The sequence below is a fragment of the Spermophilus citellus genome, assembly GCF_964194105.1.
Source record: "Spermophilus citellus genome assembly, chromosome: 9".
NCBI lineage: Eukaryota > Metazoa > Chordata > Mammalia > Rodentia > Sciuridae > Spermophilus > Spermophilus citellus.
This window is the reverse complement of record NC_138191.1, coordinates 565,211-635,718: the sequence shown is the minus strand read 5'-3', so window position 1 is coordinate 635,718 and position 70,508 is coordinate 565,211. Positions and strand designations below refer to the sequence as shown.

At 51.7% G+C, this 70,508-nt stretch overlaps 2 protein-coding genes across 4 annotated transcripts in view; one reads left to right on the top strand and one right to left on the bottom strand.

The window, feature by feature from the left end:
- The first annotated feature begins 17,208 nt into the window (after positions 1-17,208).
- ACP6 (acid phosphatase 6, lysophosphatidic) lies at positions 17,209-53,422 on the top strand. 3 transcript variants are annotated; one of them, XM_081305519.1, is made up of 11 exons: positions 17,526-17,663; positions 21,093-21,174; positions 23,356-23,484; positions 23,585-23,715; positions 24,026-24,105; positions 26,806-26,893; positions 27,597-27,729; positions 29,576-29,676; positions 32,006-32,101; positions 52,454-52,619; positions 53,222-53,419. In XM_081305519.1, exons 2-11 carry the CDS (start codon positions 21,145-21,147, stop codon positions 53,357-53,359), a joined length of 1,092 nt encoding a protein of 363 aa, XP_081161645.1. In that variant the 5' UTR covers positions 17,526-17,663; positions 21,093-21,144; the 3' UTR covers positions 53,360-53,419. The 3 variants fall into 3 exon arrangements, with proteins under 3 accessions (XP_081161644.1, XP_081161643.1, XP_081161645.1); XM_081305518.1 differs by lacking the exons at positions 21,093-21,174; positions 53,222-53,419 and adding an exon at positions 32,616-32,727 and having other exon boundaries at positions 17,209-17,663; positions 52,454-52,499; XM_081305517.1 differs by lacking the exon at positions 21,093-21,174 and having other exon boundaries at positions 17,213-17,663; positions 53,222-53,422.
- A 13,794-nt stretch (positions 53,423-67,216) lies between these two features.
- The window catches only part of BCL9 (BCL9 transcription coactivator), a 13,241-nt gene continuing 9,949 nt past the window's right edge, over positions 67,217-70,508 (bottom strand). Inside the window, exon 7 of the mRNA XM_081306702.1 lies at positions 67,217-69,507. Within this exon, the coding sequence (XP_081162828.1) occupies positions 68,399-69,507 (1,109 nt within the window). The 3' untranslated portion in view covers positions 67,217-68,398. The remainder of the gene's footprint in view (positions 69,508-70,508) is intronic.

The window sequence follows — 70,508 nt, the reverse complement described above, 5'->3', positions numbered from 1 at the left end:
AGAAACTCAGAGTTTGAGTCAGATGGTGGACAGGAGAAGATAAGGTGCCTGATCCCTGCCGGCTTCTTAAATGTCCCAGCCTGAAAGTGTCACACGTCGTTTCCATTCACATTCCGTTGGTGACAGCTAGTCATGTGGACACTGAGATGTTGGGAAACATCCATCCCAAAGTCAGTTCCATACACACGGATATTTGGTGGACAGTTAGCCGTCTAGTTTTAATGTCATCGTGGTGATCAAACATCAGTGCCTACCTCTCCTCCTATACTTACACATTAGAACACAGAGACACACAGGATTTTTTTTAAAAAAAAATCTTCCCAGTTATCATATCCAGCCCCAAGTTCAGAACCTTGAGAGACGTGCAGTTTTCTCCAGCAAGTTCAGGTGCATCTCCTTATCTCTCCAGGGACTTCTGAACCCAGAGACAAGTATCCGCTCTCCACTGACCCTCATCTGGAAGGCTTTCTGGTTGGCCCAGGTCCAATTCTCATTGAGTGAATGGCCACTTATTGCCTAGAACGAGAACTAGGGAAGTGGAGGCCACAGGATGGGGTGGGAGGAGGCAGAGAGCGCTTGCCTACTACGTGGCATTGGCTGGAGCGGCTCCACTGTGGGCAACCACTAAGGTCTTTCCTCTCTCAGGCAGATTCTGGGCTTCATCTTGCCGCGATCCACAGCTTCTTTAGAGAGTTTCCAAAGGTGAAAGAGAGTTGGGTTGGGTGGGAGCTAAAACTGGCTCAAGATGAGTCCTGAGGCAGACGGTCAGGGGAAGGAGCTTTAGAGAAGTAGAGTTTGGCTCCATGCGACCTTTGTGAAAGGAGACTGGCACTGGGTGGTAGACACTGCTTTCCTGTCCTATGTCCCAGCGGGGAGGCTGTCAGACCTTCCGTGACACCTCCACCCCTGACACCTCACAGAGCAACCCCATCAGGCTTTATTGGGCTTCACCACCAATAGAGATCCACCTCTGACCCAAGGACCAGAGTCTCTCAGGATCAGCTGCTCTGGACGGCTGGTGGGCCCAGGGACAGGCTGGATGGGAACTCCAAGGCCGTGGACCCGCTCCACTCCTCGCGCTTGAGCTTCTGGTCCTGGGCCCTACAGGTGCCTGGCCTGGAAGCACATGGGGAGAACGAGCCTCTCCCGCTCTGCTCTCCGTTGGGGGTTACAGGAAATTGGTCTAGGTCAGGGCATCCACAGCCCTCTGTAGCCGTGAAATCCCTCCAGCACAGTCTCCCAGGGCTTCACAGGTAGAAGTCTTGATGGGATTGTCAGGCAGGGAGAAGCGTGGCTGAGCCTCACCACGGTGTCCGTCTGAGTCTCTCCTTCCTGAGGTCTCCTGGGCTTTAAGAATCCTGCACAACCAGGGCAGAGCCACATGAGGCCCAGGGAGACCTGGGATGAGGTGAGACACTGGACAGAAGCAGGACTTGGAGCCAAATCACATGTAGGGCAGGTCTCTCTGCCTCGTGCACCACACCAGGGCCAAAGGGAGCTGCGTGTGCGTACGTGCATGTGTGCATATGTGTGCACGCGTGTGCTTTTGTGTGTTTGTGTGTGCTCGTGTGTGTATATGTACATATATGCTTGTGTACACATATGTGTATGTGTACGTGTGCACGTGTGTTTACGTGTGCACATGTGTTTATGTGTGCTCATGTTTGTACGTGTACGTGTGTGCTCGTGTGTATACGTGTGTGCACGTGTGTGTATGTGTGTGCTCACGTTGTATGTGTATGTGTACGTGTGCACGTGTGTTTACGTGTGCTCATGTTTGTACGTGTAGATCTAGAATGCATAAAGACATGTGTGCCAAGATGTTTGCTGTGACACTTATTCCAGTGAGAAACGAGGGGGAGAGCCAGGAAACATCACAGTTACCCCAGCATCCATGAGTGCTGGTGTGGGCAAGGTCGTGACGGCCATTGAAGATCATGGCAGCGTTTCAGAGATGGCTGCCAACACTGTGACTTCTTTCTACTTAAATGTCCACTTCATTTGATATGCAGTGAGAATACTTTTGAATCTGGGGAAAAAGAAGCTTTGTTATTTTGAAAAGAGTTTGGATTAGGTGATTTCTAAGTTCCCGGCCACAGGTTGGTTCTTTGAAAGTAGCTACTGAGTTGGAGTTTGGTGCTGGATGCTGATTTGGGATCTCGACCTCCAGAAGGAGCAGGATGGGGTGGGGGGTTAGCAGAGGCAGACCTGAGGGAGCCCCAGCCACCTCGCTGGGAGCCCCAGCCAAGCACAGGAGAGCTCCTACACTAACCCAGGACAGGAGAGCTCCTACATTAACCCAGCGTCCACATTGGGTCAGAATGGCTGTAAGCAAAAGAAATGGCCCAGGTGAGGGGACACTCTGCGCGGGCACTGTCCTCACAGCTGGGGCAAGTCCATCCTGGACAGGAGCTGGAGATACCCTTCCATATCTGCGGTCCCTCCTAGGTCCACGTTTTTCTGCTCCCATTTTGTACGCTTATTAGTTGAACGAACCATTAATGATCATGGTCATGCAGCCTGGCACACCTTCTTAGAGCCTCTCCCAGAGCGTGCTTCCGATTCACCGTGCTGATCCTGGAGAAGACGGCTGCTTGCTCCCGACACGGGCCTTCACCACACTTTACCTCACGGGTCAAACAGCAGGTGACATTCATGCCGCTGCCTCTTCTCTTCCCTGTCACGCAGCTACTGACCCAATATGGACAGTCCTTCACTCAGCGACACCCTGCCCGAGCTACCCTCAGGCAGCCCCTCTCTTTTCTAATTCTGCAACCTGCTGAAGTTGGAGAGTGACCAGGGCACTCCTGCCTAGGTCCCGTGACCTGTGGCAAGGCCGTACTTGAGCAAACACTTTGCATTTCAAAAGTGACCCCCAGATACAACAGCAAGAGTACAGGAAACAAGAAAAAAATAGACGAGTTGGATTTTATCAAAATGAAACTTCTGTTTGTCAAAGGTCAATATCAACAGAATGAAAAGACGATCCTCGGGATGGAAAAAGATATTTCGAAGCATGTATCTGATAAGGAACTAATATCTAAAACAGACAAAAACTCCCACAAATAACAATAATTACAACAACAAAATCAAACAATTCAATTAAAAAATGTGCCAGGGACTCGGATGAATGTGTCTCCAAAAGAGATGTACAAATGGCCAAAGATCAGATGAAAAGACCCTCCATCCTACTAGATCATCAGGTGAATCACAGATAAAATCCATGATACAGTGTCACATCCATAGGGTGACTGTTATTCAAAAGCAGCAAATGTCCACCAGGATGCAGAGGGACTAGAACCCTGGGCAGCGCTGGTGGGAGTGTAAAGAGGTGCAGCAGCACAGGAAACGTCATAATGGGTCCCTCAAAAAGTTAACCATAGACCTATCAGATGATCCAGTAATTTAACTTCTGGGAATATACCCCAAATAATGGAAAGCAGAGTACTGAATAGATATCTGTACACTCATGTTCTTAGCAGCATTACTCACAATAGCTGGAAGACAGATATGATCCAAATGTCCATCAATGGGTGAATGAATAAAACAAAATGTGCTGATTCATATGATTCAGCCTTAAAAAGGAAGTGAATTCTCTACATGCTGCAACACAGGTGAACCTTGAAGACATGATGCTAAGTAAAATAAAACAGACTCAGAAGGACAAATATCGTATGCTCCCGCATATATGAAGCACCGAGAGTAGTCAAGGGTATAGACAGAAGGTAGAACAGTGGTTGCCAGGATTCAGAGGAAAGGAAGAATGGAGACTTATTGTTTGATGAAAATGTCTAGATTTCTGTATCTATGTTCATCAAGGATACTGGCCTCTGATTTTCTTCTCTTGTATTGTCCTTGTTCGCCGTTGGTGTCAGGGTAGCGCTGGCTGTATAAAATGAGTTGGGAAATTTTTCCCTCTGTTGCTAGGAGCCACAAGCATATATACGATGTATGGCACCTTTGGTTGTAAAGTGACGCCAGCTAGCCACTGAGATGATTATGTTAAAATTTACATTCATATGCAAACTGGACTCCCGCTGTTCACCTTGGCCTGCTACCGGACTCAAGTTACGGGACTTTACGGGACTGCTGGAGAGTTCCCATTGGTTGGGGAAGGATAGTAGGAGGGAATTCCGGAGGAGGTGGGAGGAGACGGGGGGGTTCCGGTCGGCGCGCGGTTCCGGTCGGACACCCTCGTGGGAGGACCGGTTTTTGACTTGCTGGCGCTGAGAGTGTTAGCGGCTTTTTCAAAATAAAGTTTTGTTCCTGCTTGATTGGCTCGTGATTCTGTGCCCAGCCAAGACTGCGGCACTCTGTATAATCCATTTGGGCTGATATAATAAAATTACTTAGATTCAGTAATTTTGTACAATAGAAATTTAGAATTCACGGTTCTGCAGCAGAGAAGTCCAAGATCAAAGCTCCAGCAGATTCAGCATCTGGTGAGAGCACATTCCACTTCAAAGCCGGCACCTCCATGTGGTGTTGAAGGGACAGATACCCCTCCAACTTCTCACAAGGTCCTGCTCCCACGCAGGAAGGCCGAACCCTGGTGACTCAATCAATCCCCGAGGTCTCCATCCCTATCACATTAGGGATCCAGTGTTGGCGCAGGAGTCTTGGGGGAAACACCAACAGTCAGCCACAGCACCCTCTTCTTCTTCTTCTTGGAAAGAGTCTGAGGAAGGTCATTATTAGTCTTTCATGACGCTGCAGGTTCTGGTAGAGTTCAGCAGTGCAGCTCCAGGTACTTTTTTTGCCGGGATGTTTTCTTACTGATCCAATCTTCTCCCTCGTCGGCGGTCTGTTCGGATCTCTGTCGCCTCGTGGTTCCGTCTTCTCGACTGTGGTGTCTGGGAATTCACCATGTCCGTAGGTCGTCTGATTTGTGGTCTACGTAACGGTCACAGTCCTCCCTGTTATCCTTTGTGCTCCTGTGGATCCGTTGTGATATGGCCTCTTCCACTCCTTATTTCTCTTCTCTCAGTTAATCTGCTAATGGTCTGTCGACTCTCTGTTCAAAGGCCAGCTCTTCGTTTCATTGGTCTTTTCTGTGGTTTTCTGGTGTCTACTTTTTCTATTGCTGATTTATTATCTCCTCTCCTCCCATCTTTGGGCTTAGTTCTTTTCCTTTTCCAGTTTCTTCAGTTGTGAGGTCGGGTTGTTGACGTGGGTCTTCCTCTCTTGCACCAAGGCACTTATTACTGTGAACTTTTAGAGTGCTCCTGGGGCACCGAAGACTCTGGCGTGTTGGTGCCCGTTCTGGATGGTCTCGGATATATTGCCACGTCCCCTTTCACTTTCCCCTTGACCTATTGGTTTTTGGGGAGCATGGGTTTAATTTCCATGAACTTGAGGTTTTTCTGAAATCCTGCCTATTACTGATCACTAGATTCATGACCACAGAGCCAGAAAGGACACTTGACGTGACGCTTCAGTCTTCTTACATTTGTTAACCCTAACGTAGGATTCGCCCTAGAGAACGTTCCCCATGAGAAGAAAGCTGCTCTTGGTAGAATGTTCTACACACATCTATCAGGTCGATTTGGCCTAAGTGTAGTTCAGATCCAATATTTCCCTGTTGACTTTCCGACTCGATGATTCATCCATTATTGGAAACGGGTGTTGAAGTCTCTTACTATCACTGTATGCAGCTACTTCTCTCCTCAGACCTATTGTTACTTGTGTTATGTATTTAGGTGCTTGATGTCAGGTGCACGTTTTGTACAACTGTTACATCCTCTGGAAGAACTGGTTCCTCCATCTCTACAGAATGACCTTGTTCCCTATTTTTACAGTTTTTACTTATCGTCTCTCCTACCTGCTGTGGGTAGAGCGGCTCCTTACGTACGCACTTCTGGGGTCCATTTGCGTGAGTATCTTCTTCCACTCACCATTTTCAACCCAGGTGTGCGTTAATGGTGGATGAGTCTCTGGAGGCAGCGTATTGTTGAATACTGTCTTCTTACTCATTCAGCCATTTCAATTGGAGAATTTAATCATTTTCGTCCAAGGTAATTATTAATAGGTAAGGACTTACACTGTCACCTGTGGGTTGTTGTATGGATCTTCCCCTGGCTCTCTTGCTATCTTCTTTTGTGATTGAATGATTTTCTCTAGTAGTATGCTTTATTTCTCACTATTTATCTTTTGTATACCCCCATACATTTTTGCTTTGTGGTTACCACGAGGCTTTTATAGAACATCTTAGAACAGGCCACTCTAAGCCAATATTAATGTTGATCACAAAAAAATACGACCACACTTTTACTTCACCATACCCATTCTGTTTTCAGGGTTACAACTTACGTTTTATATTGCATATCCAATAGCAAATTATTGTATCTATTATTATTTTAATAGTTTTGTCTTTTAACCTTCATACTCAAGACGGGATTTATTTACTGTTTACTTGGTTTTACCAGTGAGTTTCACACTTTCATCTGTTTTTGTGTTACGACTTTCCTTATTTGAAGAACTCCCTTAACATCCCTTGTAAGACAGGTCTTGTGATGAATGACCTCAGCTTTTGTTGCCGGAGAAAGTCTTTATTTCTTTTTTATTTTTTTAATTTTTTTGTAACTGGGAATTGAACCCAGAGGCTCTTTACCAGTGAGCTACATCCCCAGACTTTTTATTTTTTACTTAGAGATAGGGCCTCACTAGTTTGCTGAGGGTCTCACTAAGTTGTTGAGGCTGTCTCAAAATCGTGATCCTCCTGCCTCAGCCTCCTGAGTCGCTGGGATTACAGGCGCGCACCACCAGGCCCTCCTTCGTTTCTGAAGAACAGCTTTGCTGGGTACAGTGTTCTCTGTGGGCAGTTCAGTTCTGGCAGCGTTTTGGACACAGAACCCCACTCGCCTCGTCCTGGGACGTCTCCTCTTGGAAACCCACGATGGCCCTTGGGGAGGCCTTTGTGTGCCATCTGCTCCTTCTCTCACTGTTTTCAGGACCCTCTTTTTGTCTTTGATTTTTTCAAATATTTTTTATACCTTCACTTTATTTATTTGTTTTTAGGTGGTGCTGAGGATGGAGCCCAGCCCACGTGGGCGCTCTGCTGCTGCGCCCGAGCCCCAGCCCTGGTCTTGATTTTCAAGTTTGGCAGAGTGATCATAAACACACGTCGGGGTGTACTCTAGTCAAAGTCCTTCGACTCTGCGTGGAGTCCAGCCTTGGGACGCGGGGCTGGCCAGATGCTGAGGCTGGCCTGAAGCCCAGGGCCACGAGGGCCACTGAGAGACCTGGTTCTCGGGGCAGGCCTGGCCTGAAGTTGGGAGCTGTGGGGCCTGCCCGGTGCTGGGTTTTACTGGGATGGGACCAATGTCGGAGTCCAAGGCAAATTCCGGTGCTTCTCTCCCAGTGCTTGGCCGAGTGGAAGGGTCCTCTGTGCACTCTGCTCCGGGTGGCAGGAGGGGGTGTGAGTGAGCACCTGTCCGGCGCCCCCTGTGCCCCTCTGTGCTGCACCCTGGTCTCCTCCTGTGGAGCGTACTCTCACCAGGGGGACTTTCAACTCCATGTCTGTGAGGAAGCGGCACGGGGAAGTCCTGTTCTGCCAACTTGCTGATGAGGATATTTAATGCTTTTCAAACACAGAAATCCATAAGCTTAAGAAGATGGACGTACACTTAACTAGATATAAAAATAACATTCTGATATAAAAATAAAATGCTATTTAAAACAAATCCTATGTCAAATAAGTTTGAGGTTAGAAAAGGGATAGGATTATGATAGGACTGTTGGCACCTTCATCTTGGACTTCACAAGTTCCAGAGTTGTGATAAATAAAATCATATTATTTAAAACTAACCCAGCATAAGGTATTTTGTTATAGCACCCAAATGAACTAAGACAATTACTACTTCTCTTTGCTTCAAAAAAAATAAAAATAAAAAAAGTCTTTCTGATTGTCTTCATCTTCCTGTCTCATCTATATGAACAGAAATTCTGTTGCAAATGCCATATTAGTACCAGTCGGGTCCTGTTCATATTCCATTTGCTGGAAAGTCTTTGTGATAGATAAGGATTATTCTTGCATCAGGAGTTTTGCTTTGTCTGGTTGTAATTTTCTTCTTTTTCTTGAGAATTATGGAAGTATAAAAGATGGCGTTTTAAACAAGTCCACTTATATTTGATTCCAAATTTTAACTGAGCATATCGCTGATATGTCTCAAAACTTAAATTCAAATTCGGGTATTTTAAACTACATAATAACAGCATCACCCGGACAGAAACACCAGTATTTCAGTATATAAAACAGCAAATACCCAAGTAGCACAGCATCAAGCACCCATGTTGTAAGTCACTCTGTTGTGGGCTGTGGGAATCAGGATGTTTAAACAAGGAAATGGCGAAGACGTATAGACACGGACAGGCCCAGTTAGGGCTGTGAGAGCTGCAGACAGCGTTAAGCTCTCCTCCCTCTGCCAGAGGTGGGCAGCTTCAGCCTGGTCCCCTGGTCCCCTGGTCCCGGGAAGGCCTTGGGGGTTGGCTGATGAGGGGAGGGAGGCGGGAAGAGGCCTGCAGACAGCTGTTGACATCCAATCACCCTTTTTAGTAAAAGCAGTCTGCAAATCCCCTTTGAAGAACTGCCCGCACCCCTCACAGCTGACGTGTTGTGGTGGACTGAAGTCTCCCTCAGCCCCAGGGTCGGTTGGAAGTGAGAAGTCAGCGCATGTCTCCAATCTGGCAAGTGATTCGGAGGCCCGGGGCTCTGCGGGTAGGGGGGGAGGACGCGGCTCGCCATTTCTGGGTAGACTGAGTGGTAAAGACAGCAAAGGCGCTCGATGCAGGGGCCAGGCTTGAGTCTTCAGGTAAGCTTTGAGGATCAAGGCAACTGAGCGGGAGATGGAGGAGCACCCAGTGTCGTCTGAACGTCCCTCCAGCTAGGCCACGAGGCAGCTGTCCTGAAAGGACAGGGACTATCAGTTCTTTTCCAGGTACACCAGCTTGAGTCTGATTCTGTGTCACTTGCAACAGAAAAATTCCTAAATGATTTTCAAGAAAAAAAATCAGGGAGCCATCCATCAAAGTGAGGTAAGGGGAGGAGAAAGAGGCTCCCTGGAGAGCAGTCCCTAAGGACAAAGTTCCAGTCTCAGGTGAGAGATGTGGCCGCGGTTTAAACGTGTCCCCAACGGTCCGTGTGCTGGGAATTCAACTCCCGTCGTCGTAGCACAGTTGGCAGGTGGCGCCTCCTGACAGGAAGGCTTCACCTCCAAGAACGGTTAAGGTCATCTCTGGAAATGGGTTAGTTAGCGCAGCAGTTGTTGGTTATAGAAGCACACTCACCTGTTCTCTTGCCCTCTTACCTTGGGGTGCTCTCTACCATGTTATGATGCAGAAGGCCCGCGCCAGGCGCCATATTGGTGGGTTCTGGACTGTACTAGTCAGCTTTCTGTTATTATAACAACATCCTGAGGCAATTAACTTAATTAACTTATAAAGAGAGAAGGTTGGGCTGGGGATGTAGCTCAGTTGGTAGAGTGCTTGCTTTGCATGCACAAGGCCCTGAGTTCAGTTCCTAGCACCAAAAAAAAAAAAAAAAAAAAAAAGAAAGGGGGGGGGGAGGAAAAAAAGGTTTATTTTGACTGAATGTTCTGGAGGTTCTGTTATACCAGATTCGTGGGACCCCAATAGACCTTCAGGAGCCGAATCCAATGCAATCACACAAGAGTCTTTATTGCAAGCGCGAGCCTGACTCACAACCGTTCCCGACGCAGCGGTCCCAGGGAGTGAGTCCCGGTCCTTTGTTCAGTGAGATTTTATAGGTTTTGTTGGGATCCTTCATGTGTCACAACATCACACAGCAAATCATCACACACCGTGGGGAAGTCAAACAACAACTCTTAACATTGATGAGCACATTCACTGGCGGGAACAAGTTGGGGAGGGGTGATTGGTCAGTACAAGAGGGGGATTCCTTTGAACTGATTGGTTTAAGCCATGAGGGGTGTACCTGCTAAACTATATGTTTTCTCAACATGCTATCAACCACTGGGCGGTCATCTGGCATCCCAGGTATTTCCCTGTCTCATGCTGATTGGTGGTTGCTAGGGGGTTGCTATGGGTCCCCACCTAGCCTGACTGAGTCAGGGACACCTGGTGCAGCAGATCTCTCCTGTTATTTGTAGATAAACAACTCAGCAGGGTGGGTATGGGCCTAGGGGTGCTCTGTGGGTCTTTCCAAGGACAAAGGTCATGTCCCTTCCTTGGATAGGCTTTGCCTGAGGTAGAGGCTGGTTTCTCAAAAATGAAGTCACATTAGTTTCTCAGTTCCAGTCCAAAATTAGTTAGCCCGTGACTTTGGACCTCTAGTGAGGGCAGACATCGTGGCAGGAGTGCACTGTGAGCAAACCGCTCACCTCCCAGGCCCAGGAAGATACCGGGTCCGATCATCCCCGACGAGGGCATGACTCTAGTGATTTTAGGACCTCCTGTAAGGTCCCACCTCTCAGAGGCTCTAACATTCCCAACAGCACCACTTTGGGGACCAAACCTTTAACATATGGACCTCTAAGGACATTCACCAAATCCCAGCACACCCACAACCGCAGTGCAGATACTTTGTTTTCAAAAGCTGCATCTATACAGAGCAAGTTCAGACTATCTTCTTGTCATCCATCTCTAAACAATAAGGTGTGTCACAACTCTTTACATTGTGTTAGGTTTTATGAGTGACCTGGGGTGCTTTAAAGTGCATGGCAGGATGTACGTAGGTCATACGCAAAGACTAGGCCGTTTATACAAGGACTTGGTTGTACAGGAGTGTGGCATCCACAGGCCAGGGACATTGGGACCCTGGGACCAATCCCCCCATACTGAGGGATGACCAGTGCCCGCCTTGACTGTCCATCAGTAGTTCTCAGAGTGCGATCTGAAGAGGTATTATGTCTGAATTAACTGGGCACCTGTCGGTGCCCGGTCCTGGGCTCTCGCCTCAGATCTAGTAAGACATTCTGGTGCTCTTTCCTGTATTCCAACAAATACCCCTGGTGACGTTGTTACCAAAACGCTGGAGAACACTCTTCTGTTGGGCTCTCTGTGGTCTCTGGCAAGTCTCTGGTTATTCTGTAGTTAATTCACCCTCAATCCTCCTCAAACTGTCAAGTTCACCACTCACCATCCCATTTTGCACAAATAGACATGCTCTCATTTTACAGAAAGGAAAGAGACCATCCAAGAATAAAGGCCCCCTTCCTGTACTGCAGCACCCTCCTCTCTCCATGGGAAGCCAGGCACTGCTCCTCTGAGCTGCTTCTGTCCGACTTTGCCTCTCACCTCTCCCACTCTTTCCACCTCCGTCTGCAGCCTGCTGTCAACATTTAAACACCTACACAGTTTTCTCTGATCTTCAAAAGATAGTTCTCCCTGAGTTTGGTGAACCACAAGCTTCCAACGACCACACCTAACGCACCTCCTCTCAGTCTTCCTTCCTGGTCACGTCCACTCCGACTTCCCACAGACTTCCCACTTGTATGTGATTCCTGCCGCCATCTAACCCTCTGCTATCTTCAGCGTGACCAACGATCACTCTGATGTTAAGCCCCGTGGATCCTGGGGCTGGTATTACCTGATTCCTCAGTGTCACCTGACGCCGTTGTCCATTTCTTAAAACCTTCTTTTGGGCTGGGGCTGGGGCTCAGTGTGGGGCGCTCACCTACATGTGCAGGCACCAGGTTCGATCCTCAGCACCACACAACAATAAAGTAAAGGCATGTGTCCAACTACAACTAAAAAATACTAAAAAAAAAAAAAAAAAAAAAAAAAAAAAAAAAAAAAAAGCAAGACATTCTCCTTTTGGCCTCCTGTGCGCCCACGTCTTGACTTTCTTTCTGTCCCCGCTCTTCCTCCGTCTTTCTCTGCCCTTCCCATAAATGGCGGTTTCCCTGAGACCCGCCGTAGGACCTGCTTGTTTCTCCTCCCATCTCTCCCTCGCTCTGAGGCTCGTTCACTTCTGTTATTCCAGTCATCAGCTATGTGCAGAGGAGTCCCACACGCGTACTCCTTGCCCAAACTTACAGTGCGCTCCACCCCACGGCCAGCTGTCACAGGTCAACTAGCTGCCTACAAGGATCTCATTCAAGATGAACTTCTAACTTCTGCCTAACCTTTCCAGGTGAATGGCACCGCCTGAGAAGTCGGACTCAAGTCACCCTTGAAACCCCAGCCACGCCATGAACGACCCCGAGGTTTCCCAGGTTGCAACAGCCTCTTAAGCGGCCCAGTTCCCTCTAATTCAGAATGATACCACGGAGGAGAGGGTCACAGTGACGACAACCGCTAGGTTCTAGATATTTGCTCTGGTTAACTTGAAGTCAGACTCCATGCCTCTTGACAACCGCAAGAAATGAGGGAAAATTAACCTCGTCCTTCTTAATGCTTATGATAAAGTGAATACTTTTCTGTAAACCAAATTCCTCAGAAAGAGATTTATATAGGAAGCAATAAGAGATGTAATTCCACTTGGCAAGTGTTTATGGAGTACTTAATATGAGCCTGGTACTGTGGTCCTCACTGGAAACTGAACAGTGGACATGTTTGTTTCTTATCTAATCTTGGGATTGAGATTTGCAGGGTACTACAGTGGCACAGCTGCATCCATGTTTATAGCAGCTCAACGCAAAATAGCCAAGCTATGGAACCAACCTAGGTGCCCTTCAATGGACGAATGGATAAAGAAAATGTGGTATAGATACACAATAGAATATTACTGTGCCATAAAGAAGAATGACATTATGGCACTTGCCCATAAACGGGTGGAACTGGAGAATATCATGCTAAAGGAAATGAGCTAATCCCCAAACCAAAGGCCAAGTGTTCCCTCTAATTTGTGGATGCTCACCCTGAACAAGGAGGTTGGGGAGGGAATGATAGAATCCACTGGATTAGACAAAGGGAGATGTGGGGAGGGAGGGTGTTCATTGCAGGCTTCCCTCCCCCTCCCCTCACAGGGCAGCTGCGGGTGGGACTTTCCACCTGGCTGAGGAGATGGGAAATGGCCAATCAGAAGCGGTCATGGCAACTGGACCCTGTCATCTCACGTCAGCCCTCGTCAGCAGGCCGACTTGCTGTGGGGTGGCCTCCCTACTGCCAGCCTCCCTCTCGGCCCCACCCTTCGCAGACCCGTGAGCCTGGCCCTGGAGCGCCCCCCTGATAAACCTTCCTCGGGTGCCTCCTTCTCGTCCTTTCTGCTGAACAGAGGGGAGTAGGAAGACAGAGCTGCCTGGCCAGGCCTTTCTGGCCGGAACTTGAGTATGTGACTGGAGTAAGTCCACCTCAGGATGACCACAGAGGTGGATCCTGAATAGAGTGAGTCACACTCTGAACCTGTAATCTGCCAAAATACACCCTACCATCCTGTGTGACCAAAGGGACACATTTTAAAAACCCGAGTCTTGCATGATATTCAACACAGCTCTCTGAAGACAATTTGGTGGAAGGAGGGCTTGTTTCCCAAGCCCCCCATCCCTGCCTGGTGGTAAAATCACAGTCAGAAAAACAGGTGCTCAGTTTCTTTCCCCCTCCTCAGTCTGTCCCCAGAGCGTGATTTCAGGATTCTCTCCTTCTTTTTTTTTAAATATTTTTTTTAAGAGAGAGAGAATTTTTTAATATTTATTTTTTAGTTCTCAGCAGACACAACATCTTTGTTTGTGATGCTGAGGATGGAACTGGGCCGCACGCATGCCAGGCGAGCGTGCTACCGCTTGAGCCACATCCCCAGCCCCCTCTCCTTCCTTTTAAACAGCTGCTCACCAACTACTACACCAGGGTCCTCGATGCACACACACAGTATTTACAAACTCCCCAGGGCTGGCTCACGCGCTGACAAACGGTACCTTCAAGGGCTGGGGATGTGGCTCAAGCGGTAGCGCGCTCGTCTGGCATGCGTGCGGCCCGGGTTCGATCCTCAGCACCACATACCAACAAAGATGTTGTGTCCGCCGAGAACTAAAAAATAAATATTAAAAACTCTCTCTCTTAAAAAAATGGTACTTCCAATTACCACATGGGATCTGTCATTTCCAACCCCTCCTGCTCTGGCCTCCTACACATCTCTCCCTCCCCTGCTGCTCTGCAGGACGGTCACTGCCTCTGCTCCTGCAGGAGAAGACGCCAAGTCCCTGCGGGTTCCGGGACAGTCCTGCTCTCCCACGATCTGAAGTAGGACATTAGAGCAGCACACCGAGGCGAGCATACAAAGCAGGTCTATTCAAGAAGGGGTACACAGGCTTCTCCTGGGAGGGAGGAGAGGGCATAGCTGGTGTCCTGGTGTCCCAAGAGGCGAGGGCGTCTTGACTTGCTGTCATTGTCCTAGGCTTCCTCTCTTCTCCTGCTCTCTTCTCTCTCCTTCCTGCCTGTGTGACTCGGCCACAAGGTGGGGAGCAGGTGGGCTGAGGCCGGGGAGGACCTAATGAGCAGGTCCCCGTCTGCTCCTCAGGATGGGCAGAACCGGCGGCTTTGGAGACCTTAGCATCTCTGTCTCCCACTTGCCCAGTTTCCAACCTTTGGACCCAGACCGGTTTGGCCTGCTTTCTCCCTCTGGCCTGATTTACTCACTGCTAGAGTGCAAGGTGTGTGTTAGGTGCCTTTCTATCACTGCAGAAGGTTCTGCCAACACACCTTGCCTTGAAGGCGTTCTCCTGTGCTGAAACGGAAGCGCCCCAACACCAGGCTGTTCTGCACTGAAGTTGAACCATCTTGGCCCGCTGTTGAGAAGAGCCTGAACTGTTGAGGTTACAGCTCACTACACAAGTGTCAAAGTGGTGCCGTCTGACCTCCTGGATGCCTTACTGAGATCAGAATAAGTCATTGTCTTAGTCTGCCATAAAAAAACACCGTAACCTGGGTGGCACAGAACAAAAGAAATGGATTTACTCATCGCTCTAGAGGCTGGCGTCTGGGATCAGGGTGCCAGCATGGTCAGGGTTCTCTGATGAGGGTTCTCCTCCTCATTACGAGCTCCGGCTCACATGATCAACTATCTAGAGACCATTTCTACTAGCTACTCCCTGGCTTGGCTTCTCCCTGGATGCGCACATGCCCTTTCTTTGGTACCTGGGCATGAAGGGAGAATTCCCTCTCTCTTCTTATTAGGGCACTGATATGGTTTAGATCTAGAATGTCCCCCAAAAGTTCATGTTGAAGGCTAGGTCCCCAAAGCAGTGAGGTGGGGCGTTGGGTAAATGATTGGATCATGGGGATCTAAAACCATCATTGGATTAATCCACTTGGTGGATGAGCAGTTTGGGAGGTGGTGGAAACTGTAGGCAGGTGGGACCCAGATCCTGGGTTGTGACCTTGAAGAGTACATCTGTACCTGGCCTCTCCTCCTGGTCTCTCCCTTCCTCTACACCTCACCTCAGGCCCAGAGCAACGAGGTCACTCCACCAAACTCACGGTGATGGAAAGCCAACGCCTGTGTAGCTCACTTAACTTTAATCACCTCCTAAAAGCTTATTTCCAAAGACAATCACACTGGGGTTTAGGGGCTTTTTCCTTTTCTTTTTAAAGACTTTTTATTCTTTATTGGCCCTCCAGGCTGCCCTCTCCCTGTGCCCTCCTTCCGCTCACCTGCAAAGCTGCAATGTCTCTCATATGATTTCTTACATTCAGTTCTAACCTTCTGTGTCTCTTTTTTTTGTGTGTGTGGTGCTGGGGATTGAACCCAGGGCCTTGTGCGTGCGAGCCAAGCACTCTATCAACTGAGCTATGTCCCCAGCCCAGGGCTTAGGGTTTTAATATAGGACTTTTGTGGGAACACAACTCAAGTTGGTAGCAAAGAGAATTCCGTTTTTAACACAGAACTTAGAAAAGTGAGTCCATGGGTTGGGCGGCGGGAAAGCTATGAGGACGTGCAGGGTTACAAGATGACACCCTGCCCCCAGACTCACTCAGAGCTTTCCAGGAGCATCAGGTCAGGGGCAAGCTCCAGGCGCAAGTTGTCTTTGCATTGAGTCCAGTTTGACTCAAGGGCAGAATTCAGAATGATCAAAGACTGGCTCGGAAGGTTTCTGTTCCACCTCCTCACAACGCCTTTCCTCTCAACTTGGGCTTTTTCCGTGAGACAGACACCTGTGGTCTTGGCTGTGTGTTGGGCAAAGACCCAAGACTCAGGTGGGGCTGCCTCAGCAACAGCCCCTCCGCAACTTACTTGGAATAAGTTTCCCGAGTTCAAAGCCAGACTCAAAGTCCCACTCCCTGTCCTTCAGTTCTACCTGGAGCTGGCCTCCTCCTGGAAGATTCCCGGGTTCCCGCCGCCCCGCCCAGGCCTGCCCACGCGGGTTCCCGCCGCCCCGCCCCCGCGCCCAGACCTGCCCACGCGGGTTCCAGCCCCCACGCGGGTTCCCGCCGCCTCCCCCGCGCCCAGACCTGTCCACGCGGGTTCCAGCCCCCACGCGGGTTCCCGCCGCCTCCCCCCGCGCCCAGACCTGCCCACGCGGGTTCCCGCCCTCACGCCCAGGCCTGCCCACGCGGGTTCCCGCCGCCTCCCGCGCGCCCAGGCCTGCCCACGCGGGTTCCCGCCGCCTCCCCCCCTCGCCCAGACCTGTCCACGCGGGTTCCCGCCCTCACGCCCAGGCCTGCCCACGCGGGTTCCCGCCGCCTCCCCCCGCGCCCAGACCTGTCCACGCGGGTTCCCGCCCTCACGCCCAGGCCTGCCCACGCGGGTTCCCGCCGCCTCCCCCCGCGCCCAGACCTGTCCACGCGGGTTCCCGCCCTCACGCCCAGGCCTGCCCACGCGGGTTCCCGCCGCCCGCCCAGGCCTGCCCACGCGGGTTCCCGCCCCCACGCGGGTTCCCGCCCTCACGCCCAGGCCTGCCCACGCGGGTTCCCGCCGCTTCCCCCCGCGCCCAGACCTGCCCTCGCGGGTTCCCGCCGCCCCGCCCAGGCCTGCCCACGCGGGTTCCCGCCCCCACGCGGGTTCCCGCCCTCACGCCCAGGCCTGCCCACGCGGGTTCCCGCCGCCCCGTCCAGGCCTGCCCACGCGGGTTCCCGCCGCTTCCCCCCGCGCCCAGACCTGCCCTCGCGGGTTCCAGCCCCCACGCGGGTTCCCGCCGCCCCGCCCAGGCCTGCCCACGCGGGTTCCCGCCCTCACGCCCAGGCCTGCCCACGCGGGTTCCCGCCGCCCCGCCCGGCGGAGTCCCGGCGCGCGGCCTTGTGGGAGTTGTAGTTCCCCCGGGCGGAGGGCGCCGGCGGAGCGCGCCTGGACTCCACTTCCCGCGCTCCTCTGCAGAGACGGCCCCGGGCGCGGGAGGGCTGGGAGCTGTGGCCGGTGGAGCCGGCCATCAGTGGGGCGTCCGCCGCCGTCGGTGGGGCGTCCGCTGTTCTTGCCGGGGCCCGTCCTTAGGAGCGCAGGGACCCGACTGGAAAGCGGGCTTGAGGACTCGAGGGCGAGGGCGAGGGCGAGGCGCGGCCCGTCGGTGGGCCGGAGTGTTCACCCGCGGTCCCCGTGCGCTCGGGGCGGCCCCATGGCGGCCCGCGCCCTGGGCGCGCGGCTGTGGGCCCCGGCGGGCGCGCTGGCCGCGCTGGCCTGCTGTCTGCGCGCGCGGCGGGCGGCCCCGGGCGAGCGGCGCCCCGAGGCGCGCGGCCCCCTGGAGCTGAAGCAGGTGCAGGTGGTGTTCCGGCACGGCGCGCGGAGCCCGCTGCGGCAGCTGCCCGGCGCGGACCAGGTGAGCCGCTCCCCGCTCCCCTCCCCGGCGGGCCCTTCCGGCCGTGCGCGCCCCAGACCTCCAGGGTCGCCCCCAGCTGCGGCGCCGCTGCTCCTCCGGAGGAGCCGGGGACTCGCCTGGGGGCCCTTTGGCCAGCGGTCAGCGGCGCGCTAGGGCCGCAAAGTGGCGTGTTGCGAGCCGGGGGCGGCCGCCTCGGTGCTGTCGGGGACCGTCGCGCGGTGTCAGGGACCTGCCTAACGGGACAGGTTCCAGGACCCCTCTTCAGGGTTAGCTGGAGGCGGTTGGAGGTCGCAGGAAGACGTGGTGACAGTCGCTGTGTCCCGGCTCTCTGGTTTCAGACTTCTATAGTTAGTGGAAGGGCTTGTGGTCGGTTTGGGGGTAGATGCTTTGAACTCTGCCGGGTTAACGATGACTAAATAGCCTTAGAGCACAAGTAATTCCGTGTTTTTCATGGTTGGCCTCTGTACGCAGGTCCTCAAGTCCCACAAGTAATTGTGGAATGCCTAGTGTGCGACGCTTAGGTTGCAGTTGGAGCAAATCAAACAGGTTGTCCATCCTCCTGGTCATGGTTGCTTTCTAGAGAAAACCGAGATAGTTGGACTCTTCACACTGTACACTACAACCCAGTTTTCAAAGCAGGCCTCAGTTAAAGCAAATCTCTAAGGTACTTCTCAAATATATTTTAGCAGGCGCTTAACATGTGGGTTTCTAGTTAGCCTTTCTGTGGCTACCCTACTTTCTGTCTGGTACTGGAATTTCTTATTTTTTGATGCTTTGGTCTTTATTCAGTCCCTTACCTGGCTTTTTTCCATCAGATCATCAAAGTTTCCTTATCATTTTGTAAACACATGACCCATCTCTTGGGCAACCTCTAGCCCCACCTTTCCCCATTTATTCTTGTTACAGAGGGCTGGGAAGTAATTGATAGGAATACACACACACACACACACTTTTTTTTTTCGTGTTACAGACAGGTTATCAGTGGTAGCGAAGAATAAAGCTTGACTGTCTAGACCTGGGTCTCGTATGTACCGTGCATGTATTCCGCGAAGCCCTGTAAAAAGATTTAGTTTCTTTTAGAGATTTCTCCTGAGCCAGTGGGTGTGTGATGGGTGTCTTATGCCTTTCTGGAAGAGGGGTCCTTATGGCTTAGCATACCAGCTTCCTCCCTCTTCTCTCTCTAACTACAGAATGCGGAACATCATGGTTCATGGCCTCATTTTGCAGTAAGAGAAGATACAGTACCTCTCCTACCAGATCATACCTGCAGACTGTAGGTAGAGGCTTTAAAACTGTTTGGTTGTCCAGAATAAAACATGTGCCTAAAAGCCAGCGGTGGAAACCACCCTCTTTCAAGTGAATGTCATCAGCCCTCTATAACGTGCTTCTGGAAGGCCTGGCTCAGGTTTTCTTTTCAGTATCCAATTTAATAGACAGGTGATTGGGATTTTCTATCTTCCTGGTTCTGATATTGATTATATTCAGGTGGGACCATGTAGCAGCCATTCAAAAACTAAAATTTCTTTTGGTACATGTTTACTGATTTCTGATTGGTTTATAGATAAACACATGTGACAAGTCATTTCAGTTATTTTACAAATCCTTAGAAAGTAGTCTTGTTTAAAATATGAGAGGTTTTTTTAGGGCTTAAATAACTGTTTGTTTAGCCTATCTTGATAAAAGTATGTGCCTTGGAAATAAAATTATGGAACATAATTAGCTGTTTTCCTGATCATTACAGTAGATCCAAATATACTTTCAAAAGAATAGATTTGACTCTCATTTTAGGTTTCCCTAGTTCCCCTGCAGACAGTGGCAGGATGACCACCAGGCAGGTTCTTCTGTTTTTATAAAAGACAGTTCACCCTGCCCTAGCTTCATTGTTAAGGCATTTTGGTTTTTATTTGACAAGATAGATTAGCTGGGAAGCATAATGTCTTGTTACTTAATTCCTAGCCAGAGCTCGGCTGAGAAAGGTGGCGTTCAGGACGCAGCACGTGAAGAATGTGCCAGGCCAGTACATCCACCTTTCTATAGTGATGGTTCTTTACCTTAGCAGGATATTGAACTCAAGTGGGGATATTTTAAAAATACTGATGCCTGGGTCTTCCTCCCAGAATCCTGATTTAATTGGCCCAAGTGTCCAGACATTGTAAGATCTTCTCTGGTGAAACTTTAGAATTGTCTGGACTCTACATCATTAGGAAGTAAAGGGTCTGCCCCCCAGGGAGGTTCAGAATCGGGCTCAGGCATCAGTAACTTTTTAGAAAATGTCCTGCTGAGGCCAGTGTATGACCCAGGTTTAAAACTATTGTTTAATTTAAAAATCTATACCTGGAAGTTTTTTGTTTGCAAAATTTTTTCTCTTGCTTGGAATTTAGCATATCCCTTCCAGTATAGAATCGCCTTCACTGAAATGTGCTTTGGTGAGATGGTCTCGTTCTGTGTTGAGGGAATTGGGAGAAACAATCCCACAGAACTCATTGCTGTGACTACTGAAAAGATGTTCATTATATTACTCTCTCCTCTTTATGAGGACCCTTGGGAGGAATCTGTCTGTTAGCATTAGATATGGTGTACTTCTCCTGAACAGTTTGCTTCCTTTTATCTTTAAACTTGCCTAGCTGATCAAATTTCTCCTTTTCTATAAAAGCCAGAAAGCTTAGTGACAAACTTGCGGTCCACCTATGACAGGTGTATGGGTTTTTGATAGGTGCATTTTTGGTAACCTATTACTGCATCTGTTTTTGCCCCTATGCTTATTTGGTTTGTCTCCTACCTACTTGGACTTGGTTATCTCACTAGATTTTAGGTATGGCTGTCGTCTGTTTCTTTTTGGAAATGGGGTATAAATATAAGGAGGATTATCAAGTCAGTCTTTATCATTAAGTTAAGAAGAGGAAAGAGGATGAGAGTGTGTATGTGGGATGGACATCGTATGTGAAACCACGAGTCATTCATGTTGATCCTCTGAAAACGTGGGCTCTAGACTTGGTGTGACCTGCACTGCAGGACTTGTCTCTTGGGAACCACAAAGGCGGCTAAGCAGAGGCCTTTCTCAGTGAAGCTCAATGGCCTGTGGACTTAGGTCTCTGACCTGGAGCAGGGTGATTTCATGTCAGTTTTCAGTGTTGTGATGGAGAGAGAGAGAGAACATTTCAATGACGGGGGTATGCCAAGAGTTCTTGGAGCACAGAGGACTTCACTCAAACTTAAGTGACCAAAAGTGAACGCAGTCTCCCCGATTTCTTTGTCTTAGTGTTAGGGAGCACCTCCTCTACCTTTCCACATTAGGTACACAGGCTCAAAAATCAAAGGAGTAGTTTTCCTTTCTTTTTCCTTAGTTACTGCCAACCCAGCCACAAAATAAAACTTTTACCTACTAATTCAGATGTCTCACATTTACCTCCTCTGTTCTTGCTGCCTTAGGTGAAATCTTGGATCCTTTTATTGTTTGGACTGAGGTATCTCCTGAAATCTCATGGGTGAGACAAGGCAGGAATATTCAGAGGTAAAATAATTGTATTGTGAGCATGGTGACGTGATCAATGGATCAGTCCGTTGCATGGATTGGCAATTCAGGGTGGGGGGCTGCTGTGCTGGGTGCTGACTGGCAGGTGAGGCAGTAGATCACTAGCAGCATGCTTTGGGGTTTGCATTTTGTCTCTGGTGCCTGTCTTCTCTGCTTCTTGGCTGCCAGCACTGAGCAGCTTTGCTCCACCACACCCTTCCACCACCCTGGTCTGCCTCACCTTGGGCCAGAGGCATGGAGCCGACCGATCATGGACTGAACCTCTGCACCTGTGAGTCCCAAATAAACCTTTCCGTCTCTAAATTGTTCTTTTTAGGCTTTTTGGTCATAGCAGTGAAGAGGTGACCAACAGTACTCATGTAGACTATAGCAGACATCATAAACTTGACTTTCCTGCATTGGTCTTCCCAGTCCAATAGTGATCATACCCGTGACTTCTGAACTACTCTGGAGCTGTGGACCAGGGGCTGGCTGCCTGGGGCTCTGGGTTCTTATCCCTCCTGCAGCTGGAGAAACTCCAGTTTTTACATTTACATGTACAAATTGAATATTCAGCTTTACTTGGCATTTGCTAATTAAAAGGCTTGAAAAACATTCCCAGTTTGAGACAAACTAGACTACTTCTTTGTATACACATTCTTTAGTATCTCTACTTTGCTCTAATTTTCTGGCTATTTTTGGAATTCTGAATGCCACCATTTCTTCTTACCTGCTTCTTACTCCCAAGTCCCAGTTGTTGCTTGTCTAAATTCTGTTCATTTCACATATGATCCATTCTGTGAAATATTCCCTGAATCCTCAACCAGAAGAGAATGTCTGTTTTACCTTGAACTACAATGGACTTCATCTGGTTTCTTATAGCACATATTCCCTTTTATTATGCCATTTAGATTCAGAGTTTGCTTCCTCTATTAATCTGAAAATCAGGGAAAGACAGGGCCAAATTATCTCAAGCTTGATATCTTCCACAGGATCTGGCAGATGGTCAGAGTTATTAATTGCATGTGTGGTGTGCTACACCCTTCTTAGGATTTCAGAATATAAAGGTCAATAGATGACTGAGTCTCTGTTCTCAGGAAGCTAAATCTCCTGAACAGGACAGACCAGTAAAGGAACTCTCCTAGAACAGGATGTAAAGGTTACCAGAGAGCCACCAGTTTTGCTATAGAAGTTCAGAGCCATGGTCAGGCTTGTTGAGTCTTACGGAATGAAGGAGTCTTCTCGGATGACAGGAAAGACAATTCTAGGAACATCACGTTGAAAAACTATGAAGATGGCGCTGAAGGAAGCAGTTGGGCTGGGGAGGTAGTGTGTAGGGCAGGGAAGAAATCCTGAGGGGGTGCTGAGAAGAGGTCGGGCCATGCTAACCGCAGCTCAGAACTGAGGAGAAGGAGCGAAGATTAACTGTGAAAAAAGGAAGGAGGAGGAGGTAGTAAGGTCTACTGTGTCCTGCGGTCACAGCAGGAGCGTTCAGAGCAGGGCTGCAGGGATGGTGTGTGGCAGGGAGTCACTAGTGGGAGTCCTGGGCCTGGGAGGGTGTGGTAGCACTGGAAAGGACAGCTGAGGTTTCGAGCTTGTGTGGAGGTGCACTCCTGGCTGCGAGAGTCACGGACAGCTGGAGCTGGGGATTGTGGCCACGTGGGATGTCTGGGGGCAAGTGCCAGACTGCAGGGAAGAAAGGGAGGTGGGAGCAGCCCAGGCTTCCTGGTGGCAGCTGTTTATTTCAGAAATTGGACAGCAGGAGCTAATAACAAGGGACACTAGCACGTGTGGTGTGCTACGTGGGGGTCCAGGCATGGACACTACAGAGAGGTTCCCTGGAGATCTCCCAGGCACGGTCACTAAGGCCATGCTCATCGTGCACTCGCCAAGCACCTGCCGCCAGGCACTGGCCATCTCTCCCCTTCAGCCTGGGCTCAGGGCCAAAGTAGCCCCTGACAGTAGTCGTGCAGCACTCATAGGACCTGGGCCAAGAACACCTGGAATCCTAAATCTCCCTGTCATTGGAGCTAAAGTTTCTCCCTTTTCCTCCCACGGGAAGGTCTGTAGCCTAATGTCGGAGTGATTCTGCCTGATGTTCCATGGGACCACCAGATGTTAATGCTGTGAGTCTCAAGAAACTTTTAAAAAAACATATCTTGTTTTTTATGATCACTACAGGTAGAGTGGAACCCCCAGCTATTAGAGGTCCCACCCCAAACTCAGTTTGATTACACAGTCACCGATCTAGCTGGTGGCCCGAAGCCGCACTCTCCTTACGACTCTCAGTACAGCAGGACGACCTTGGAGGTGAGCACTGCGTCCTGCTCTGGGCCACTGCGAGTTTCAGTGGGTCTCTGGGCTGAGATCGGCCTGGCAGGCGTCTGATTCTCTTTCTTCCCCACTTCAGGGGGGCATGTTGGCTGGGCAGCTGACCAAGGTGGGCATGCAGCAGATGTTTGCCCTGGGGGAGAGGCTGAGGAAGAACTATGTCGAAGACGTCCCCTTCCTTTCGCCGACTTTCAACCCTCAGGAGGTCTTGTGAGTCGTTAGAAGAGGATATGTTGCACTGGGTGAGGTCTGGAGTGCAAGGGGTCGGACACCCCAGGGGCTCCTGCTTTCTCCCAGAGAGGTTTGGGGGAGAGTGGTCTGACGCAGTTGTCCTGAGAGCAGCAGTGACTGGAGGTCGCGTTCATTGGCCTGTGAGTCCTCTGGGGGCAGCCATCCCACAGAGCCGCGAAGCCTCTTCCTGACCTCAGGGCCCTGGGTGTCCGGAGACTGCAGCTGCTCGTGGTGCAGTGTATGACTCAGCCTTCCTTCCGGGGGTGTCTCTGCCTTTCTGTTTTTCCAGTGTGCGCTCCACCAACCTGCATCGGAATCTGGAGTCCACTCGATGTTTGCTGGCTGGGCTTTTCCAACGTCAGAAAGAAGGTCTGTCTATGGGGTCTACGAGCCAGCCCCTGGCCCTTGAGGAGCAGCTTCCCAAAGTCCCTCTCTGTCCGTTTCCCCATCTCTCTTCTGCACATGTGGCCTGATGTGTCCCTGTCCTCAGGGTCCTTGCTGCCTCGCCGTGTGCTGTCCGCTCCAGCCTGACCTGTCAGGAGTGGCGGTGCGTCAGTGGCTCCAGTGTGCCTCCTCCTCTGGCCTCTCCTCCCAGGCATCTGCACAGGCTGCCCAGGGCCGTGCTGTCTGCATCCCGGGGACAGTAGTGACCTGCTAAGAGAGAGGAGGGCAGAAGAGTGCTGATTCACAGTAGGACCCAAGCATTAGCTGCGTTTCTTAGTTGAGTTTTGACGATAAACCTGTGTATGGCTGCAGTCAGAAATTCCCCAACTTTTTACTGCCAAGGACTGCATTTTTTTCCCTCATGGATCCCATATATCTAGGGTCTTTGGCCATCAAAGGAGGCTGCATTTTTGGGTGGACACGGTGGCACAGTCCTGTAATCCCAGTGTCTGGGGGAGGGGGGCTGAGGCAGGAGGATCACAAGTTCAAAGCCAGCCTCAGCAATTTAGCAAAGCCCTAAGCAACCCAGTGAGACCTGTCTCTAAACGAAATACAGAGTAGGGCTGGGTGGTGGCTCAGTGGTGGAGTACCCCTGAGTTCAATCCCTGATCCCCCCACCCCCCCAGAAAAGGTGGCTGCATTTTATCATTTGTTGTGGATTCAGACTTACTTGAATCCCTGGTCTGCGTTTCAGATCGTCATTACCTCATCAGAATTAAAATAGTAAATGGTGCCATAAGGCAAAGGTTATTGTTCTTTTCTTTAGCTTCTTTAGCAGTATCTCAAATGGAAACCAAACATTCATCCAACTTTTAAAAATATGTAACAGAATAGGAACTTCAGGCCAGAGGAGCCTGCCTTATCCCTAGCAGGGTTGGGTGCTGCGGCTGGTTTCTTGCTGCAGTTGGCTGCTAAGCACAGACGTGTGTAGCCCCCAGAAAGCAAACAGAACAGCTCTCCCTCCCTCCCGGAGAGCCCGCGAGCTTAAGAACCACCCACAGGGCCTGATCTGAAGTCCTCACTGGCTCAGCTTCAAAGGGCAAATGCCCTCTTCCTGGCGACACCAGAAGCGCGACAAAGGAGGAGAGATGTCTTTAGGGGACCCCTTCCCTTCAGGCGGGTCACAAGTTGGCGATGCCCCAGGGTTCCAGCAGGGAATTCAGTGGGTCCTTACATGTCTCTTGTGTGGCGTCCTGGGTAGCGGTTGTATGCATGGGACTCAGATGGGGACTTCAGTTTGACTCCTGTTAGAGCTACTTCTGTGCTCTCCCCAGCATCAAGGGAGTTGAATGAGCCAAAGAACCTCAGAAGGTGCCACCGTGAATGGTATTGGTGGAATTCAAACAGTCTGGTATCGAAATCCATGCTGTCACCTTTAGGTTCAGCTACTTATCCAAGGATATGTGCATGTAGATCATTTTTTGTGTTTTTGTACATGCAGAAGCCCAGGATTCTTCAGAGAGGTCATAGGGACTATAGGAAAGGAGGGGCATGGGACATGCAGATAGACTCTGCTTTGAACCACCACCTTGCAGATATCAGCACTGTTACTGTTGGACATAGTGGTGGCGAGGTTCCCGAGGTCACCGATAGGGTTCCACCCCTGGGATTGCAGATGAGCCCTAGAGAAAGAGAGTGGCTTCCCAAGGCGGCCCTGTGGGCTAGTTAGGGACTCAAGACCTACCCGACAGACCTTCAGTGGGGTTTCCTTCTGTCGAGACCAGCGAAGTGTGTTTGGATTCTCAGATTCCAGTAACGTTACCATGGCTACTTTAAAACCTGGGGTTCTGATCCTCGGGACTCGGGCCACCTACTTGCCGTGTGGACTGACGGCAGTGAATTCCAGGTTGCTGCTGGTGGGAGGTGTTCCTTTTGCCCTTGGGCCTGGGCTGTGGGAAAAGAGAACCGCCACAGGGCTCTGCGCCTCTGGCAGGGCGTTAGGAAACCTCCAGGCGTTGCCAGAGGGGACAAGAGCTAGTGACCTCTGAGCAGCAGATAGGTATGGGAACACTGGTCTGATCTTTGGTTCCTAGCAACTCTTCCAGAAGGCTGGCTTTTATTTGGGGCAGGACCCCAGCCTGAGGAGATTTATGGCTTTGTGGCCACCTTTCTCAGATTGTTATGTGATAAGTTGCCATATTGGCCTATGAGATTGAACTTTGGGAAGAAAATAACCTAGTTCTAATCAAATTAGGGATAGCCCATTCTTCCTTAGGATGCTTAGTGGCTGGCAGGGCTTGCAGGCAGGGAGTGTTGGGATGAGACGGGGGTGGGGGTGGGATAAGAAAATCAAGGAGAATGCTTCACTCAGGAACAGACACTCAACTCTAGACCCTGAAGGGTGTTCCTCAGAACGCCTGAGGTGGGACCGGCTGGTCCATTCCCCTCTGGTCTGTTCGTGGCCCGCAGGAGGGCCTGTGCTGGACAGAACAAGGCTGCTGCCTGCTTTCTGCGATGCTCGGGCCGTGGGAACGCTCTGCAGGGCCGGTGTGCGCTGGGGCCTTTGCTCTCCTTAAGGAGACCTGGTGCTCCAGCTCTGTGGTGGACAGAGAGGAGGAGGAGGAAGTGGGGCTTGGGGAAGAACCCAGTGAAGCCTCTTCCTGCCTGTGCACCCATTCCTCCCAGGACCTGTCGTCATCCACACTGCTGAGGCAGACTTGGAAGTGTTGTACCCCAACTACCAAAGCTGCCAGAACCTGAGGACGAGGATCAGGTAAGGGCCTAGTGGAGGGCGCCCCTCCCCACCTTGGCTGGCAGACCTGCCTGCCCTGAGGCTTTGCCCAGGCCCACCCTCGTGGCTGCCTCCCGCTGCCGCTGCCCAGGGAGTGCAGGAGCTCTTGCTCGTGGCCGCAGGCTCGCAGCGGAGGTGCAGGGAGTCTGGGTGGTGTACAGTCGTGAACAGGCCTTTTCCCCATTCGGACTTTACACTCGGTCTCTGGAGTGGGTGGATAAGGTAGTGAGTGAGCCGGTCATCAGCCTGCAAATCCAGGTGTACTGGCCCAAGAAGACAGACTGCCCTCCCCGTCCCTGCTGGTGTGCTGCCACGCAGGTCCGTTGGTTAGGGCGGATGACCCTGTCAGTCCTCAGCCGTTCTGAGCTGCACCAAGGCGATATGAGATGTGTTCATAGGAGAGAGTGCTGTCTCCAGGCAGACCTGGGCTGTGCATGGTGCTGGGCACGACAGGAATCTAGAGTAGGACTTGGAAAGTCTGACCCTTGCTGACTTGTATCAATCACTTGACTTCGAGGGATCTTAGTTTCCTCATCTGTGAATGGGAATGATGCAGCGAGCTCCACTGGGTGTTGGTGAGGGTTGAAGGAGATCTCAAAAGGTTGAGCAACACACATTCAGTGAACTGTTGATTGCTGTTCAACATGAAGATGATGTAAAAATATTTTTAAAATTGCTTTGGCAGAGGCCGGAAGGAGGCTGCTACTTCGCAGCCACAGATCTCAGAGGATTTGAAAGAGGTGAAGGAAGGGATGGGCCTCGACAGTAGCATCGAAGTGGACTTCTTCATTCTCTTAGACAATATGGCTGCTGAACAGGTGGGATGACACTTTTCCCTGAACCTTGGGGTTTGGTGACCATGGGGCAGGCACTTGGATGAACAGGCTCCTGACTTGGAACTAGGTGGGGAGAAGTGGATGGAGGCCCTCTGGTGTGCAGGCCACTGTGATGAGGCTTACGGGTGGAGTGGATGTGGGGGCTGAGGGAGAGGGAGCAATGAGGAGGGGACGGGAATAGTCATGGACTCCTCACCCAGGTAGGAGTGCAGACATTCAGCTCTAGATCAGTCAGGGGTACAGACATCCTGCTCTAGATCAGCCAGGGGTACAGACATCCAGCTGTAGATCAGCCAGGAATATAGACATCCAGCTCTAGATCGGCCAGGAATATAGACATCCAGCTCTAGATCGGCCAGGAGTGCGGACATCCAGCTCTAGATCGGCCAGGAGTGCGGACATCCAGCTCTAGATCGGCCAGGAGTGCAGACATCCAGCTCTAGATCGGCCAGGAGTGCAGACATCCAACCCTAGATCAGTCAGGAGTATGGATGTCCAGCTCTAGATCAGTCAGGAGTACGGACATCCCGCTTTAGATCAGTCAGGAATATAGACATCCAGCTTTAGATCAGTTTTTTGAAACTTGTTTAGAATACCTGGGGTGTGTGTGTGTGTGTTTGGGAGAGTAGGGGTCGAGTGGGTGATGAGTAGGGAGGGGTGCTCAATTTTTTTTAATAACACATCTATTTTATTTATTTATTTTTATGTGGGGCTGAAGATTGAACCCACATCCCTGCGCATGCTAGATGCGCTGAGCCACAACCCCAGCCCAGGGTGCTCAATTTTTACATTCAGTCAGTATCTGCTAGGATCTAAAACTTTTGGGTCCTTATTTATTCTGTCTTTTTTGAAGAGTATATGCATATCATCATATTAAAAATCTGAGAAGCCCATAGTAAAGAACTCTGGGGCTGGAGCTAGAGCTCCTTTGGTAGGGTGCTTGCCTCGTGCACAAGGCCCTGCTGCCCTGGGTTCAGTTCCTAGCACCACACACACACACACACACACAAAGAACTCTGGTTAATCTTTTGTTTTTCAGGGTGGGGGGATTACTGGGGATTGAACTGAGGGACACTTGAACTCTGAGTCACATCCCAGCCCCATTTTCTATATTTTATTTAGAAATACAGTCTCACTGAGTTGCTTAGTGCCTCCCATTGCTGAGGCTGGCTTTGAACTCATGATTCTCCTGTCAGCCTCCTGAGCTGCTGGGATTATAGGAGTGCGCCACTGCGGCCCGACCTCCAGTTAATTTTTTTTCTCCCGCCCCCAGTTAATCTTTAAGTCTGTTTTCCTCAAATTAATCTAGCCATAGGATCTCTTTTGTATAATGAATACATAAAGAAGATCACGCATGGGAATCATCTCTCTAGAATCAGAAGTTGGACACCGTGGCAGCGTAGGAGCCTCCTTCCTTCTCTTGTGAAAATGACCTCATGCCGCAGAGGCACAAACGCACCTGTGCTTAGGTGCAGTGGACTGAGGTCATAGGCGAGAGCTCCCGTAGAGCATCTGTATGGCAAATCTTTAGAAAGCATTTTAGGGAAAATGAAAGTCAAGTGGAAAGTTGTGAATCCCTTGCCTTGGTGTTTTATTCTTTTTTAAATTTAAAAAATAAAATTAAAAAAAATGTGGAGTGGATGGGAGCCATCAGAAATGGAGGAAAACGTTTTCGATTCTGGCTCTTTAGCCCTCCAGGAGGGCATGGCTTTTTGAGCTGTTTAGCCCCTTCCCAGAAGACAGGCCCTTGCAGCCTCGGCGGGAGCCGAGCAGCTGCCAGGCTGGGGGCAGAAGCTGTGATCTGAAATCCTGCCTGTGCTCCTTGCAGGCACACAGCCTCTCCAGCTGCCCCACTCTGCAGAGATTCGCCCAGGTGGTTGAGCAGAGGGCCGTGGACACGGCCTTGTACGTCCTACAGCAGGAAGACAGGTGAGTGGCCTCTGCAGCTGCTGGCGCAGAGTCACGCTTGGTCAGACCTCCCAGTGTGTGGGAAGGAGGCCCTTCAGGCCTGCTCACACCGTCTGCTGGCACCACCATGGCCTGGGAGACAGGCCTCCACCTGTGTTACAAAGAATAGAGAGCACCACCTGCTGAGTGTCTCAGACACTCCCTTTTTCCTTGTGTTCCAAGGTTCGAAAGATTTAGTGGGAGGTGTGGAAGCTGATGGAAGAATGTATTTCTCACTTTCTTCATCATGTTACACTTTACACATGAGTGTCATCTTCTCACCGTCAGGTGGGTGAGGAAGCTGGGGCTGAGCGGTCACAGCCCTGCCTGAGCTGAGCTAGTGCGTGGCAGAGCCAGGACTCGGACCGGCCCTCTGACGGACAGGCCTGTGTTGGCTCTTTCTCTTCCTGCCAGTGGGGATGCTGTTGGTAGAAGGCCTGCTTCTTGGCCACCAAAAGGAAAGGCTTCCCTCTTACAAATGTCAGAAGCCTCTTTTTTCTGTTAGAATAAGAGCATTCGGCTTATCCTCAGAATAAGTGGCTTAGTGGGGGAGTGGGCAGTAGAGGAGGGTCCGGAGGAAGACGGGGCAGCTGACATTCCAAGGGTTTGCCCAGTGTGCGGCCTCAGAGGCCCTGACTGCACCGACTTTCTAAGAAACAAAAATCTTATTTGCTATTTCTTGTTTGACATGACAGTAGAGTCTATTTTGATATATTTATACAAACATGGAGTGTGACTCATTCTAATTAAGATTGCATTCTTGTGGGATATATCTACAACACAGTATCACTCCCCATAGAGCAGAATGGCTTTATGACGTTTGCCAGTGGATAGATCTTGAGACTGTTACGCTAAGTGAAACGAGCCAACCCTCAAAACCCTCAAAACCCAAAGGTCGAGTGTTCTCTATGATGTGAAGATGCTGCTTGCGTTGACCCTGAGTCACACGTCCACTTGTGCACCAGCCTCGGGCATCCAGGAGGTTCCAGCCAAGCCACTCACTTTTCCGCCCCTCCCTGGAACTTGCCAGCTTCCTCTTTTTTCATGAAGTGATGCTGCTACCTCAAACTGTCACTGTCCATCTGCATGTTTAATAAATGTGCTGTTCCGCCGCCCAGCCATTTCTGTTACGATGCCCATCTCCACCCTTACAGCGGGAAGCAGCTGTGGTAACATGTAACAGAAGGGGCACAGTTAGGTTCCAGTAGACTTTTGTTTTAAAATACTTTTTCTAGTAGATGGACACACTGCCTTTATTTTATTTTTATGTGGTGCTGAGGATGGAACCCAGTGCCTCACACGTGCCAGGCAAGCGCTCTACCACTGAGCCCCAGCCCGGCCCCCAGTAAACTTTATTAACAAAACAGCAGGCAGGTCTGGTCAGGCTGACCCATAGTTGGTTTCTCCTTGTCCATTGTCCTTTCCGTTCCCTTAGCCCTGGTTTCAAAACGTGTCTCTTCGAGGACAAATGGTCACAACTTCCAATCCAGCTTGGCCTGGCCTGTACACGTTCTCCTGGAGGGTGCATGTCACACACAGTGTTGGTCACCTCTCTTCATCTGTTGCTCCCTCGTTTCTTGATGGTGAAGTTGGCAGTTTACCCAGTCTCCATGAGTAGGGATGGGTCATGGGCCTCCCTGGTCCCTTGTGTCAGTGATGGGGTTCTGGGAGTTGGAGGAGAGGAGGTGGGGGTGTTTTCTCCTTGGTAAAAACAGAGAGGCACACAGCGCTTGCCAGCCCCCTCCTCCTGCTGTGCTCGCGGCTGGGAGAGGATGTGGTGTGCCCGTCAGTAGCTGCCTGAGGACTGTGAGGTAATAAGCCACAGAATGAAGACGGTGGAGCTGCAGAGCCCGCCCTGGGACGAAGTCAACTAATAGACGTAAATAAGAAGTGTCCCTATGGCCTAAAGCACAACAGGAGAGAGCTGACGACAGGAACACACTTGGGAGGTGGCTCCCTCGCACTGACTCCTCCAGGCCCTTTGGAATGCCTGGGAGTCGTCACCCTGTCCTTCTCCGCGTTGCTCTTCTGCTCTTCACGGCCTCCTCCTCCATGATGGACCCGTCACCACTGCCCCTCCCAGCCCTCCCGTCTCAGCTGTGTCCTAGCCGCTCTGCACGCGAGCTTTAGTTGTGGGACCCCCAGCTGCATGTGGCACCATTTGTCCCTCCTGCCCTGGCTGTCCCTCCTGCTCTGCTTGTCTTTTTCTTGGCCCATCCAGTTGGGCTCCTGAGGCTCTACAGGCCAGGACCAGCCTGTGTCCCGAGTGCTGACTGGGTGCCGGGTGTCTGACTGCTTTTGCTCTTCCTAGGGAAAGCCTTCAGATGGCAGTGGGCCCATTCCTGCACATCCTGGAGAGCAGCCTGCTGACCGCGGTGGACCCTGCCACTCCGCGCAGCCAGAGGAGGTACCAGCACAGCAGCTCCACTCTGCCCGAGAGCAGCCGGAGGCAATGCCCCAGAGGGGCCAGCCCCAGGCAGTCCGCAGCTGCAGGGAGATGTCCAGCGAGGCTCACAGCCTTTTCGACCTTCTTCCTGCTAGATCCTTCTGACTGGGTTTTGAAATTTTTAGTTTAGCCAAAAAGAGCCCTAAATTTATTTTCCCATTTTTTTTAACTGTCTTTCAACAGACATGTTTATATCACACTGATTTGGAATTTTATTTTATTTGTTTATTTTTAGTTATAGATGGATACAACACCTTTATTTATTTATTTCTATGTGGTGCTGAGGATCCAACCCAGGGCCTCACACACCCTAGGCAAGCGCTCTTCTACCTAGCTACAACCCCGGCCCTAATTTGGTATTTTAATAGTTTAAAATATAATTGTGTAATAGATGTAGTTTGAATGGATAAGAAGGAGTGATATCCACAGGCATTTTAGAAAGTTGGAAATGACCCATGAGCTTCCACTTTTGCAGGGCCTGGCACCCAGGTCAGGACCACAGGTCTGGAGTGCTGTGTGTCCTAGGCGTCTGCCGATCAAAGTGTGATCTGCAGACAGAGCTTCATCATCACCCAGGAGCTTGTCAGGTATTCAGGCCTGACCTGCTGAGCAGAATCTACATTTCAACAAGACCCTAACTCTGTGTGCACCTTGGCTCTGGAGGAGCATGCGACAGGCTCCCTTGAACGTGATCCCTAACTGTGTGCACCTTGGCTCTGGAGGAGCATGCAACAGGCTCCCTTGAACGTGATCCCTAACTGTGTGCACCTTGGCACTGGAGGAGCATGTGACAGGCTCCCTTGAACGTGATCCCTAACTCTGCACCTTGGCACTGGAGGAGCATGTGACAGGCTCCCTTGAACGTGATCCCTAACTGTGTGCACCTTGGCTCTGGAGGAGCATGTGACAGGCTCCCTTGAACGTGATCCCTAACTGTGTGCACCTTGGCTCTGGAGGAGCATGTGACAGTGTCCCTTGAACGTGATCCCTAACTGTGTGCACCTTGGCTCTGGAGGAGCATGTGACAGGCTCCCTTGAACGTGATCCCTAACTGTGTGCACCTTGGCTCTAGAGGAGCATGTGACAGGCTCCCTTGAACGTGATCCCTAACTCTGTGTGCACCTTGGCTCTGGAGGAGCATGTGACAGTGTCCCTTGAACGTGATCCCTAACTGTGTGCACCTTGGCTCTGGAGGAGCACTGTGACAGGCTCCCTTGAACAAGATCCCTAACTGTGTGCACCTTGGCTCTGGAGGAGCATGCGACAGGCTCCCTTGAACGTGATCCCTAACTGTGTGCACCTTGGCTCTGGAGGAGCATGTGACAGGCTCCCTTGAACGTGATCCCTAACTGTGTGCACCTTGGCTCTGGAGGAGCATGCGACAGGCTCCCTTGAACGTGATCCCTAACTCTGCACCTTGGTTCTGGAGGAGCATGTGACAGGCTCCCTTGAACGTGATCCCTAACTGTGTGCACCTTGGCTCTGGAGGAGCATGCGACAGGCTCCCTTGAACGTGATCCCTAACTGTGTGCACCTTGGCTCTGGAGGAGCATGTGACAGGCTCCCTTGAACGTGATCCCTAACTGTGAGCACCTTGGCTCTGGAGGAGCATGTGGCAGGCTCCCTTGAACGTGATCCCTAACTGTGTGCACCTTGGCTCTGGAGGAGCACTGTGACAGGCTCCCTTGAACAAGATCCCTAACTGTGTGCACCTTGGCTCTGGAGGAGCATGCGACAGGCTCCCTTGAACGTGATCCCTAACTGTGTGCACCTTGGCTCTGGAGGAGCATGCGACAGGCTCCCTTGAACGTGATCCCTAACTGTGTGCACCTTGGCTCTGGAGGAGCATGTGACAGGCTCCCTTGAACGTGATCCCTAACTGTGTGCACCTTGGCTCTGGAGGAGCACTGTGACAGGCTCCCTTGAACGTGATCCCTAACTCTGTGTGCACCTTGGCTCTGGAGGAGCATGTGACAGGCTCCCTTGAACGTGATCCCTAACTGTGTGCACCTTGGCTCTGGAGGAGCATGCGACAGGCTCCCTTGAACGTGATCCCTAACTCTGCACCTTGGCTCTGGAGGAGCATGCGACAGGCTCCCTTGAACGTGATCCCTAACTGTGTGCACCTTGGCTCTGGAGGAGCATGTGACAGGCTCCCTTGAACGTGATCCCTAACTCTGCACCTTGGCTCTGGAGGAGCATGTGACAGGCTCCCTTGAACGTGATCCCTAACTCTGCACCTTGGCTCTGGAGGAGCATGTGACAGGCTCCCTTGAACGTGATCCCTAACTGTGTGCACCTTGGCTCTGGAGGAGCATGTGACAGGCTCCCTTGAACGTGATCCCTAACTGTGTGCACCTTGGCTCTGGAGGAGCATGTGGCAGGCTCCCTTGAACGTGATCCCTAACTGTGTGCACCTTGGCTCTGGAGGAGCATGCGACAGGCTCCCTTGAACGTGATCCCTAACTCTGCACCTTGGCTCTGGAGGAGCATGTGACAGGCTCCCTTGAACGTGATCCCTAACTGTGTGCACCTTGGCTCTGGAGGAGCATGTGACAGGCTCCCTTGAACGTGATCCCTAACTCTGCACCTTGGCTCTGGAGGAGCATGCGACAGGCTCCCTTGAACGTGATCCCTAACTGTGTGCACCTTGGCTCTGGAGGAGCATGCGACAGGCTCCCTTGAACGTGATCCCTAACTCTGTGTGCACCTTGGTTCTGGAGGAGCATGTGGCAGGCTCCCTTGAATGTGATCCCTAACTCTGTGTGCACCTTGGCTCTGGAGGAGCATGTGACAGTGTCCCTTGAACGTGATCCCTAACTGTGTGCACCTTGGCTCTGGAGGAGCATGCGACAGGCTCCCTTGAACGTGATCCCTAACTGTGTGCACCTTGGCTCTGGAGGAGCATGCGACAGGCTCCCTTGAACGTGATCCCTAACTGTGTGCACCTTGGCTCTGGAGGAGCATGTGGCAGGCTCCCTTGAACGTGATCCCTAACTGTGTGCACCTTGGCTCTGGAGGACCATGCGACAGGCTCCCTTGAACGTGATCCCTAACTGTGTGCACCTTGGCTCTGGAGGAGCATGTGGCAGGCTCCCTTGAACGTGATCCCTAACTGTGTGCACCTTGGCTCTGGAGGAGCATGTGACAGTGTCCCTTGAACGTGATCCCTAACTCTGCACCTTGGCTCTGGAGGAGCATGCGACAGGCTCCCTTGAACGTGATCCCTAACTGTGTGCACCTTGGCTCTGGAGGAGCATGCGACAGGCTCCCTTGAACGTGATCCCTAACTGTGTGCACCTTGGCTCTGGAGGAGCATGCGACAGGCTCCCTTGAACGTGATCCCTAACTGTGTGCACCTTGGCTCTGGAGGAGCATGCGACAGGCTCCCTTGAACGTGATCCCTAACTGTGTGCACCTTGGCTCTGGAGGAGCATGCGACAGGCTCCCTTGAACGTGATCCCTAACTGTGTGCACCTTGGCTCTGGAGGAGCATGTGACAGGCTCCCTTGAACGTGATCCCTAACTGTGTGCACCTTGGCTCTGGAGGAGCATGCGACAGGCTCCCTTGAACGTGATCCCTAACTGTGTGCACCTTGGCTCTGGAGGAGCATGTGGCAGGCTCCCTTGAACGTGATCCCTAACTGTGTGCACCTTGGCTCTGGAGGAGCATGCGACAGGCTCCCTTGAACGTGATCCCTAACTCTGCACCTTGGCTCTGGAGGAGCATGCGACAGGCTCCCTTGAACGTGATCCCTAACTGTGTGCACCTTGGCTCTGGAGGAGCATGCGACAGGCTCCCTTGAACGTGATGCCTAACTGTGTGCACCTTGGCTCTGGAGGAGCATGCGACAGGCTCCCTTGAACGTGATCCCTAACTCTGCACCTTGGCTCTGGAGGAGCATGCGACAGGCTCCCTTGAACGTGATCCCTAACTGTGTGCACCTTGGCTCTGGAGGAGCATGCGACAGGCTCCCTTGAACGTGATCCCTAACTCTGCACCTTGGCTCTGGAGGAGCATGCGACAGGCTCCCTTGAACGTGATCCCTAACTGTGTGCACCTTGGCTCTGGAGGAGCATGCGACAGGCTCCCTTGAACGTGATCCCTAACTGTGTGCACCTTGGCTCTGGAGGAGCATGCGACAGGCTCCCTTGAACGTGATCCCTAACTCTGCACCTTGGCTCTGGAGGAGCATGTGACAGGCTCCCTTGAACGTGATCCCTAACTGTGTGCACCTTGGCTCTGGAGGAGCATGTGACAGGCTCCCTTGAACGTGATCCCTAACTCTGCACCTTGGCTCTGGAGGAGCATGCGACAGGCTCCCTTGAACGTGATCCCTAACTGTGTGCACCTTGGCTCTGGAGGAGCATGTGACAGGCTCCCTTGAACGTGATCCCTAACTGTGTGCACCTTGGCTCTGGAGGAGCATGTGACAGGCTCCCTTGAACGTGATCCCTAACTCTGCACCTTGGCTCTGGAGGAGCATGTGACAGGCTCCCTTGAACGTGATCCCTAACTGTGAGCACCTTGGCTCTGGAGGAGCATGCGACAGGCTCCCTTGAACGTGATCCCTAACTGTGTGCACCTTGGCTCTGGAGGAGCATGCGACAGGCTCCCTTGAACGTGATCCCTAACTGTGAGCACCTTGGCTCTGGAGGAGCATGCGAAAGGCTCCCTTGAACGTGATCCCTAACTGTGAGCACCTTGGCTCTGGAGGAGCATGCGACAGGCTCCCTTGAACGTGATCCCTAACTGTGAGCACCTTGGCTCTGGAGGAGCATGCGACAGGCTCCCTTGAACGTGATGCCTAACTGTGTGCACCTTGGCTCTGGAGGAGCATGTGACAGGCTCCCTTGAACGTGATGCCTAACTGTGTGCACCTTGGCTCTGGAGGAGCATGTGACAGGCTCCCTTGAACGTGATCCCTAACTGTGTGCACCTTGGCTCTGGAGGAGCATGTGACAGGCTCCCTTGAACGTGATCCCTAACTCTGCACCTTGGCTCTGGAGGAGCATGCGACAGGCTCCCTTGAACGTGATCCCTAACTGTGTGCACCTTGGCTCTGGAGGAGCATGCGACAGGCTCCCTTGAACGTGATCCCTAACTCTGCACCTTGGCTCTGGAGGAGCATGCGACAGGCTCCCTTGAACGTGATCCCTAACTGTGTGCACCTTGGCTCTGGAGGAGCATGCGACAGGCTCCCTTGAACGTGATCCCTAACTCTGCACCTTGGCTCTGGAGGAGCATGTGACAGGCTCCCTTGAACGTGATCCCTAACTGTGTGCACCTTGGCTCTGGAGGAGCATGCGACAGGCTCCCTTGAACGTGATCCCTAACTGTGTGCACCTTGGCTCTGGAGGAGCATGTGACAGGCTCCCTTGAACGTGATCCCTAACTGTGTGCACCTTGGCTCTGGAGGAGCATGAGACAGGCTCCCTTGAACGTGATCCCTAACTGTGTGCACCTTGGCTCTGGAGGAGCATGTGACAGGCTCCCTTGAACGTGATCCCTAACTCTGTGTGCACCTTGGCTCTGGAGGAGCATGTGACAGGCTCCCTTGAACGTGATCCCTAACTCTGCACCTTGGCTCTGGAGGAGCATGCGACAGGCTCCCTTGAACGTGATCCCTAACTGTGTGCACCTTGGCTCTGGAGGAGCATGCGACAGGCTCCCTTGAACGTGATCCCTAACTGTGTGCACCTTGGCTCTGGAGGAGCATGTGACAGGCTCCCTTGAACGTGATCCCTAACTGTGTGCACCTTGGCTCTGGAGGAGCATGCAACAGGCTCCCTTGAACGTGATCCCTAACTGTGTGCACCTTGGCTCTGGAGGAGCATGTGACAGGCTCCCTTGAACGTGATCCCTAACTGTGTGCACCTTGGCTCTGGAGGAGCATGCGACAGGCTCCCTTGAACGTGATCCCTAACTCTGCACCTTGGCTCTGGAGGAGCATGTGACAGGCTCCCTTGAACGTGATCCCTAACTGTGTGCACCTTGGCTCTGGAGGAGCATGAGACAGGCTCCCTTGAACGTGATCCCTAACTGTGTGCACCTTGGCTCTGGAGGAGCATGCGACAGGCTCCCTTGAACGTGATCCCTAACTGTGTGCACCTTGGCTCTGGAGGAGCATGCGACAGGCTCCCTTGAACGTGATCCCTAACTCTGCACCTTGGCTCTGGAGGAGCATGTGACAGGCTCCCTTGAACGTGATCCCTAACTGTGTGCACCTTGGCTCTGGAGGAGCATGTGACAGGCTCCCTTGAACGTGATCCCTAACTGTGTGCACCTTGGCTCTGGAGGAGCATGAGACAGGCTCCCTTGAACGTGATCCCTAACTCTGCACCTTGGCTCTGGAGGAGCATGCGACAGGCTCCCTTGAACGTGATCCCTAACTGTGTGCACCTTGGCTCTGGAGGAGCATGTGACAGGCTCCCTTGAACGTGATCCCTAACTGTGTGCACCTTGGCTCTGGAGGAGCATGCGACAGGCTCCCTTGAACGTGATCCCTAACTCTGCACCTTGGCTCTGGAGGAGCATGTGACAGGCTCCCTTGAACGTGATCCCTAACTGTGTGCACCTTGGCTCTGGAGGAGCATGTGACAGGCTCCCTTGAACGTGATCCCTAACTGTGTGCACCTTGGCTCTGGAGGAGCATGTGGCAGGCTCCCTTGAACGTGATCCCTAACTGTGTGCACCTTGGCTCTGGAGGAGCATGAGACAGGCTCCCTTGAACGTGATCCCTAACTGTGTGCACCTTGGCTCTGGAGGAGCATGTGACAGGCTCCCTTGAACGTGATCCCTAACTCTGTGTGCACCTTGGCTCTGGAGGAGCATGTGACAGGCTCCCTTGAACGTGATCCCTAACTCTGCACCTTGGCTCTGGAGGAGCATGTGACAGGCTCCCTTGAACGTGATCCCTAACTGTGTGCACCTTGGCTCTGGAGGAGCATGCGACAGGCTCCCTTGAACGTGATCCCTAACTCTGCACCTTGGCTCTGGAGGAGCATGTGACAGGCTCCCTTGAACGTGATCCCTAACTGTGTGCACCTTGGCTCTGGAGGAGCATGTGACAGGCTCCCTTGAACGTGATCCCTAACTCTGCACCTTGGCTCTGGAGGAGCATGTGACAGGCTCCCTTGAACGTGATCCCTAACTGTGTGCACCTTGGCTCTGGAGGAGCATGTGACAGGCTCCCTTGAACGTGATCCCTAACTCTGCACCTTGGCTCTGGAGGAGCATGCGACAGGCTCCCTTGAACGTGATCCCTAACTGTGTGCACCTTGGCTCTGGAGGAGCATGCGACAGGCTCCCTTGAACGTGATCCCTAACTGTGTGCACCTTGGCTCTGGAGGAGCATGTGACAGGCTCCCTTGAACGTGATCCCTAACTGTGTGCACCTTGGCTCTGGAGGAGCATGTGACAGGCTCCCTTGAACGTGATCCCTAACTCTGTGTGCACCTTGGCTCTGGAGGAGCATGTGACAGGCTCCCTTGAACGTGATCCCTAACTGTGTGCACCTTGGCTCTGGAGGAGCATGCGACAGGCTCCCTTGAACGTGATCCCTAACTGTGTGCACCTTGGCTCTGGAGGAGCATGTGACAGGCTCCCTTGAACGTGATCCCTAACTGTGTGCACCTTGGCTCTGGAGGAGCATGCGACAGGCTCCCTTGAACGTGATCCCTAACTCTGCACCTTGGCTCTGGAGGAGCATGCGACAGGCTCCCTTGAACGTGATCCCTAACTGTGTGCACCTTGGCTCTGGAGGAGCATGCGACAGGCTCCCTTGAACGTGATCCCTAACTCTGCACCTTGGCTCTGGAGGAGCATGTGACAGGCTCCCTTGAACGTGATCCCTAACTGTGTGCACCTTGGCTCTGTAGGAGCATGTGACAGGCTCCCTTGAACGTGATCCCTAACTCTGCACCTTGGCTCTGTAGGAGCATGTGACAGGCTCCCTTGAACGTGATCCCTAACTCTGCACCTTGGCTCTGGAGGAGCATGCGACAGGCTCCCTTGAACGTGATCCCTAACTGTGTGCACCTTGGCTCTGGAGGAGCATGCGACAGGCTCCCTTGAACGTGATCCCTAACTCTGCACCTTGGCTCTGGAGGAGCATGTGACAGGCTCCCTTGAACGTGATCCCTAACTGTGTGCACCTTGGCTCTGTAGGAGCATGTGACAGGCTCCCTTGAATGTGATCCCTAACTCTGCACCTTGGCTCTGGAGGAGCATGTGACAGGCTCCCTTGAACGTGATCCCTAACTGTGTGCACCTTGGCTCTGGAGGAGCATGTGACAGGCTCCCTTGAACGTGATCCCTAACTCTGCACCTTGGCTCTGGAGGAGCATGCGACAGGCTCCCTTGAACGTGATCCCTAACTGTGTGCACCTTGGCTCTGGAGGAGCATGTGACAGGCTCCCTTGAACGTGATCCCTAACTGTGTGCACCTTGGCTCTGGAGGAGCATGCGACAGGCTCCCTTGAACGTGATCCCTAACTGTGTGCACCTTGGCTCTGGAGGAGCATGTGACAGGCTCCCTTGAACGTGATCCCTAACTCTGCACCTTGGCTCTGGAGGAGCATGCGACAGGCTCCCTTGAACGTGATCCCTAACTGTGTGCACCTTGGCTCTGGAGGAGCATGTGACAGGCTCCCTTGAACGTGATCCCTAACTGTGTGCACCTTGGCTCTGGAGGAGCATGCGACAGGCTTTCTTGAACGTGATCCCTAACTGTGTGCACCTTGGCTCTGGAGGAGCATGCGACAGGCTCCCTTGAACGTGATCCCTAACTGTGTGCACCTTGGCTCTGGAGGAGCATGCGACAGGCTCCCTTGAACGTGATCCCTAACTGTGTGCACCTTGGCTCTGGAGGAGCATGCGACAGGCTCCCTTGAACGTGATCCCTAACTGTGTGCACCTTGGCTCTGGAGGAGCATGCGACAGGCTCCCTTGAACGTGATCCCTAACTGTGTGCACCTTGGCTCTGGAGGAGCATGTGACAGGCTCCCTTGAACGTGATCCCTAACTCTGCACCTTGGCTCTGGAGGAGCATGTGGCAGGCTCCCTTGAACGTGATCCCTAACTGTGTGCACCTTGGCTCTGGAGGAGCATGTGGCAGGCTCCCTTGAACGTGATCCCTAACTCTGCACCTTGGCTCTGGAGGAGCATGCGACAGGCTCCCTTGAACGTGATCCCTAACTGTGTGCACCTTGGCTCTGGAGGAGCATGTGACAGGCTCCCTTGAACGTGATCCCTAACTGTGTGCACCTTGGCTCTGGAGGAGCATGTGACAGGCTCCCTTGAACGTGATCCCTAACTCTGCACCTTGGCTCTGGAGGAGCATGCGACAGGCTCCCTTGAACGTGATCCCTAACTGTGTGCACCTTGGCTCTGGAGGAGCATGTGACAGGCTCCCTTGAACGTGATCCCTAACTCTGTGTGCACCTTGGCTCTGGAGGAGCATGTGACAGGCTCCCTTGAACGTGATCCCTAACTGTGTGCACCTTGGCTCTGGAGGAGCATGCGACAGGCTCCCTTGAACGTGATCCCTAACTGTGTGCACCTTGGCTCTGGAGGAGCATGTGACAGGCTCCCTTGAACGTGATCCCTAACTCTGCACCTTGGCTCTGGAGGAGCATGTGACAGGCTCCCTTGAACGTGATCCCTAACTCTGCACCTTGGCTCTGGAGGAGCATGCGACAGGCTCCCTTGAACGTGATCCCTAACTGTGTGCACCTTGGCTCTGGAGGAGCATGTGACAGGCTCCCTTGAACGTGATCCCTAACTCTGCACCTTGGCTCTGGAGGAGCATGTGACAGGCTCCCTTGAACGTGATCCCTAACTCTGCACCTTGGCTCTGGAGGAGCATGCGACAGGCTCCCTTGAACGTGATCCCTAACTGTGTGCACCTTGGCTCTGGAGGAGCATGTGACAGGCTCCCTTGAACGTGATCCCTAACTGTGTGCACCTTGGCTCTGGAGGAGCATGCGACAGGCTCCCTTGAACGTGATCCCTAACTGTGTGCACCTTGGCTCTGGAGGAGCATGCGACAGGCTCCCTTGAACGTGATCCCTAACTCTGCACCTTGGCTCTGGAGGAGCATGCGACAGGCTCCCTTGAACGTGATCCCTAACTGTGTGCACCTTGGCTCTGGAGGAGCTTGTGACAGGCTCCCTTGAACGTGATCCCTAACTCTGCACCTTGGCTCTGGAGGAGCATGTGACAGGCTCCCTTGAACGTGATCCCTAACTGTATGCACCTTGGCTCTGGAGGAGCATGCGACAGGCTCCCTTGAACGTGATCCCTAACTGTGTGCACCTTGGCTCTGGAGGAGCATGCGACAGGCTCCCTTGAACGTGATCCCTAACTGTGTGCACCTTGGCTCTGGAGGAGCATGTGACAGGCTCCCTTGAATGTGATCCCTAACTCTGCACCTTGGCTCTGGAGGAGCATGTGACAGGCTCCCTTGAACGTGATCCCTAACTGTGTGCACCTTGGCTCTGGAGGAGCATGTGACAGGCTCCCTTGAACGTGATCCCTAACTCTGCACCTTGGCTCTGGAGGAGCATGCGACAGGCTCCCTTGAACGTGATCCCTAACTGTGTGCACCTTGGCTCTGGAGGAGCATGTGACAGGCTCCCTTGAACGTGATCCCTAACTGTGTGCACCTTGGCTCTGGAGGAGCATGCGACAGGCTCCCTTGAACGTGATCCCTAACTGTGTGCACCTTGGCTCTGGAGGAGCATGTGACAGGCTCCCTTGAACGTGATCCCTAACTCTGCACCTTGGCTCTGGAGGAGCATGCGACAGGCTCCCTTGAACGTGATCCCTAACTGTGTGCACCTTGGCTCTGGAGGAGCATGTGACAGGCTCCCTTGAACGTGATCCCTAACTGTGTGCACCTTGGCTCTGGAGGAGCATGCGACAGGCTTTCTTGAACGTGATCCCTAACTGTGTGCACCTTGGCTCTGGAGGAGCATGCGACAGGCTCCCTTGAACGTGATCCCTAACTGTGTGCACCTTGGCTCTGGAGGAGCATGCGACAGGCTCCCTTGAACGTGATCCCTAACTGTGTGCACCTTGGCTCTGGAGGAGCATGCGACAGGCTCCCTTGAACGTGATCCCTAACTGTGTGCACCTTGGCTCTGGAGGAGCATGCGACAGGCTCCCTTGAACGTGATCCCTAACTGTGTGCACCTTGGCTCTGGAGGAGCATGTGACAGGCTCCCTTGAACGTGATCCCTAACTCTGCACCTTGGCTCTGGAGGAGCATGTGGCAGGCTCCCTTGAACGTGATCCCTAACTGTGTGCACCTTGGCTCTGGAGGAGCATGTGGCAGGCTCCCTTGAACGTGATCCCTAACTCTGCACCTTGGCTCTGGAGGAGCATGCGACAGGCTCCCTTGAACGTGATCCCTAACTGTGTGCACCTTGGCTCTGGAGGAGCATGTGACAGGCTCCCTTGAACGTGATCCCTAACTGTGTGCACCTTGGCTCTGGAGGAGCATGTGACAGGCTCCCTTGAACGTGATCCCTAACTCTGCACCTTGGCTCTGGAGGAGCATGCGACAGGCTCCCTTGAACGTGATCCCTAACTGTGTGCACCTTGGCTCTGGAGGAGCATGTGACAGGCTCCCTTGAACGTGATCCCTAACTCTGTGTGCACCTTGGCTCTGGAGGAGCATGTGACAGGCTCCCTTGAACGTGATCCCTAACTGTGTGCACCTTGGCTCTGGAGGAGCATGCGACAGGCTCCCTTGAACGTGATCCCTAACTGTGTGCACCTTGGCTCTGGAGGAGCATGTGACAGGCTCCCTTGAACGTGATCCCTAACTCTGCACCTTGGCTCTGGAGGAGCATGTGACAGGCTCCCTTGAACGTGATCCCTAACTCTGCACCTTGGCTCTGGAGGAGCATGCGACAGGCTCCCTTGAACGTGATCCCTAACTGTGTGCACCTTGGCTCTGGAGGAGCATGTGACAGGCTCCCTTGAACGTGATCCCTAACTCTGCACCTTGGCTCTGGAGGAGCATGTGACAGGCTCCCTTGAACGTGATCCCTAACTCTGCACCTTGGCTCTGGAGGAGCATGCGACAGGCTCCCTTGAACGTGATCCCTAACTGTGTGCACCTTGGCTCTGGAGGAGCATGTGACAGGCTCCCTTGAACGTGATCCCTAACTGTGTGCACCTTGGCTCTGGAGGAGCATGCGACAGGCTCCCTTGAACGTGATCCCTAACTGTGTGCACCTTGGCTCTGGAGGAGCATGCGACAGGCTCCCTTGAACGTGATCCCTAACTCTGCACCTTGGCTCTGGAGGAGCATGCGACAGGCTCCCTTGAACGTGATCCCTAACTGTGTGCACCTTGGCTCTGGAGGAGCTTGTGACAGGCTCCCTTGAACGTGATCCCTAACTCTGCACCTTGGCTCTGGAGGAGCATGTGACAGGCTCCCTTGAACGTGATCCCTAACTGTATGCACCTTGGCTCTGGAGGAGCATGCGACAGGCTCCCTTGAACGTGATCCCTAACTGTGTGCACCTTGGCTCTGGAGGAGCATGCGACAGGCTCCCTTGAACGTGATCCCTAACTGTGTGCACCTTGGCTCTGGAGGAGCATGTGACAGGCTCCCTTGAACGTGATCCCTAACTGTGTGCACCTTGGCTCTGGAGGAGCATGCGACAGGCTCCCTTGAACGTGATCCCTAACTGTGTGCACCTTGGCTCTGGAGGAGCATGCGACAGGCTCCCTTGAACGTGATCCCTAACTGTGTGCACCTTGGCTCTGGAGGAGCATGCGACAGGCTCCCTTGAACGTGATCCCTAACTGTGTGCACCTTGGCTCTGGAGGAGCATGCGACAGGCTCCCTTGAACGTGATCCCTAACTGTGTGCACCTTGGCTCTGGAGGAGCATGTGACAGGCTCCCTTGAACGTGATCCCTAACTCTGCACCTTGGCTCTGGAGGAGCATGCGACAGGCTCCCTTGAACGTGATCCCTAACTGTGTGCACCTTGGCTCTGGAGGAGCATGTGAAGGCTCCCTTGAACGTGATCCCTAACTGTGTGCACCTTGGCTCTGGAGGAGCATGCGACAGGCTCCCTTGAACGTGATCCCTAACTGTGTGCACCTTGGCTCTGGAGGAGCATGTGACAGGCTCCCTTGAACGTGATCCCTAACTCTGCACCTTGGCTCTGGAGGAGCATGCGACAGGCTCCCTTGAACGTGATCCCTAACTGTGTGCACCTTGGCTCTGGAGGAGCATGCGACAGGCTCCCTTGAACGTGATCCCTAACTGTGTGCACCTTGGCTCTGGAGGAGCATGTGGCAGGCTCCCTTGAACGTGATCCCTAACTGTGTGCACCTTGGCTCTGGAGGAGCACTGTGGCAGGCTCCCTTGAACGTGATCCCTAACTGTGTGCACCTTGGCTCTGGAGGAGCATGCGACAGGCTCCCTTGAACGTGATCCCTAACTGTGTGCACCTTGGTTCTGGAGGAGCATGCGACAGGCTCCCTTGAACGTGATCCCTAACTGTGTGCACCTTGGCTCTGGAGGAGCATGCGACAGGCTCCCTTGAACGTGATCCCTAACTCTGCACCTTGGCTCTGGAGGAGCATGCGACAGGCTCCCTTGAACGTGATCCCTAACTGTGTGCACCTTGGCTCTGGAGGAGCATGCGACAGGCTCCCTTGAACGTGATCCCTAACTGTGTGCACCTTGGCTCTGGAGGAGCATGTGACAGGCTCCCTTGAACGTGATCCCTAACTGTGTGCACCTTGGCTCTGGAGGAGCATGTGACAGGCTCCCTTGAACGTGATCCCTAACTGTGTGCACCTTGGCTCTGGAGGAGCATGCGACAGGCTCCCTTGAACGTGATCCCTAACTGTGTGCACCTTGGCTCTGGAGGAGCATGTGGCAGGCTCCCTTGAACGTGATCCCTAACTGTGTGCACCTTGGCTCTGGAGGAGCATGCGACAGGCTCCCTTGAACGTGATCCCTAACTGTGTGCACCTTGGCTCTGGAGGAGCATGTGACAGGCTCCCTTGAACGTGATCCCTAACTGTGTGCACCTTGGCTCTGGAGGAGCATGTGGCAGGCTCCCTTGAACGTGATCCCTAACTGTATGCACCTTGGCTCTGGAGGAGCATGTGACAGGCTCCCTTGAACGTGATCCCTAACTGTGTGCACCTTGGCTCTGGAGGAGCATGCGACAGGCTCCCTTGAACGTGATCCCTAACTCTGCACCTTGGCTCTGGAGGAGCATGTGACAGGCTCCCTTGAACGTGATCCCTAACTGTGTGCACCTTGGCTCTGGAGGAGCATGAGACAGGCTCCCTTGAACGTGATCCCTAACTGTGTGCACCTTGGCTCTGGAGGAGCATGCGACAGGCTCCCTTGAACGTGATCCCTAACTGTGTGCACCTTGGCTCTGGAGGAGCATGTGACAGGCTCCCTTGAACGTGATCCCTAACTCTGCACCTTGGCTCTGGAGGAGCATGTGACAGGCTCCCTTGAACGTGATCCCTAACTCTGCACCTTGGCTCTGGAAGAGCATGTGACAGGCTCCCTTGAACGTGATCCCTAACTCTGCACCTTGGCTCTGGAGGAGCATGCGACAGGCTCCCTTGAACGTGATCCCTAACTGTGTGCACCTTGGCTCTGGAGGAGCATGTGACAGGCTCCCTTGAACGTGATCCCTAACTCTGCACCTTGGCTCTGGAGGAGCATGTGACAGGCTCCCTTGAACGTGATCCCTAACTCTGCACCTTGGCTCTGGAGGAGCATGCGACAGGCTCCCTTGAACGTGATCCCTAACTGTGTGCACCTTGGCTCTGGAGGAGCATGTGACAGGCTCCCTTGAACGTGATCCCTAACTGTGTGCACCTTGGCTCTGGAGGAGCATGCGACAGGCTCCCTTGAACGTGATCCCTAACTGTGTGCACCTTGGCTCTGGAGGAGCATGCGACAGGCTCCCTTGAACGTGATCCCTAACTGTGTGCACCTTGGCTCTGGAGGAGCATGCGACAGGCTCCCTTGAACGTGATCCCTAACTGTGTGCACCTTGGCTCTGGAGGAGCATGTGACAGGCTCCCTTGAACGTGATCCCTAACTGTGTGCACCTTGGCTCTGGAGGAGCATGCGGCAGGCTCCCTTGAACGTGATCCCTAACTGTGTGCACCTTGGCTCTGGAGGAGCATGTGACAGGCTCCCTTGAACGTGATCCCTAACTGTGTGCACCTTGGCTCTGGAGGAGCATGTGACAGGCTCCCTTGAACGTGATCCCTAACTGTGTGCACCTTGGCTCTGGAGGAGCATGCGACAGGCTCCCTTGAACGTGATCCCTAACTGTGTGCACCTTGGCTCTGGAGGAGCATGTGACAGGCTCCCTTGAACGTGATCCCTAACTGTGTGCACCTTGGCTCTGGAGGAGCATGTGACAGGCTCCCTTGAACGTGATCCCTAACTCTGCACCTTGGCTCTGGAGGAGCATGTGACAGGCTCCCTTGAACGTGATCCCTAACTCTGCACCTTGGCTCTGGAGGAGCATGCGACAGGCTCCCTTGAACGTGATCCCTAACTGTGTGCACCTTGGCTCTGGAGGAGCATGTGACAGGCTCCCTTGAACATGATCCCTAACTGTGTGCACCTTGGCTCTGGAGGAGCATGCGACAGGCTCCCTTGAACGTGATCCCTAACTGTGTGCACCTTGGCTCTGGAGGAGCATGTGACAGGCTCCCTTGAACGTGATCCCTAACTCTGCACCTTGGCTCTGGAGGAGCATGCGACAGGCTCCCTTGAACGTGATCCCTAACTGTGTGCACCTTGGCTCTGGAGGAGCATGTGACAGGCTCCCTTGAACGTGATCCCTAACTCTGTGTGCACCTTGGCTCTGGAGGAGCATGTGGCAGGCTCCCTTGAACGTGATCCCTAACTGTGTGCACCTTGGCTCTGGAGGAGCATGCGACAGGCTCCCTTGAACGTGATCCCTAACTGTGTGCACCTTGGCTCTGGAGGAGCATGTGACAGGCTCCCTTGAACGTGATCCCTAACTGTGTGCACCTTGGCTCTGGAGGAGCATGTGGCAGGCTCCCTTGAACGTGATCCCTAACTGTATGCACCTTGGCTCTGGAGGAGCATGTGACAGGCTCCCTTGAACGTGATCCCTAACTTTGTGCACCTTGGCTCTGGAGGAGCATGCGACAGGCTCCCTTGAACGTGATCCCTAACTCTGCACCTTGGCTCTGGAGGAGCATGTGACAGGCTCCCTTGAACGTGATCCCTAACTGTGTGCACCTTGGCTCTGGAGGAGCATGAGACAGGCTCCCTTGAACGTGATCCCTAACTGTGTGCACCTTGGCTCTGGAGGAGCATGTGACAGGCTCCCTTGAACGTGATCCCTAACTCTGTGTGCACCTTGGCTCTGGAGGAGCATGCGACAGGCTCCCTTGAACGTGATCCCTAACTCTGTGTGCACCTTGGCTCTGGAGGAGCATGTGACAGGCTCCCTTGAACGTGATCCCTAACTGTGTGCACCTTGGCTCTGGAGGAGCATGCGACAGGCTCCCTTGAACGTGATCCCAAACTCTGCACCTTGGCTCTGGAGGAGCATGCGACAGGCTCCCTTGAACGTGATCCCTAACTGTGTGCACCTTGGCTCTGGAGGAGCATGTGACAGGCTCCCTTGAACGTGATCCCTAACTCTGCACCTTGGCTCTGGAGGAGCATGCGACAGGCTCCCTTGAACGTGATCCCTAACTGTGTGCACCTTGGCTCTGGAGGAGCATGTGACAGGCTCCCTTGAACGTGATCCCTAACTCTGCACCTTGGCTCTGGAGGAGCATGCGACAGGCTCCCTTGAACGTGATCCCTAACTGTGTGCACCTTGGCTCTGGAGGAGCATGCGACAGGCTCCCTTGAACGTGATCCCTAACTGTGTGCACCTTGGCTCTGGAGGAGCATGCGACAGGCTCCCTTGAACGTGATCCCTAACTGTGTGCACCTTGGCTCTGGAGGAGCATGTGACAGGCTCCCTTGAACGTGATCCCTAACTGTGTGTGCACCTTGGCTCTGGAGGAGCATGTGACAGGCTCCCTTGAACGTGATCCCTAACTGTGTGCACCTTGGCTCTGGAGGAGCATGTGACAGGCTCCCTTGAACGTGATCCCTAACTGTGTGCACCTTGGCTCTGGAGGAGCATGTGACAGGCTCCCTTGAACGTGATCCCTAACTGTGTGCACCTTGGCTCTGGAGGAGCATGCGACAGGCTCCCTTGAACGTGATCCCTAACTCTGCACCTTGGCTCTGGAGGAGCATGTGACAGGCTCCCTTGAACGTGATCCCTAACTGTGTGCACCTTGGCTCTGGAGGAGCATGTGACAGGCTCCCTTGAACGTGATCCCTAACTGTGTGCACCTTGGCTCTGGAGGAGCATGTGACAGGCTCCCTTGAACGTGATCCCTAACTGTGTGCACCTTGGCTCTGGAGGAGCATGAGACAGGCTCCCTTGAACGTGATCCCTAACTCTGTGTGCACCTTGGCTCTGGAGGAGCATGTGACAGGCTCCCTTGAACGTGATCCCTAACTGTGTGCACCTTGGCTCTGGAGGAGCATGTGACAGGCTCCCTTGAACGTGATCCCTAACTCTGCACCTTGGCTCTGGAGGAGCATGCGACAGGCTCCCTTGAACGTGATCCCTAACTGTGTGCACCTTGGCTCTGGAGGAGCATGTGACAGGCTCCCTTGAACGTGATCCCTAACTGTGTGCACCTTGGCTCTGGAGGAGCATGTGACAGGCTCCCTTGAACGTGATCCCTAACTGTGTGCACCTTGGCTCTGGAGGAGCATGCGACAGGCTCCCTTGAACGTGATCCCTAACTGTGTGCACCTTGGCTCTGGAGGAGCATGTGGCAGGCTCCCTTGAACGTGATCCCTAACTGTGTGCACCTTGGCTCTGGAGGAGCATGTGACAGGCTCCCTTGAACGTGATCCCTAACTGTGTGCACCTTGGCTCTGGAGGAGCATGTGGCAGGCTCCCTTGAACGTGATCCCTAACTGTGTGCACCTTGGCTCTGGAGGAGCATGTGACAGGCTCCCTTGAACGTGATCCCTAACTCTGCACCTTGGCTCTGGAGGAGCATGTGACAGGCTCCCTTGAACGTGATCCCTAACTGTGTGCACCTTGGCTCTGGAGGAGCATGCGACAGGCTCCCTTGAACGTGATCCCTAACTCTGCACCTTGGCTCTGGAGGAGCATGTGGCAGGCTCCCTTGAACGTGATCCCTAACTGTGTGCACCTTGGCTCTGGAGGAGCATGCGACAGGCTCCCTTGAACGTGATCCCTAACTGTGTGTGCACCTTGGCTCTGGAGGAGCATGTGACAGGCTCCCTTGAACGTGATCCCTAACTCTGCACCTTGGCTCTGGAGGAGCATGCGACAGGCTCCCTTGAACGTGATCCCTAACTCTGCACCTTGGCTCTGGAGGAGCATGCGACAGGCTCCCTTGAACGTGATCCCTAACTGTGTGCACCTTGGCTCTGGAGGAGCATGCGACAGGCTCCCTTGAACGTGATCCCTAACTCTGCACCTTGGCTCTGGAGGAGCATGTGACAGTGTCCCTTGAACGTGATCCCTAACTGTGTGCACCTTGGCTCTGGAGGAGCATGTGACAGGCTCCCTTGAACGTGATCCCTAACTCTGCACCTTGGCTCTGGAGGAGCATGCGACAGGCTCCCTTGAACGTGATCCCTAACTGTGTGCACCTTGGCTCTGGAGGAGCATGTGACAGGCTCCCTTGAACGTGATCCCTAACTGTGTGCACCTTGGCTCTGGAGGAGCATGTGACAGGCTCCCTTGAACGTGATCCCTAACTGTGTGCACCTTGGCTCTGGAGGAGCATGTGACAGGCTCCCTTGAACGTGATCCCTAACTCTGCACCTTGGCTCTGGAGGAGCATGCGACAGGCTCCCTTGAACGTGATCCCTAACTGTGTGCACCTTGGCTCTGGAGGAGCATGTGACAGGCTCCCTTGAACGTGATCCCTAACTCTGCACCTTGGCTCTGGAGGAGCATGTGACAGGCTCCCTTGAACGTGATCCCTAACTGTGTGCACCTTGGCTCTGGAGGAGCATGTGACAGGCTCCCTTGAACGTGATCCCTAACTGTGTGCACCTTGGCTCTGGAGGAGCATGTGACAGTGTCCCTTGAACGTGATCCCTAACTGTGTGCACCTTGGCTCTGGAGGAGCATGCGACAGGCTCCCTTGAACGTGATCCCTAACTGTGTGCACCTTGGCTCTGGAGGAGCATGTGACAGGCTCCCTTGAACGTGATCCCTAACTCTGCACCTTGGCTCTGGAGGAGCATGCGACAGGCTCCCTTGAACGTGATCCCTAACTGTGTGCACCTTGGCTCTGGAGGAGCATGTGACAGTGTCCCTTGAACGTGATCCCTAACTGTGTGCACCTTGGCTCTGGAGGAGCATGCGACAGGCTCCCTTGAACGTGATCCCTAACTGTGTGCACCTTGGCTCTGGAGGAGCATGCGACAGGCTCCCTTGAACGTGATCCCTAACTCTGCACCTTGGCTCTGGAGGAGCATGCGACAGGCTCCCTTGAACGTGATCCCTAACTCTGAGCTGCTTGATGCTCTCTCCTTGTGTCTGCAGAACACTGCAGGGTCTAGTGCTAGGCTTCTGCATTGGGGTCAATAAACAGGACCCCACCCACCCCAGAGATGACACTGGTGTCAGTCAGAAGTGGGTTAAGTGGCCATGGGAGACTGGGTTGAAGTGAACTCGGTTCCTAAAACCGCAGGCTTCCTTCCCCCAAGGAGCAGAGGCTCTCACTGACTCCTCGTGTGGCGAGCGTGGGGAGACCCTCCTTCCGGCCTGGCGGGACCCCACGAGGGTCTCGACCACAGCAGCTCAGTTTCTTCCTTAAGGTCACCAGGGGGAGGCCAGGAGGGTCATCCCAGCGGGACCTCCCCTGGTGACGAGGAGTGGACTGTGGGTTCTCCCCTCCTGTGTCAGTGCCGCTGAGCTAGGTGTCACCTGGTTTCTGAGGCCAGTGTGTTCCTTCCTCCAGGGAGACAGGCAGCAGTGTAAAGTCCTCGGTTCTTCAGAAGTCCCAACCAGAGGTCCGGGCCTGGTAGATTTAGTTTGAAGGGCTTCTCTCCACGAACAGAGCTGTGATGTCCGTAAGGTCTTTAAAATGTGGGGAATGGCTCATGAGCTTCCGTAGCCCCTTTTATAGGACCTGGACCCCTAGGCCTCCCGAGTCCTGAGGCAGACCATTACAGGGAACTGTTTCCTTCTTTCAGAAAGCTATACCTCTATGCAACTCATGATGTGACCCTCATCCCTCTCTTAATGACCCTGGGGATTTTTGACCACAAGTGGCCCCCGTTTGCTGCCGACCTGACGGTGGAACTCTACCAGCACCAGCAATCGAAGGAGTGGTTTGTGCAGCTCCATTACAACGGGGAGGTGAGGCCTCGCAGCTGGGACTGGGTGGTGGGCGGGCCCTCCCCAGTGCCCGCGGCTGGGTCAGCACCAGGCCCCGTGGAGTCTCCCTGGGTGCCCGCAGCTCTCTGCACCCCGTGGGCGACTCACAGCTGCGCCCAGGGCTAGAGCAGATCCTGGCCTATGGTGGGACGTGGTCCCGATCCTGGTCTGCAGACTCGTTCCTGCTCTTCTCCCGAGAGACTGTCGGGGTCAGCCTCCTGACCGGGAGCCTCTTGAGCACGCGCAGCTGGGTCTTTGGGAGGTAGCGGCCAGCACCCTTGGCTTGCTAACGGCCTGCCGCCTCGGTGCTGAGAAAGGGGACCAGAGCTCTCCCAGGGATGAGACCTTTAGCTTCTCCAACTCGGTGATGTCACTTGACTGTGTCCGCTCAGCTCAAGGACATTTCTCGAGTGGCCTTTGTAAGCGGGCTGTAGTGGAGTGTTCTGGCTGTGACTGGGTATGGGGCCTTCTGAGTGTTGCATGTGTGCGTGCCGCTGGGGCCAGAGCCTCTCAGACTGTGGGGCTCCCCGGAGGCAGCAGAAGGGCCTGGCCCTGTGGGCCGCTGAGCCACGTCTCTTCAACAGGAGCAGGTGCCCAGAGGTTGCCCCGACAGACTCTGCCCGCTGGACCAGTTCTTGAACACCATGTCAGCCTACACCTTAAGCCCAGAAAAATATCACGCCCTCTGCTCCCAAGCACAGGCCGTGGGAAGTGAGGAGTGACCGACTTAGACCAGTTGATGTCTAAATAAAATGTCTTCACACCACGCCTCCGCTTTGTGTGTTTCCTCCCCCAGCTCTGGTAAGGCCTCTTCTGAAAGAAAAAAGGGCACAATGTGGAGACCAAGGGGTTTTGTCTGATTTGTGGCTTCATTTCTAAGCTTGTGCTTGTGGCCCAGGCCAGACATGATGGCCCTGTAGAAATGGGTTGATTTGGGACCCCGGTTCTGTTCTTCTCCTTGTCCTGCTCCCCCTTCAAACTCCTCTCCTCCCACACCTCTCCTCTTCGCCACCCACCCAGGGGCCGACCAGGAGTGCGTCCCGCTTCCTGTCCCCCGAGTCCCTGAGTCTGTCAGTCAGGTGGGTCAGGGCCTCGCCACAGCTCCTCCCCTCCACCTGCAGGAGCCCCCCCCCCCCCGCCAGTGGGTGGTGTATCTCTGTTTCCCTGGGAGAGCCCCACAGTCAGGAGGACCGTGCCCACCCACCCCACCTCCAGTCACGCCTGCCTGGGCCCGAGGCAGGATGAGCCACCCCATGCTCCCCGGGGTCGGCCCCCCTGCACCCCTCCTGTAATCATCCCTCTTCTCATTGTCAGTTTTCTCTTCTTACCAGTTATTCCCATTAGCTACAGATACGCTGTGAAAATCCCGTCTGAGTTTTTCTCCACATCTTTGAATCTGCCGTTTTTCCTTGAAACAGCTATAGCTATGATGTGACCCTTACCCTCAGCTCTGCATGGAAACAGGCGTTGTCCACCATCATGGACCTCGGTGGATAAGTCCCGCAGCCAATTTTCAGTTTTCTTCTCATCGGCTTTCTTGGAATATCTTCTTCATTTTCCTTTAGTGAAAAATATTCTTGGTTTTCCTCCAGTTTCTCAACTTCTCTATTTTTGGTGAATCTATACTTTTCTGATACCTTCAGTGTTGGGGGGTTCCTGGACTTTTTTCTACCTTTTCTCCTATACTGACCCTCTGGATAATCTCAAGTGTTTCCATAGTTTTTAAATATTGTGCTTAGGGCCTCACGAAGTTGCTGGGGCTGGCTTTGAACTTGTGATCCTCCTGCCTCAGCCTCCCTCGCTGCTGGGATTACAGGTGTGCGCCGCCATGCCTATGTTTCTAGGCCTTTCCCCCTGAATTCCAGTCTCATTTCTGATTGACTACTCAACATCTCTGTTTCGATATTGAAGATATTAATATGCACCAAACTTCCCATTGCCCACAGTAAGCTCTCAATTCTCAGCCCTTTTCAAACCTCCTGTTCCAGTTTTCCTCCTTGGGATGAATTATACACTGTTCACACAGTGTATATGGCCGAGAGCTTTGGGGTCACCATTGAGTCCTCATCTAGTGTATCAATGAGCCCTGTTACAGTTTGGACCCAGAATGTCCCACACAGGCTCCTGTGTTGAAGGCTTAGTCTGTAGCTGGTAATGCGGTTAGAAGGTTGTGGAAACTAGGAGTTGGAGACTAGTTGGAGGAAGGAGGTCACTGGACGTGTGTTCTTGTAGGGTGTATCTTGTCCCTGCCTCGCTCTGGTCTTCATGAGGTGGACAGCTCTGTTCTGCCGTGTGTTGCCTGCCGTGATGTTCTGCCTCACCACAGGCTCGTAGTGATGGGACCAAGTGACCATGAAGTGAAGACTCTGAAATCATGAGCCAAAATAAATCTTTCCTCTAAGTAGTTTTTCTCAGGTATTTTGTCACAGCAGCAGAAAGCTGACAAAATGCTTGTTGTCATTTCTTTGAACTAGATCCAGAATTGACGACTTCTTAAGATTTCCATTGCTGTATCTTTGTCCCACTTCCTAATAGGTCACCGTGTTTCCGCCCCCGTTCCCTCCCCAGCGTATTCCCCACGTGGTATTGCTTTAAACCAAGCCCGCCGTGCCATCTTCCCGGCATTCTCACTGGTCTCCCACGCCAAAGTGAGGGCCAGCCCTCACAGGGCCCCCCGGCCTGGATCGCCTTCTGCACTCTAGCCATCCTAACCTTCTCACCGATTCTTTTTAGAGATTTTTCTTCATAGAAACTTTTAATTCACTATTGATTATAAATGTTATTATAGTCAATGTCTCTGTCTATATTGAGGAATGATTAGATAAAGTTAATTAACATCCATCACGTCATCCACTCTTTGTTTTTGTGGGAAGAACTCTACTCCTTTAGAGGTGCAGTTTCCATGGTCTGGTTTCCTTTCCAAACCTAGTCCCCAGCGGGGCAGCACTGGGGAGTAAGCCTGCTGACGGGGCTCAGGACTCTGCACTGTAAGAAGGCTGCCCAGGAGCCCTCTCCTGCTCCTCTGCTCCTTCTCTGGGGTGGCACAGCAAGGCACAGCGTGGAGGCAGAGAGCCCGGGCCCTGACCTGCTGCCGCCTCCGTCTTGGACTGTCCGTCCTCTAGAACTGTGACAGAATACATTGGTTTTCTATTAGTGACCCACAGCGTTCTGTCCTAGCAGACTGAGTCAACAGTACATCGTTGTCACCCCATGCTCTATAACAGGTCACTGAACCTTGTTCCCCTAATGGCACATCTGTACCTTGGCCAGCGTCTGCTCTGACCCCACCCTCCTATCCCTTCTCCCCATTCCTGACCTGGAGTGTACCAGATGGCCCCTGAGCCAAGTGAGCCATCCCCTCACCCAGCGTCTTCCCACAGGTGGTTCGCCCCTCCCAGGATGCCCCTGGACACCTGGGCTAACTCCCACCCCTCTCGGGGCTCTCGGCTCCCCGCGGTCTCGGCGGCCCCCACACTGTCCCTCCCTCCCCTCCCTCTGGCCTTAGTTACGAAGGCTCCGACCCTCCCAGCTAAGTGGGTGTCTGCAGATCACATCCTTGCTGAGGCTTGTGAAATGTTTGCTTTCTCCTATCATCGGAGAGCCCAGCCAGGGACATGGTTGCCAGTTTTATCACCTTGTGTGTGAGCCATATTGTGTCCTCCAAAGAGGACATTACCACCTTTAGAGGCAGAGTTTTTACCTTGATGCAGAATTTCATCACCTTGTGTTATGGGCTGCACTGTGTCCCCCAAAATTTTGAAGTGATATCCTAACCATTAATACTTCAGATGTATTAAAGAAGTAATTGAGGCCACAGGGGTGGGCCCTACTCCAATAAGAGCCTTGTCCCTGTAAGAAGAGGAAATTAGGGCACAGACCCAGGGAAGACCAGGGGAAGATGCTGGAAGGACGAGACCTCTACAGGCCGAGGCAACCTGCCCACACCTGATCTTGGACTTCCAGCGCCACCAGGAGGAAGTAAGGTTTGTTGTTCTAGCTTCCGCCCTGTCCTGCTCTGCCGTGCCCTTGGATGGGCCTCGCTGACTTTTTCCCTCAGGACTTATCTGGGCGGACCTCACCCATCTGGGCACTTATTGGTGTAGCCCCCTGCCCAGGGTAAGTTCCAAGAAGGCAGACTGTGTCATTCCTCGCGGGTCCCCAGCACTAGAAGAGAGCCTAACATAGGGAGGTGCCCAAACCTGTGAACACTCGAGTGACGTGCCCACCCTCCTCGTTTACTGTGGTGGTTTCCCGATGGGCCGTGCCCTCTCGCCTTCCACCACCCTCCGTCTCTGGGCCTGCTCACCTCTGAGTCTGACCGTGGAGACTCGTCATCTTTGCCTAGTTCAACCCTGCTTAACTCTAGGCCTCCTGTGTTGCCGTCTCGTCTGTTAATGTAAGTCTGCAGCCTATGACAGCATTGGTACAAAGTAGACCTCAGCAAAGCCGTCCCCAGTGATGACAGGAATCCAGCACGAGGGCTTCTGCACACTTCCCCATCCACCACCAGGGGGAGGCCTGGGGCAAAGGAATCACCAAGGCTTCTGGGGTCGCGTTCCCATCCAATCTGTTTTTCTCTGTGACCCTGGAGTGGGTGTCTCGGAGCCTTTTTCCTGTCATGTAAAATGGGGGCCGCGATACGTAATAACTAGGTGCTGGTGAGGATTCATCTTAAACACCCGGGGCCTTCAGGTCTTCTTTCTTGCCTTTTTCTGCTCCTCCCTCTTCTGATGGTCTTCACTGTGAGTCTTCCTCAATGGAAGGGCGGGGGAGACTTACTGGAGAAGAACAGACAGGGCTGGCGGGTTCCAGGTCCCTTCGCTTTCCTAAAACTCCGTCCTAACCAAAGACCCTGTCTTCACCACAGACGGCAGACAGACCTCGAGGGAGCCACTGTGCCGGGTTGCTTCTGAGTTCAGATCTATAAAGAAGTTGTAAAGGTAACTGCAGACATCACCTAGGAGAGATTCAAATCCACCGTGGACTCCAGAATCTGAAGACGGGGAAGACCCCCAGAAGAGTCTAGAGTAGACTGGTAAAGAGAAGTCTGAGCAGTGATCCTCATCCGGAATCAGTACCTGGCTGACGGATTTCCATGTTCCTTTGGGCTGATAGACCAACAGGAGAAGGATTCCAGGGAGTTTGATGAGATCTTTCAGGTTAGGCCACGCTGGCTGGCCTGACCTGCGATCAGCTTCCGTTTCTTCTTCTGCACTGTGCTCGTGCCTGTAATCACTTATTCCACGTCCGACTTCTTCACGAGACTCTGAACTTGGTGAGAGAGGGGTAGGACGATCCCCGGCTGGTTTACTGTGTCTGAAGCGCCTACTCTTGTAGGTACCGATTAAACTAATAAATACAAGAACTAATTACCCAATGGGTAAATGGATAATGTGAACTGGAAAATAGACTTACAAGTGATTACACAAGTTTATTTAAATTTTTAATAAATTACCAAATTGATGTCAATATAAAGATTAGTCCTAACTTAAAAAAGTCAGGGGAAAAGCTCCATGATATTGGATTTGGCAATGATTTCTTGGGTATAACACAAAAAAGACAGGAAAGAGAATGAAAAATAGATAGGTTGCACTTCATCAGAATAAGAATTAAATGAATTTTAGTGCACCAAAGGACACAATCAAAAAAAGAGAAAAGGCAGGCCATGAATGTGAGATAATTTTTTCAGATTACATGTCTGATAAGGGATTGATATTCAGAATATATAAAGAACTCCTACAATTCAACAATAACAAAAATTTATCTCAATCAAAAAATGGGCGAAGGACTTTAACAGATATTTCTCCAGTGAAGACATAAAGGTGGCAAGTAAATATATGGAGAAGATACTCAACATCATTATTTATCAGGGAAATTCAAACCAAAATCACAATGAGAGACTACTTCATGCCCTTGGAATGGAAGCTTTCATTAGGACTTTGCTTAAAACAAAACAAGTAACACCCCCTCCCTTCCAAAAAAAAAAACCCACAAAAATAACCAGTATTAATAAGAATGTTGACAGATAAGAATCCTAGTCCATTCCCGGGAGCAAAGTAAAATGGTACAGCCACTATGGAAAACAGTGTGCAATTCCTTAACAAAATTAGACATAATAAAATTCCCATATAACCTAGTACTTCTGGGTATATACCCCAAAGAAGTAAAAGAGAGACTCGGATATTTGTGTACCCACAACATCATTCGTGGGCGTCAAATGAAGAGATTGTCATAAACACCATGTCAATGATGAACGGATAATCAAAATACAATGCATACATATAATGAAATATTATTTAGCCTTAAAATGGGAGCACATCTGCCATGTGGATGAACTTAAAAACATTGTAAGTGAAATCAATCAGACCCAAGAGGACAAGTAGTGTATGATTTCACTCAGATTCATAGGGTCAGGTGGTAGGAAGGTGGTGTTCAGGTCTGGGGAGGAGAGAGAGGGAGGTTCTTAAATGTGTACGGAATTCCCGGTTTGCATTATGGAAAAGTTCCGGAGATGGATGGTGGTGACAGCCATGTAGCAATATGAGTGTACTAATGCCTCAGCATCTTCATGTGCACTTTGAAATGGTTAAAATTAATCAATTTTATGCTAGGTGTTTTTTTTTACAACAACAACAATAATGATGATGATGATGATGATATAATAATAAAAAAGAATGAGAAAAGGTACCTCTATAAAGCTTCACAATTACAACTTTAGGACTTTATTCTGGGCTCTTTCATCACGTGGATGAAAATCATAACAGCTTTGCTTTTTATAAAAAAATAGAATCAATATAAAGAATGTTAGAAGTTTCTAAGGAATAGCAGATCAAAATAAATATTGAAATAAAATAGGAATAACTGTAATTCTGAATACAGGCTAAAAAAAAAGCCAAAGAAAATATAAGATTGGGAGTAAAAATAGTTTTATGTTAAAAAGATCTTGGGTTTTTTTTTTCTTTTCCTAAAATTTCAATGCAACCATATAGCAGAAGGGAAAAAAAAGGTAAACTTTTGGTATTAGTAAAACTGTGTTTGGATAAAAGGACATGAGAGTCTCACTGTGAGAGATCAGACAGATGAGACCAGGCACCAGGTATTCTCTGCTGCTCCTTTAAAGTAGGTCTAGCTGTGATAAAATAAGACCCAACTATGAGGGACCCTGGGAACTCAAACGGGATCTCACCGGTGGTGACGGTGGACTGGGGCGTTGGCCTGGCGGACAGACCACTAGGAGGGACATGATGACCATGGCCAGCTATCTGAAAGGCTGGCATGTGAATAAGGACTCCCTTATTCTGTGTCTACATCTAAGGGCAGAATCAGTACCAATGACCAAGGCAAAAAGTCCCAAGAGTCTGATTCGTTAGTGGCAGAATTCTCTGAATATCAGAGCTGATGACACTTGTCAGAGGGCCTCCCTTCCTGGGTGGCTCAAACGGAGACACTGTAGAGAGCGGGTTGGTTCTCTCCAACACCACGACTCTTCCTTCCGGTTTCACTCAGAATCTGGCACCATGTCTGACTCCTGCATCTTCCCCCCGAGGTCTATGAAGCTTGGGTGTTCTCCCTTCGCGGTCTCTGGTTTCACTCTTTACTCTCCCTGTGTCACCAGGAGCCCCACCTCCCCAACCCAGTCGCCCTTCCAGCCTTAGGTGCCCCCCTGGCCTCGGTCCATTCTGACTACCGCCAGTCACACTTGATGACGTACTCGCCCTGTAATTCCCTTGATCAAGGCCACCAGTGGGTCCAGTTGCTTTCCTTGTCGAGATGAAGTTCCTCTTCTTGGCTTTGGGGCCGTCCTTCTCTCCCCTCTTCATTTCACATTCTACCACTCATTTGGTGAACCCGTCAGCGCCTCTGACATGATGGTCCTGCCCATTCACTCCACTTCCATTCCTTCCTGATGTCCCCCTGTGTGACCCACCTCCAGCTTTAGGGCAGGGTTTACCCCGTGTACCTGAAATCCGTCCTGGCCACCCAAGCTCAACCGGTCCCTCTTTTCTCATATTCAGGTAACAAGTATTTACTGATTTCCTCATAGAGTACAGATACTATGCTAGATGGACAGAAGAATTGGTCTTTTATCATACCCACTCCAAACAAAGTTTCTATGAGGACACAGATATTTGTGATACAAAGTGTGTGTGTGTGTGTGTGTGTGTGTGTGTGTGTGTGTGTTGGAGATGGGTGTGTGTATTTTTATGTGGTGCCAAGTTTTGAACCCAGTGCCTCACACATGTGAGGGAAGTGATCTACCACTGAGCCACAACCCCAGTCCCAGAGATAGCATCTTTGATGAGGTGACAAATAAGCTCAGACCTGAAGAATGTAAAGGAGCCAACCACAGGGAAGGGCTGGTGTCAAGGGACCTGGGTCCCTCTGTGTGTAAAAGGGACAGCTTGGTACGCTGGAGATACATAGCCAGGTGCCTTGGGCCTGGGAGGCCACGTTAAAGGTCTTGGATTTCATACATTGGGAACGTATTACAGGGCTGTAAGGAAGAAAGCAGCCTACATGATTTATAGTCTTTGAGATTTCTCTGTCTACAATGTGGAGAATAGATAGAACACAGCAGAAGTGAAGGTAGATTAAGAAATGGGGGCTGGGGCCAGACTCAGTGGTGGAGCACTTGCCTGGCATGCGTGAGGCACTGGGTTCCATTCTCCACATATGAATAAAAAGGTCCATCAACATCTAAAAAATATTAAAAACAAAAAAGAAATGAACATCATAGAACTGGTAAAAGATGGTAACTTGAACAAGAGATGGAGAAATGTGGGTGGATTTAGATATGTTCTGGAAAAGGTCATGAAAGGACTGTTGAAGGCTTTATTTGAGGAATAGAGAATTAAGAATGACTCCCAGTGTCTGACACTGAACTAGGTGGATTGGAAGTTGGGAATGGAGATCAGATCTGGGGAAACTGAGCCGTTCAGTTTAAGACACTATAAGTTTGAGGTGTCTGTCTGTCACCCCAGAAGCAGCATCAAGGTGCCAGTTGACCAAATCTAGACTCATATAAATCAGCTGAGAGGAAGACAGAAATTCTAGAGTTGTCAGCATCCAGATGATGCTTACTGATTGTGACTGGCTGGTGTTGGCTGCTCAGTGCCCAGCCTCAGGAATGTTCCTCTGCTGATGGGGGAAGACGCAGGAAGAGGGGAGGGTAATAATGCAGAAAGGGAGTCACAGGTAGGATTGCTTTCTTACCACGTCCAAGATAGCCACCGCTTCACTATGGAACGTGAACACAGAATGTGGTGACGCTGAGCAGGGAATCCAGTCTTGTCCCTCGTGTGCATCTCTTCGGCTGGACAGAGGTTCCCACAGCAGCTGTCATATCCACTGTGCCTAGCACCGCGCAGCGTGTAAGGTAGGTGCTCAGGGCTTTGTTTAAGTGATGGCGATCCTGTCTTATAAAGGTCGTGCTAACATCATGGATCCTGCTACACTAGGCTAACAGCTAGATAATTTCTTTCTTGGACCAGGTGACATCTGGCTCATCCTTCATGTGGATTTGATCTTTGTATTTCCTTGTTGGTATTATCACGCATTTAAATAATCATGACTGTATTTTAAAGGCCTTGCAGGCACCAAGTATGGTCAGAATAAAGAGAAAAATAAATTAATTGCAGTGGGTTGACATTTCAAAACTGTCATTTAATTATTTTCACATTTTACTCAATTAAATGTTCATATATACTTGTATAAACAAATCTGTGAGTGTATGAAACTTTTTAATAGCTCAAAGACTAGGAGACTTTGTAATTTGGAGAACAAAATAAATCACAGCAATCCTCCACCCTGTAACCAAATACATTTTGACTGAATGTAATGGTGATGATCCTGTCCTAGAAGGTGCCAGGCCCAGCCCCCGATTACCCTGGACACTGAGAACTGAGCAGCCAAACCAGAGCCGGTGAAGCACATTCTCAGGTCACAGACGGACTCCTGGGGACAGGCACAGTCTCTAGGAGAGGTCCTCACAGGGTGGCTGTGGAGTCCCTAAACGGGAAGTGAGGAAATGAAAGCCCTGAAAGCTTGGTGAAGATCAGAAATAGACACATGGTCCCAGAAGATTTTACAGAAAGACCTTTTCTATAGTAAACAAATAAATAAAATCTTGAAACCGAAACTCACCTTTAACATGAATTAATTGGATGCCAGACACCACTGGGACTTGTGAGCCATTCTGCCTTCTACCCTGCTCTGGCCACTGGAGAAAGGAAGATGGCAGCCTGCACACAGCTGTGTGTTGGGGGCTGCTTCCCAAGTTAAAAAAAAAAAATTACATTCTTGGACTTCACCTCTTGCAAGGTATGAGGAGTCCAACCCCCCAGGACCACACATGAACACACAGGTCAGCCAGCCCAGCTGCCTCCCACCTGTGGCTCCAAGATTGACTTTCCTATGACTGGGTTTCTTGAACCAGTTCTTTGGAATCCTAGGGTCCCTCAAAATTGGTTGGACTCTGAGTGGGGTATTTTGCAAGGGAAGCCTGAGTTCTTTTGCATTTGGTGAAATCAATGAATTCATCATTTAATTTTGTGTGAGGAAGCGTGTGTGAGACAACCCCTGTGAAGGTTCTCTTTGCCGTCTTTCTGTGATCGCAGGCCCACTCCCCTTCCTCCTCTAGCAGGGTTGGTTGCCAAGTGCAATTAAGCACTGAGCCAGGAGCTGACATTGGAGTGTGGTCACCTACAGGCAGGGGATAGACAGCAGAATACATCAGTCACTAGAAAGGCAATTTGTAAATCAATGGAAATGTAACTGATGTGACACAGCAATCTGTATACGGGGTAAAAATGGGAGTTCATAACCCACTTGAATCAATCTGTGAAATATGGTATATTAAGAACTATGTAATGTTTTGAACAACCAACAATAAAATAAAATAAAAAAAAACAGATTCATACCCAGATAAGAAGCCAGGTTAAACAAGAGAGGGAGGGAGAGGGGGAGGGGGAGACAAAGTTTATTACAATCCTCATAACATACTTTCCTTTAAACATTATTATTTAACTCCCTCCAAGAAATGTTTGGCCATAAAATGGTTTTTGTGCTTTTTAGACTATTTGCTTTACATGTGTTATTAAAAATTTAACCGCCAAATTAAGATTATATGATTTTTCTTAAATGTAAGAGTTTGTGACTTCCAAAAAAATTACAGATCTGAGCGAGAGAAAAGAAAGTGGCATTAAGATTCAAATTGTCTAAACAGTATGGGAAATGTGATGCAATTTGATGTTTTTTCTTTTTTTCTTTTTTTAAAGCAAAAGGGATGAGTCTTGAGTTTAAGGATTTTGTAAAATAAGCAAGTTTTACTAGTGATCTTCCTGTGGTTCCCTCCCGCAGCCCCCAGCTGCCTTCACACATTCCAGTTTGTAAATTTTATGAAAAATAATCTGATTGAGCTGGGGCTGCAGCTCAGTGGTAGAGCGCTTGCCTAGCACGTGCAAGGCCCTGGGTTTGATCCTCAGCACCACATAAAAATAAATAAAATAAAGGTGTTGTGTCCAACTACAAAAAAAAAAAAAAAAATCTGATCACTTCATTCCCTTGCTTAAAACTGATTTACAAATGTTGTGGTTCAGGGATCAAACTCAGGGCCTCACACATGCTAAGCCCGACCGCTACCACTAAGTGACACCCTAAGCCTTCTTGCTCAGAACCTTGAAGTGGGCCACTCCAGGGTCTCATGACCGCCCCTTCCTCTGGGCTCATCGTGTACTCTGCCTCTTAAAGAGACTACCCTGCTGCTTCCCTTTCCCTCACCAACAGGAAACTCCCTCCTTCAAGAGTCACACAACATCCCCTGGGCTTGGGGCTCTATGGAGACGGCCTGTTGGCCTGCTGGACTAGGGTCAGCACTTTCACACCAGTGGGGACCTGTCTGTGTTAGTGGTTGATCAAACATCGACTGTTTCATCCCAGCCTTAGCCCAGTTCTTACATACAGTTCTACCAGTGTTGTTGAATACATGTGTCCTTGGATTAAAGACGACTTCCTTCTCCTTTCACTACTTTGAAAGTACTCAGAGAAAGAAAAGGAAACGACAAAGGGGTACACAGTTTAATTGGAACACGACTATCTAGCCGGGTGCTCCCAGCTGCTGGTTAAGCAGAAAGTAAGAATAAATGCAGTGCCAGGCACGTGGTGCCCACCTGTGACCCCAGCTACCTAGGAGACTGAGGCAGGAGAAGCACAAGTTTGAGGCTAGCTCTAGCAACTTAGCAAGACCCCATCTCAAAATAAAAGGGCTGGAGCCATTGGTCAGTAGTAGAGTGCTCTTGGTCCAATCCCAGTACCAAAAAATGAAAATATGTGGCACAATATCAAGAAGTTAAGAATTCCAAACAGTGACAGCAGATCATTAAACCAGTTGGGGTCTAACAGCCCCAGTGATGCAGTTGAACAGCAATCACAATATTGAGAAGTTGTGGGAGAGCAGGAAAACTGGGAAAGAGGTTGGATCAATTTTTTGAAGGGTGACTTAAATTTTATGGGGGGTAGAGGATGCAGCTTTGGGACAGAGAGCTTGCCTAGCAAGTGTGAGGCCTTGGATTTGATCCCCAGCACCACAAAATGAATGAATTTTATTTTCTCATGCCACATCCTTCATAAGATCACTACAGTATGTGTTCATTTACACATACTGCAGAGTCACTTTACTTCAGATTGTGTCAGTAAAAATGCCACAGATTCCTTGTTAGCTCTCAAGAAATAATGTCATGACCCATGTCCCACCACGTACCCCTGAGGTGAAGCAGCAGGTCATGACTGATTGCATTTCCTCCATCCAATCCCAAACTCAGGGAGAGCGGGTAAGAGAAGGCTGGCTGAGCCTTCACAGGATCGTGTACGGATGAGACATTTTTATCACTCATTGATTTTTTTGTAAAAAAAAGAATCTTGCATCATTAGTTCCCTATGCAATCACACGAAGTCTCTCAAAATCTGATTTTATTTCATAATAAGTAGAAAAAGTCGTGATAGCTCCAAATAATCTTGGCTTATCAGACACATCAGGATGAAATGTTGGCATATGTTGATAGAGTAAATAAATGAAAGATTTGTGACGTGTTTAAAAACCTCAACTAGTTGGAAATGGGAAAGTTGACTGGTACTGCAGCAATTCTCCAGAAGGGGGCAGCACTCCCTGAGCCAACTGTAACTGCCTCCGCAGAGGCCGCCCAACTCTGGCCTGCCCTCCAAGGTGGAACCTGCTCTGCAACCCTTTCCTGACTTGACTCCCCGCTGCCTGGCAGGAGCAAGGGGACAACACACCACCAGTGACTGTGACACTATTCCATGGTTATGTGCAAGAGGCGCAGCTAAGAAAGGAGCCCATGGACAAATGCCAGTTCCCAGCCATCCTCAAGGCTCTCATCTCACGCTCCACATGCTTGGCTGTTACCCTGTTCTCTAATTCAAAACAAGAAACCTAGTGAGATGGCTGAATTTGCAAAATGAAAACCTCTTACTATCCTAATTTCTCTAGAACATAAAAAGTCACACCACCCAATACCAACAGAATAGATCTGATTGAGTTGGGTTTCTTAAACTCCTAAGCTCAATTTTCTCAAGTACAGAAGAAATCATAACCACCTCCTTCATAGGGCCCCTGAAGAATCAGCAGGACAACACATGGAGGTGCCTGGGAGAGTAGGCGCTCTGACACTTACCTCCACGTGTTTGCTGTCTGGGGCTCTAGTGTTGCTCAGGCTGGAAAACTGCTGAAGGTGAGAGAAAATGGCTCTTAAACGCACTTGTCGGAAAGAGCAACATTCACAGATCAAACTCAGACCGTGAAACACCAGCAGAGCCCAATGGTACGAGTTTGTCAGCAAATGGTGCTGCACCTGCTGCTCCTTGCTTAGATTCTCTCACCTAGGAACAAACATGCACACAGACACCCGCCCACTCATCGGGGTAAAAATCCTATGACCAAAGAAGTGTGCAGGCCAGAATAAAGTCAACTGCCCAGAAACACGACACCGAGGCCCTCAGAGACCCTGAGGTGCTGCAGGCACGTCCAGTGGGAAGTGGAGTGTGCAGGCTGCAGGGCCAGCAGGGGTGACAGGGAGCTGACGGTGGGGACGGGGGTCAGGGAGGATGGACACAGAAGTCCATGGGCTGAGAACCCAGGATCTGCAGGTGTAGTGACGTTTTATCTTGGCAGGAGGCAGGGACACCTCACAGCTTGTTCAAATGGCTAAACATATCTTTGCCTTAATTATTTTATACCATTAAACTGTCACCAAAAACTCCCAATAAAGATGATCAACCGCCCGAGAGGTCAAGGTCAGCAAGGGGACTAGGGTTGCTCTTCTGCTCATAACCAGGACTTGGGGGCTGACAGTACAGGATGAACTTCCTGAGTAACGACTCCTCCGTAGCAAGGAACAGGCTTCATCCGAGAAGGCGCTCTGGAGACTTTCCCTGTCGCCCCAGTGACCAAGTCTAACACATGGATTCTCCGCTGCTGGGCACGGGGCAACCAGTACACCAACACCAAACACACAGGACCCAAGTGAGCAGAAAGGCAGTTCCGTTTTGTAAGAAACAATATAGTTTATTTTTCTGACACCACAGCTCTGGCGAGTGGTTTTGTACCAAATTTAATGGAGGTCACACAGAACGTTTTACGCATGGGAGGGGAGGAAGGGGAAGGAACCACAAAATCTAAAACAAAAACAAAATCCTGGGTAGCTTTTAGCATCTGTTCCACTCCCACATTAACAAAATTCACTTGGGAATTCCTAATAAAAAGAGAACAGAAAATGAGGTGGGCAGGGGGAGTGGGCCGGGGGTGGGAAGGCCAAGGGAGAAGGCCAAGGGCCCCCCCAGGACAGAGCTCCCCTGCAGGGCAGGAACAGGGCTTCGCTGGAGCAGTCCCCAGCACAACACCAGGTATTGCAGCTGCCACAGGGGAGAGGAGGGGAGGGGCCGAGGGTCACCAGGGGCCCGAGGGAGGAGAGCACACTTAGCGTGGGGGAAACAGAGAAGACCTGATGGTGGGTTTGTGTACTGGGAGAGACAGACAGTGCTGACGAGCACTCAACTGAAACAAATGTCCTAAGCTTCATTATTTTTAAAAAGAAAAATTTCCCCCCTCCCCCCACCCCTCGCTGAACTTAGTTCCTTTTTTGTGCTTTTCATTAATACTCTGCTCTGAGGTCGTAGTTTGGTTTTTCTATACACTGGAGTTGAAAGAAAATAGTCCAAAGTCTGAAGATGGATTCTCCACCTAAAGTAAACAGCCCAGCATTCCTGTTCTCCTCTTGCCCCAAAGACTAACGTCTCTGCTAAAATCCCTTTTACAATATAGTACAGTACACACAAAAAAATAAAGCCCAGATTTAAAAAACAAAAACAAAAACAAAAAACCATAAAAGAATCCTGGGAGAAGCCAGTCCAGAGGACGTAAACATACAGAGAACGGTGCAACACGTGACCGATGGCGATTCTCAAAGCACGGCTACAGATTCCCAAAAGTAGGTGCCATCTCGGGATACCCAAGTCCACAAAAATAATTTTTAAAAAATAAATCTTAAAAAAAACACACCTGTTGATTAGATGAATGACTTGTTTTCAGATAGATCCATACATTCTCGAGTTCCCCTCCCCCACAGCAGCCCTGGGGTCTCTGTCCCCCTATTGCATGACCAACAGTAAGCACTCCTGGCGCTCCCTCCGAGCAGCTCGCAGGACCTGGAATCTCATCGACAAGCATCGGCACGTCCAGTCTTAGCAGCTTAAAACATCATGTTTCCTGGGTTGCCAGGTCCTTGGCTGAACCCACCCATGCCCACGTCAGCAGCCAGGCCCCGGGGCCTCATCTGGGGGGGGATCATGATGTTCTGTTGGGGTCCCATCATGGACATCATCATTCCTGGGGAGCCCACAGGCCCGGGGTGTGTGTACAGCCCAGCAGGCCCCCGGTCCTTGCCAGGAATCATGCCCACGGCAGCAGCTGGATTGCTCATCAGGGCGGGCTGGCCGGGCATTGTAGATTGTGCTGGTGACATCATCCGATGGTGAGGTCCCATCATGCCTTGCTGGAGAAAGGCTGGTGGTCTCATTGGGTTGTGGCCTGGCATGGATGGAGCCGTACCCAGAGGGATGTCCGGAGTTCCTACTGGCCCTGGACCTCCCATGCCAGGTAACGCTAGTCCCATTCTGGGGGCTTGGTCACCCATCATCCCCTGCAAGTGCGAAAAACCAGGTCCAGGACCCTGGGGCTGTTTACGGCCTGGGACTTCCCCTCGAGGGAAATATTGCAGAGTCTGGCTAGGTTTCTCAGATGGAATAATGCGGGATAGATCAAACTCGGGTATTCCGGTGGCTCCAGGTCGGATGACCTCCTGCAGATCTGGGTCTGTAAACACCGAAGGCATGCTGTTCCCCAGGACAGTGAAGGAGTCAGGACCCCCTGGGCCTCCAGGTTTGCAAAGTGCTGCATCTGCTGAACTTGGGGGCAGGTTGCTGGGGCGGCCGAGGGGGCCGTCTCCTGGGAAACCCATCCCTCCTGGGAAATTGCCTGGTCCCCCACTGGGGCCATTGTGAGGGAACGGGACTTGCTGCGGAGGAGACTGCACTGGAGGGAAGCCCTGGGGGAAACCCATCCGTCCTTGAGGTACCATCGGAGGCTCCTGGGACCCATGCCCCATGATAGGGTTGTGTGACATCAAGCCAGGCCCCATGGGGACCCCATGAGGAGGTATGTTGGGTCCCATAGCATTCGGTGAGGGCATCTGATTGGAGTGAGAAAGTGGCTGGGTCATTCCCATTGGGCTGAGGGTTGGCATCGGAACCACGGGGTTTGGACCTGAAATTCGAGGATTCTGTGTATTAATGCCCATTCCTAGAAAAATAAAGATATCAAAGGAATCAACTCAACTAAAAGCAACTCAGAAAAACTAATACATCAAATTAACAAAAAAAGTTATTGTGCATCTAATGTGCACAGTTCTATGGTGGGAAAACAAAATCCCTGCCATCAAAAGACTGTAACACACTTGGGGGGCGTCGGACCCACGCATATGGCATGACTGTGCAGAAAACAGCAAGGGAAAAATTCTGTGTGAATATGCAAACAGTGTTGTCTTCTTCCCTGGAGACAATTTAACACAGGAAGAAAATAATCTGCCTGAACGACTGAAGGACGGCCCTTTTTGGAGACAGAGGATCATTGGTTCCACAAGTCCAATGGTCAGGAATGATAACAAAGAACCCAAACGAGTCTTTCTTTCCAACTGACACCTGGCAGTATTGTATGCTGCCTTCCCAAGAGACCATTTAACTCCAGGTTACAAGACAGGTCAAGGCAATGACAGCGATGACGTTTAATGGAAAAGGGGAAGCGTCCTGTCTGCCAGTCTCTGGGACGTCTGAACTTCTGGCCTCCCTCTGGACCGTCACTGAGGGCGGCAGGGATGGCGTCTGTGCCCCTCACACAGCGAGGCCTAACCTGGTTAACTGGGATTGCCATCACCTTCACCACTGAAGATCACGCCTTTTTTCTGAGATTGGTGGGGGCAGAGGTGGGGGTGGGTGAAGGAATGAAGGCAGACAGAGCAGACGGTGAAAGGAAGACTTTTATTATCGCCCTAGTTCTAAGAAGGGACTCGTCTAGGAAACGGGGGCTTTCCACTCTCTGGAACCCTGTGGTGCCTTTCCAGGAAAGCATGTGAGAGCTCACGACATTCCCATCAGCGTGTGAGAGAGAAATGACTTCAGCATGACTGCAGGAGGACCCCAGAGGGGAGTCCAGAACCCGCCGGGTAACGGAGCAGGGGACTGCCTGCAGGGAAGCCCTCGCACCCTCAGATGGGCTGCTGAAGGAGGCCATCCTCCTCTAGTCAG

Coding starts and splice junctions, on each gene's coding strand:
- ACP6 (XM_081305517.1), top strand. CDS start 17,463: ATGGCGGCCCGCGCCCTGGGCGCGCGGCTGTGGGCCCCGGCGGGCGCG. Junction 23,716..24,025: donor TTCAACCCTCAGGAGGTCTT/GTGAGTCGTTAG, acceptor CTGTTTTTCCAG/TGTGCGCTCCACCAACCTGC. Junction 27,730..29,575: donor ACAATATGGCTGCTGAACAG/GTGGGATGACAC, acceptor TGCTCCTTGCAG/GCACACAGCCTCTCCAGCTG.